Genomic DNA, 72,089 nt, shown 5'->3' with positions numbered 1-72,089 from the left:
AGCAATGATATCACTGACACCTAAATATAAAAGAGACAGAGAATGGGATTGACTTCTTTCACCATTACTCCCAATGATCCACTAACAAAATATTTCATCTTAATCCCTAAAATATTGTGCTTTTCTATGTTAAAAGTTTTAGTTTCCAAGGGGTGAATTTCTTATAGGACAGAAGAGATCATTCCAGCGATTTGCTTAGATTTCTTTTCTTTTTTTTTTTGCTTTTTGGGTCACACCCAGCGATGCTCAGGGGTTACTCCTGGCTTTGCACTCAGGAATTGCTCCTGGCAGTGCTTGGGGGACCATATGGGATGCCGGGGATTGAACCCGGGTCTGCCGCGTGCAAGGCAAACGCCCTACCCTCTGTGCTATTGCTCCAGCCCCGATTTGCTTAGATTTCTTGAGAGAACTGGAACTTCACAAACAACAGTACTTCAAAGGAAGTTGACACAAGGAAGAGTAGAAAAGGAAAGAAATTTCAGTTAGCAAATGGTTGATAAGGGCAAAAAAGGGAACAGATAGGATGAGATTGGGGAATGGTCCTAATGAAGAGAATTAGCCATATGAAATATCACAAAGGTGAACTAGGTGGTGCTTGATGACCTGGATGACCTAGTACCTGCTGGTTAGGACACATAATGTGATTTAGAGATGACCACTGGACTAGAGCTGTTACCGACTGGATTCCACTGGACATCAAAAGTCCACGTGACTGCCCACCTACAAGATGGTCAGACTTCTTAGTCAAAACCCTAAATGAACGGTTTGAGGCTCTTTGTGTTCCTGGAGCGAGCAGATACCATTGGGCTACACTAGCACATGATGGGGATGAATGGAGACGTTACTGGCGCCTGTTCAAGCAAATCAATGAGATGACAAGTGATACATGTGATACCCTCACGGTGCTCTTGAGGCACTCCTATTGCTTTCTGTTTATCTTTTTCTTCTTTGTGCTCTGTTTCCCCTATCTGTTAATCCCTATACCCCCAAATTAGACCCTATGACTTGTAAAGTCAGATTATTCTAAGGACTCTGGATTTTGTATCTGTAAGTGAAATAATGCTTTTCTCTTCCCCTTATGTCCTTTGCATAGTTTACGTTAGAGCAATGTCCTTTTTGTATAGACACAAGAAAACAGTTAGTGCTGTGCTTTTGTAACTTGGGAGTTATTTGACTCCAAATAATATTGTCTCCTGGGCATCTGTCATATATACTCAGTATAAGCCTCAGTAGCCCTTAGTTCCTAGCGCATCAAAAGCAGGGTCCCAACAACGGGACTGTGTGAACCCAGGGCTAGCTGTAAGCTACCCTGGCATCAAAACAGGACAGGCCAAATGTCACAAAATTTAAAATAATTTATGAGCATGGTCATGGACAAATTCTCTCATGACCCAAAGAGAAGTGATTGGACAAGGACCCTGCTAGGATTAGGAAGAACTCTGTAGTCTAAGGTCAATAGCGAGATATCTCCAGTAGAACCACCCTTTAAGCTTAATATATCTCTTACTGTGTCCATGCAAAATGACTAGAAAGATTATTAAGAAATAAACGTAAGGTGACTGTTTAAATGATTATGGACTATGGTCATGCCCTTAGATGAAATTCTGCAACTTGAGTAGATCTCCTAGCAGAATGAGATCTTTGTCTAAGAAGAGCTTCCCCAGAAGGAAGGGCTTTATGTATGTTGATTGTGCCATCTCATTTATGTGGAACTGCTACCCCCAACCTTACAGGTTGGGCTCTTGATGAATGCAGCGAGACTGGGTGTGGGGAGACTAGCATGGAGGAAAGTAGGGGAAGGAATATGGGCAGTGAGTGAGACTGGAAGGTGGCAGAGGAAGACTTGATTGAAGTAAATTGCAATTGATCACCAACCAGCTTGCATGTTCCCTCCTTCATGCATCTGTTGAAGGCTGAAGGCAAGGAGCTTAGATTTATTGAGTTACTCCCACAACGGTGCTCTTCAGGCATACCCAATTCCATCAAGCACGAATAATCCAATATTGCTTTTCTCTTTCCTTAAGGTCACTTGCATGGTATAGCAATGGCCTTTTTGTATAGACACGGGAAGACAGTTGATGCTATGCTTTTGTAACATGAGATTCAAGTGATTCCAAATAATATTTACTCCTGGGCATCCACCATATTTACCTCATATTAAGCCTCAGTTGCCCTTAGTTCCTAGCACTCCAAAAGCATGGTTCCGGTGAAGGGACTTGATGGACTCAGGGCAAGCTGTAAGCTACCATGGCATCGAAAGGGGACAAGCTAAGCACCAAAAGTATAATAAGAGCATGGTCATGGGACAAACTCTGTCATGACCCTAAAAGAAATAACTAAATAAGGACCCTGATGGAGTTAAGAAAGAATAACCTATCTTGAGGACTGTAGGCTGGGATGTATAGCAAGATGTCCCCAGAAAGAGCCACCCTTTAAGCTTAATATATCTCTTATTGCATTCATAAAGAATGACTAGTAATAGTATAAGAAGTAAATTTACTATGATGTAGTGGATTACTAGCTGAGGAAAGGAGAAATCAATACACCCTAGATGGAATCCTTCCCTTGAGTGGATATCCTAGTAATCTGGAATGCTGAAACCTCCAATGAGATTTTGTCCTTGAGTTAATTTCCTAGAAGTTCCTCTGAATGAGTGGTTTTACCTCTGTTTGCTGTTATGACAATGTTCAACCCCACCTATGTGTATCTATGCCCTTCATGATTTCTATTCAACTCTGCTTTAAGGGGAAAGAGGGGAATATAGGGACTAGAAAGACTAGGACTACGATAAGGGTTATGAGGACAAGAAAGATAAGGACTAGACGAAGACTATAATGACTAGAAGTTGAAGAGGATGAGGACGAGGATGACACAACTATGATGACTGGGTTACAACCAAAGCTATGACTACGGTTGTGCTGTAAGGGGAAAGATCTCTTGGGGAGGAGAGAGAAATAAACTGTCTACCAACCAGCCTGGGGCCCTGTTTCTCTGTTCTTCCAGTACTTCATCTGTCTGTCGCCATGGGCCAGCCAGGGGAACAGCTCTCGGCCACCAATGCAGGAGCCCAGGCACCTGTACTTTTCTTTTGAAATTCACAGTGGGGAAGAGGCTCAATGGCACTGAACGCACTTGGAAAGAGAGCAAGTGAACATACACTCTGCCACTGAGCTCTCCCAGTCCTCTTCAAACTTTCATCATGCATCTTTCATATTGGCAAGAGAAGTTCCCAGTTATACTGCACTCTATTTTTCCACAAAACTTTTGCTTCGTTTGTTGCAGCAAAACCTAACAGGAAGGAGTCATGGAGGACTTCAGTCTGAGACTCAAGATTTTTCTCAAGTCTTTCCCCAAGACTCGTACATCTTGGGGAAGGACAGTCTGCTGGGTCTTACTTTGTTGGTTGTGGTTCTTTATATGTCCTCAGTGCCACATCTGAAATGCCCAGGATGGCAAACCCAGTGTCACTGTCATCGATTTGTTCGAGCAGTCACCAGTAACGTCTCTCATCGAAAGACTTATTGTTACTGTTTTTGGCATATCCAATATGCACGGGTAGCTTGCCAGGCTCTGCCGAAACCAGTGTATTAGGAGGTAATACAAAGTACTTCCACTCTGGAACCCTTGGACAGAGCTTGTTCATCTGTGGGCCAGTTGGGAATAGACTTACTTCAGGAAGTGGGGCAGAGTCAGGTCCAGTGGGGCCACTCAGCTCCAGGCACACAAAAGCTCCCTCCCTCTTCTTTATCCCCTCCAGTGCTTGACAGTCCCTCAGGGCATTCATTCTCCAGATCCTTAAAAAGGAGGCAAAGTGTACGGGGGAGGGAGAACAATGTTTGATTTTTCAAGTAAAATGTGTCACCATTTTTGGTATCTTCTAGGCACTTTGTATCTCCATAACTAACTTGGTCTGTTCCATTCAGAAGAGGTCCCAGAGGGGGAAAAGGTTAGGAGAGGGAGCTCTAGTTCTTGGTAACTGACCCTGCTCTATAGACTGAGCTGTATTGCATTCCACATGGCCGTGGCATCTATCTCATCCTCTCCACCCATCATCAATGAGTGTAGGTTGGCACTGGACCACAGTAAGAGAGAGCTACCTTGTCAAGCATGCCATTCATTGTCAAGCATGGCATTCTGAAATGCCCAAGGTTTGATATTTGCTGAGATACAGATGCAGCTGTGCAGAGAGAGCAGAAGTAAGAACCCTGGGTGAAGCAACAAAGTTAACACTACTTTGTGCAGAATAAAGAGCTTTGTCGTTTTCAGTTCATTTTTCACTCTAAGTGATTTAGGAACAATCGTACAGTAGATGAACAAATGTTCAGATTTTTTTAACTAAAGAAAATCAATGTGTGATGATAGTTGCAACTGAATAATCAAAACATGGCGCAACTTTGTGTGCCTTCTCTTTCTCCCGCAAAATTAAAAAGACTTCCTGGTTAAGAAATCTAATACAGTCTTTCCTGAGGCTCCCTGCCCTGGGAGAAACCGCCTTGTTACATTTCTTTGGTTTTGATTGGGCCACGGAAGTCTTATCAGTTGGTTCTTTGCACGGAAAAGGACCTCAGAAGATGACTGGGGCCAGTGGAGACCTCTCAATGCTACAATCCTCACCCAGAGTTGCCTTTTTCCTCATTATCATACTGAAAATTATGTCCCTGGTATTTCTCCTCCACATCCTCTACCTGCCTGTACACTATGTGTTTCTTAACTGCACATTCCTACAGACTCCTCATAAAAGTGCATGTGTTCCCTGAAAAACTACTATATGTATAGACTATTATTTCATTGCAACTCTACTGAGCAAAAAAAATCAGATCTCTCACTGCTCTTTGAAACTTGATCTAATGTCTATGCTGGTTAGACATGCTTCCCAATTTAAATTACTTTCCACCCAATAAAACCCTTCTTTTCTATTCAGTTAGTTCTGTGTTTTTTAGAGGACATAGTAAAGAATAAAGAATGAGGAAAAGAGAAAGAATAAGTTTTACCCTTTCCTGAGTTCTGTCAATTCCCCTCTAGTTTTCTCCCCTTTAGTACAGAAATTGAATATGCACAACTTATCTAAACCCTTTTCTCTCTTTTTAAAGGTTGTCCGTGCCAACTGACTACTTTAACCTTGTCTTATTAGAAATTAGAAATTCTGAAAACAAGTTTTTTAAGTGGAGAATTGTTGAGGTATTAGCAGCCAGTCTGAGACTTTGACCAAACTCCCTGGCCCTGAAAGCAAGACCGACCCTGTTTACAGGGGCCCAGGGGCTTGCTCCAGCATTCCACACACAGGCACTCTGGTTGAGGAGACAATGGGATGAGGGGCGTGACAGTTAACCTTTGCCTGAGCTAGTTAACCCTGCCCTGAGATTGGGGAATACAAATCATTAACTAGCATCTGTACTGAACTCCACGAGATAAGTGTGATACATGCGTGGAATGCCCCCCCCCACCCCCAGACTGTGTGCATGAAAACCCCTGTGTAAGAGTCAATAAACGAGACTGCTTGACCACCCATCAGACTACCCCGCTCTGCTTGGTGATGTTCTTTCTCCGTTTCCTTCTCGGTGGCGGTGGTGCGGCAGGAAGCCCTCTGTGAGCAGAGGGCCAGGCCAGAGGCGTCTGTCCTCCCCACTCCCTCTCCCATAGGGAGTAAGTCCGGTGACTTCGGGGATCATACTCCAGTGTTCTGGGGTCGACTGGCCAGGACCCTGACAGAGAATGAATTAAAAGAGCAGTGATATGACAGTGTGTGTTTGGGGGTAAAAAAGGAAAATAGAGTGACTCAAATCATAAAGACTGTCCTTGAAAATTGGAAGATTGGAGTCATTCTACCTGGTACCACCAGGCTTTAGGATCATGTCAGATTTTCAAATGTTCCTTATCAGCAAGGCCCTTATCCAAGATCATTATTTTCTACTTGCCATATGCACTCATCAAAGTGCTTCTACCCTCACATCACTCCAAATTTATTCCAGTAAAAACCATTTTGATTCACTAAAAATAATCAAAATTAGAAATTCATTTTAGTTTAAAATGCATTTTCACCTTTTGAATTAGGAAGAGTATTGAATTTAAATCTGTTTCTTTAGCAGACAAAATGAAAACAGATCCTTTTCTTTGAGACAAAATGATTCATAGATATTTTTCATCAGTTCTTTTGGAATACAAAGCATTTTCACCTTCCTCATCACAGTTCGTAGAAATGGAGGCAAATAAAGATTTATCTACTCTGACCTAACGTCATCACGGTCTTTTGATAAATCTGCTGGAACTGTCTCTGCAGCAATGCTATGATAAGAGATGATTCCTAACAAGCTGACCAGAAGGTGTCAGGGGTAGAAAGAGAAGTTTCTAGGATTTCCTAATCATTATTTTGCAGTTCGGTTATCAAGAAATTGAATTTATATTTCCTTTTGTTTATTTGATCACCTTTTTTCCAGGGAGGTTTAGTGGTGTGAGTATTTTCTGCTGTGGATAAGACTAATGAAATAAACAAAAAAGAGATTTAGAAGATGTATGCCTTCATTCGCTGAACACCAAGCACCTTGGTTAATATTTAAAGCCTTGTGTCCAAAACTTTTGAATTCCTATATTTAAATATTTATAAAGCACTACCATTGTAAATGTGTAACAACTCGAAACTTTTCTAGAATATCTCTTATTTTCTCTTATTATTTTTTCTCTTATTATTAATTTTCCAATTGAATAACTTGTTGCTGATTTTCATGTTGGGTTATACATGTAAGAAACTATGCACAGCCCTTTATACCAGGATATAGGCAGTGAGTTCTGGGATAGGAGGGACTAAATAAGGGACAAAAAATATGGCACAGAATTTCCCTCTTCTCTCTCTCTACAGGAAGAGGAATGTATGTGGGGGGGAGGTATAGTGGGGGCATAGGTGGTGGAAAATGTACACTAGGGAACAGATGGGTGTTCGATCATTGTAAGACTGAAACTCAAACATGAAAGCTTTGTAACTGTAGCTCACAATGATTCAATAAAATTTTTTTAATTAAAAAAAAAATAATTGCCGCCATGCTCCAGGTCACTTTCTGGATGCTCGGGCCGAGCCTCATGCATGAGTGAAGTCTCACAGAACCAGGTAATACAGAACTTTGTGACCTTGAACTCTAGGCTCAGTGGGACCTGGGAACAGAGATCCTCTGCCTGTTTCGAGGCTGTGTGACACATCATAAACACTTCCTACCATTTTTCATCATTACTGCACCATATTTGATGGGGCTCAAATATTGTGTGAACCATGGGAACACCTAAAATGGCGATTAGAGGCCACCCTTAAAGCCTCCATCCCTCTCGGAGAGCCTGGCAAATTACCAAGAGTATCCCGCCCACACGGCAGAGCCTGGCAAGCTACCCATGGCGTATTCGATATGCCAAAAACAGTAACAACAATGGGCTTTATTCCCCGACCCTGGAAGAGCCCCCAATACAGCAGCGTTAAAAAGGACAAAAAAGGAGAAGCTGATAAAATCTCAGAGCCAATCTAGGCTGCCAAAATGAAGGACTAAAATGACTGCACTTTTAAAGCATATAAGCTAGTATTGGAAGCATAGAGGACCTAATGGTGCAAGTGTGGAAGATCAAGTATGAAGTCATTGGATTGACCAAGATGAGAAGGTATCGAACGCATCACGCCATTTTCAACACTGGAGAAGAACTGTTCCTCGTAATATGTGACAGTAGAGGCATTGGTGGTGTCGGTGTCCTTGTCAACACAAACTTGGCCATGAGCATCGATTCATTTGAATTCCTAACAACTCGAATCAAAAGCTTATGTTTGAATAGATGTGGCTTGTTGCCAGCAGTTTCTATCTTCGTCGTCTATGCACCAACATCTAACTACTATGAAGAAGAAATTGAGAAGATCTACATGGAGTTGGAGAAGTTCTATAAAGAAGACCACACCTTCTACAAAGTTGTTGTCCGTGATTTTAATGCCAAGATAGGACCTAGAAGGTCACCTGAAGAACTCCACATTGGGACCCATGCTTAGAATGGAACGAACAGGGTGAGAGACTGTCTGAGTTCATCATGTTGACCAAGACCATCCATGGTAACCCAAATTCTTTGCTCTACAAAGTTTTACTATTTTAAAAGAAAAAATAATAAATTACTTTTAAAAGTTGAACATGGCATTTGCCTAAGATTTATAGCTGTATCTGAATTGAGTCTGTGGTTCACATGGCAAAACACAGTGTTCCTGCACTTAATTACAGCAAAACCGAACTTGAAAATAATCAAATAATCAAAAACCTCTTGCAACCTGACTAGGTGGAAAACAGATCCAATTTAGACTATTTAAAAATATCTAGCTCAAAGTTTTAATGCTTTAAAATACTGTGAAAAACTATTAAAATATTGCCAAAATATTGCATATTATACTAGCATAACACTGTAAGGGGAATGTAAAAGAAATCTGAGCTTATGAAGAAAATTAAGCAATACTAAATTTATTTAGCTAAAGAAAATATGCTCATGAATTTTAAAACACATGACAAATGTATTGAACATGTTTTAGATTGTGGCGAAACCTCTGCAATCATAAGGACCTAGGAACCATTTCCCAATGATTCCAGCTCTTGCTACCACACTTCCCTCAAATGTTTGTTTCATATAACATAAGACCATGTCATTTCATCTTGAGAACTTTTTTTTAGTGTGCCCACTTCACCTCAGAATGAACTGAGACACATGTAGGTTATATTCTGAGATTTATATTATTGGAAAGTAGAGGAGCCAGCGTTTGGACTTAAGCAGAAAATTCTTACCTCTTTATTCCATACACATCTGTAATAAAATGTAATTCTTCCCCACTTTATTTAAACACCATAGTCTAGAAAGTTGTTTATGATGATTTCAATATTCCAACACCAACCCCACCACCACTGTCACCTTCTTTCCATAACTGTCTCCATTTTTTCAGTCTTCAGCTTGAGAACTTTGAGGAAGCAGTTAAATTAACAAATTCTGCAGACATTACCAGGATATTAAGGTGGCAATTCAGTGCTGGTTCATATTTGTCTTTTCTAATATTTTTTCTCCCTCATATGATAATTGTGCTTCAAACACGTTTGGATCTAAATTAATTGCAAAGCTGACCTATCATAGAATTGATGATAAAATGAGTGAATAAATGATGAAGATAGAGAATGATGAGATAGGATACATACATTTAAAATATTCTTTTCTGGTGACCCTCTGCGCCTAAAGACTTTGATTCCAAAGACCTAACACATTCAGGCATCTGGCGCAGCTTCTAATAGCAATGCACTGGGACTGCGAACTGGGCTACAACTCCTTATTGCCTGGGGGTGGATCTTTCCTCCCCACCCTGTCTTCCTGTATAGAAAATGGCAGTGGCAACGGCAGAATCCACATGTCAGGAGCCATCTTCTCAGACTCCTAACCCAGAGGTATTCGATTTTTACACTTGGGGATCCTAGGGAATCATGGGAAGTGGGTGTAACCAGCACGCCCTCAGCCCAGATAAATTCGGAGCTGCTGAGAGTGAAACGGACTCTCTGTGCCTAAAGACTTTGATTCCAGAGACTTCTTACAGCAATGCACTGGGACTGTGAGCTGGGCTATGCAATTTCTGGCAGAATTTTCCCTGGACTTTATACAGAAATCCAAAACTGCGCGGACGTGCTGCGTCCGCGCGACTTAACATCTATAATTGTCAGCAATGTGAAACGATTTCTTTTGAACAGGTCTGACTTGGGGGGAAACTCCAAATAATAACAGTGAGTTTTTGTTGAAATATTGAAGGTTATTAATGTAGCAGCCACTTCTCTGGATTGTGAACTAAGCAACAGCCCCATGCTGGCCAAGAAGAGGCAATATCCCTCTTTCCCGGTTGTTTCCCATTTTCAGGGAGAAACGCGGCGTGGCATCCTCCATACTATGAGGCGCAGGAAGGGTGATGAGGGGGAAAAAAAAGGAAAAGGAAAGAGGGGAAAAGAAAAGAGTTATGTACTTGGAGCAGTGGGGCTACATATCTCTTCATTCTCAGCAATGGAAAACTAATTATCAAATCCTTCCTTGGTAGTAGGGCTGTCTTTCCTGGGTGGAAACTCCAACAACAATAGTGAGTTTTGTGTTGAAATATGGAACGTAATCAAGGTAAATAGAAAATGAAGTGAAATTCATCAGTTATACAGTTGGGGGGTATACTGGAGTTTTTGGTGGTGGAATATGGGCACTGGTGAAGGGATGGGTGTTTGAGTATTGTATAACTGAGACATAAACCTGAGAACTTTGTAACTTTCCACATGGTGATTCAATAAAAATTTAAAAATAAATAAATAAATTCAGGGGTCATAGGGAACCAAACTGTGTGCAGGGAAGTGAATCTTAAGTTGGCCACTTGCAAGGTGAACACCCTACTCACTATCCTAATGCTCTGATCCCATGGCACCCACCCTTGAAGTAGTTCTTTGTATGTCCCTTGGTTAGCATCAAGGGAGAGAAACCAAGTTCACTGATGTTACCTGTCTGGTATATTTTCATGACTTATTTCCCTTAGAGAATTTATTATGATATGTATCTTTGTTTTTCATTTTCTTACTAGGTCTTTAATATTAGAGACCTGTATGTCTTTTATTGTACTCTTACTACTTGTGGGAGATAATGAGTGAGGGGGAAAAAAGTAATAGATCTATGTGGTTCCTGTGACTGTTGCTAATAGTAGTACCCTGTTTCTCTTGAAATAATTTTGATGGGATAAAATCACTGTAGAGATAAGGTATCTTTTCTCTTCATGATCTCCTTTATGTGAAATTTGGGAAAGTCTATTTAATTTAAATATACTTGCTTACTCTGTTTTATGTAGTTTAATCTGTCTATAAAATTATAAAAATAATTTGTTTTCATTTAATGGAAATAGAGTGTATTATTTAATAAAATTTGTGGTCTTTTCTACGTCCCTAAAAATCTAGATAAGCTGATATCATTTGATATATTAATTTGATAGGACAGGAGGTTTCCTTTTTGCTGTTAATTATTTTTTCTTATTGTATGCTTTTTGTGACATATTTAGAAAATTCCAAAAAGCATAAACATATAATTACTACACCATTTTTTATTTCCAGTATGTATTTTTTGAGAGTGCTCTAAAAAAGATCATAAAATAAATAATGGGTGCATGACATGTACTTTTCAAATAAAATCAGGAAGTACTTATAGGATGTGCAGAAGTAAGGGAAGGAAGGGCAAGAATATTTTTCAGGCTTGGTTAAAATATAAGTCCATTTATAAGGGAACACCAGGTAAATTGTGAGTGGAGATCCCACGTGGTAAGGGAAATGTGCCTGAAAGTGGACTAGTGACCGAACATGATGGCCATTCAATACCCCTATTGCAGACCACAACACCCAAAAGGAGAGAGAGAGAAAACAAATTGGAATGCCCTGCCACAGAGGCGGGGTGGGGGGTGAGATGGGGAGGATGGGAGGGATACTGGGTTCATTGGTGATGGAGAATGGACACTGGTGGAGGGATGGGCTCCGGAACACTGCATGAGGGAAAAACAAGCACGAAATGTTTGAATCTGTAACTGTACCTTCACTGTGACTCATTAAGTTAAAAAAAAATTAAAAAATTAAAATAAAATAAAATATTATTTTCTGTAGACAATCCTTTTACCAAAATAGGGTCATGGTAGAGGATTTCAGCTTATGCCCTTTGATGCCAGAAATATAGAAATGTGCAAAACTTTGGGTTATGAAATATAAGATAAATCTATCAACAAGTCCGCAAACACAAAATAACTTTTGTGGAAAAAAAACTCAAAGGACATTCTAGTTAAAGAAATTTATCTACCAAAATATTCATGCACAAGTGTTGAAACATTGTATCACTGAAACCTCATTGTGAACAACTCTGAAACAGTATATCTCATGGTGATTGAATTTAAAAATAAATACATTTTTTAAAAAGTAAAAACAATTTATTTAATTTTCTATGTACCTGAGCTGAAGTCAGACTATTTTATAATCCTAAGGATTAATTCCAATAATAAGCATCTTGGACAAAGAGGTAGTCCTATGTGTTCATGCTTCTGAAGACCTGCCTTTACTCTCAGATGTATTATTTAAGAAATACCTCATATGTTAGCTGATCTATAGTGAAGAACTTACATACTTTTTCAATTATCCAAAAGTAGAATGTTCTTATGTAGTACGGTTTGATAGTCCATTTTTAGATCTGAAAATGCTTAAGGACATTTTATGTAAATTAATATTAGTATTGCCCTCATTTCCCCCCCCCCCAATAACCTATCATACGATGCCAAATAGAAATATTCTACTTTCAGATAATGGGAAAGACTATTTTGTACTTAATTTTATTTCTCCATCTTAGCTAGAAAGAGAAGGGGAAAGGAAAGTAGGTCCTATCTCTAAAAAAATCTGTTATCTGAAATGTTAAATATGCACAAAAGAGATTATTATGACGAAATTTTAATGTCTTCAACACCGAACATCAAAAATTTTTGAGTCATAACCACCTACTTTTTTCAAAGATATTATAACAGTATTTCCAACAAAGTGGACAATACTATCTCCACCTGACATGAATTTACTGGGAAGGAAATGAGTTTTCATTTAGTTTGGATTAGATAAGACATATTTGCATGTTTGTTCTTTCCACTTAATAGTGAGGTTAATGCCGGCAGTTCCAAAGAACAGCAGCTACACAAAAAATGCTTACACTTTCCATGGCAGCCCAAGAGAGGTGTACAGAGCTAGAGGTCACCTCATAACATGTGTGTTGCAGTACCCAGGCCTGGAATTATAAAGATAATGGAACATAAGAGAGTCAGAGCTGTCACCCTCAAGACAAGAGTGCTTTGCTTTCCAATGGGAAGTAATAAAATGAAATGGTTGACTTTTTTTCAAAGTATAAAAAGATGCATTCAAGAGGCAAAGAAAATGATGATATGAAAGATTTAACGGTGACATTGTTATTAGTATATTTTCGGCATGAGTCCTCTTCTTAAAATACATAGCATATATGGATTTACTTCTTCATTATAAATGCTATTTTAAAATCTGATCTTGTACTTATGAGTTTAGATCTGTTTTCCTAAAAAAGTAGCCCCCAGAAGGGTTTAATGGTTAGTACCCACAAAACTTGAATCTGCCATCACTGGAGTGATTGTTTATCTTAGGGCACTGCATTGCCCACTGCTATTAAGCAGGATATATTCAGAGAACAAATCCATGTTGTGCAGTCAACTATTTTTGATACAACATACTTCAATACTGATACTTCTCGGACACATCAGTTCCATCAACCCACAGACCACTGGGTGTTGCTAAGCATACTACTGACCTCTGCAGCTGCTCTAGGACTTGATTGAGAGAAATCAGTATTCTCATTCACACGTGAATGATCCCTTAGCGCTGTTTCATAATGTATTGAACTATTAGAAAATATAAATATATTTTAAAATATACTTTTTTGCAATCTACTATTCCCCTCTTTTTAAACCAATGTTTTGGTATAATATTGCCCTTTCCTTACGAGAGAGAAACTGTTGTGACATAATGAAGAATAAACTCTTTCTTTACCTAGGATGGTGTAGAAAGTTTAGAACACAGGAACACACACACACACAAAATTGTAACTTTCTACAACAATTTTAGATGTTGGAGAGCATAAATATAGTAGCTAAACTAAATTAAAATATTTAGGAGTGTACATGCTGAAATATTGAAGGAGTATACATTTCTATATTACATATTTTCATAGACTGGTCAGAATAAATTAACATGAATTTAATATATGATTTAATTTGTCAATAGTGTTCTGGGATTTGTTCATCTCAAACAGCATATTATTTTCTCACAGAAGAAAAGAAATATTTATTAATGTCTGATATGACAGTTTGAGTGATCAGTTTCTTAAGGACCAGTAAACATTTGCTGAAATCTAATTTGTTAAATTTGCCTCCAGGGATAGATCAGATATCTTGATTGAAACATTATTTTAAAAAATAACTGCAGCCAATTAGTGAGTAAGAAGAACTGATGCCAGCAACAACACAACAACACACCATCCTAAAGATGGACATTCTTTTTTTTTTTTTTTGCTTTTTGGGTCACACCCAGTGATGCACAGGGGTCACTCCTGGCTCTTTACTCAGGAATTACCCCCTGGCGGTGCTCAGGGGACCATATGGGATGCTGGGATTTGAACCCGGGTCAGCCGCGTGCAAGGCAAACGCCCTACCCGCTGTGCTATGGCTCCAGCTCCAAGATGGACATTCTGACTGTGGACAGCATCTGTTTAGGTCAGAGTTCTGTGCAAGACTACTTTAAAACTGACAAAGGCTTCATTTCACTAATAAGGTGTCTCTCACTACTGACGCTACTAGTCTTCTTTCTGAACTTCAAGTAAGGGAGAAAAAATAAAGAAATCCATTATGAGTTTAGCTGAACAGTTCCATTTTCTTTTTCTTTTTTTTAAAGGTAGGAGTACTGCCATTTATTCTGCCATTGATTAAGGTGATTGAATTTGGCATGAAATCCACATTAGTTTTTATTTTTTAAATCATCCTAAGATACAGTAACAAATCTTTTATGTTTGAGATTCAGCTGTTCAATGATCAAACACCCATTTCATTACCAGTACACACTTTCCACCACCAGTGTCCCAAGTATATCACCCCCCACCCCCCAACCATCCCAGTCCTCACTCTGCCTCCATGGTAGATGATTTCCCAAATAGTCTCTCTCTACTTTGGGGCATTATGTTTTGCTCAAGTTTTCCCACCACCATTCAAGCCTGCCTGCTAGGGGCAGATGCTAGATTATTTATTGTCCATTGCTCATTTGGAAAATCTTGGGTGCCACAGCCACGTGCTTCTGGAGTCCCAGATTGTAAATGGTTGGGTTCCGGAGACATTTCTGTAGGGCACTAATTCATTTTGGGATTCAATTGGGTGTCTCTGGACCAGGCCTCTGAATAGTTCTACTTTTTATTTGATGTGTTTCCTACTACAGAAACTCTTCTGAGTACTACAACTACTAAAAGATTAGTTATTGCCTGGGTCCCTTCATATCCACAGAAGCAGTATACCTAATAAAACCGGGACTCTGGGTTTCAGAGAAAATAAGGCCAAGCAACCCTTGTCTTTAGTTTTTTAGTATAGATGCGTGAAACATACAGCCATTCTGGGTTCACAATAGAAGATGTCAAAGTACAGCCCATGGAAAATCCATTGGAGTGATAGTAAAGGAATTATTTGTACAAATAATTTTTTCCTTTCCTTCGTAGTGTATGCAGGGACATAGCATTCATGGTACCAATGTAAGAAAGCAAGATGAGGACCCAGGGTCATGGCAGGAAGATATTTCCTGAGGGCCAGCAAGCTGGAGGCAGTTTTAGACACAGAACCCTAATGGCAGCTGCTCATTCCTAATGCCTGACTACTCCCACAGGAAGGCATGGTTTTTTGGAGCTGGCAAAATGTGGCTACCAGTTCATTTCTTCCCACCATATCCTATTCAGGGAAAGAAGAGACCACCACCCACCATGCTCCCCCAAATCCCTCCCTGGCAGTGAGGAGGGCACACTGATCACTAGCAGTGTATTATAAAGAAGCATATTCACAGTACCATAGACACATGGGGAAGCAACACAGAACCCCAACACAAAGAGTGGATGAAGACAGGAACCTTGAAGTCTCAACCAGAAATGCCCACATTACATAATCTCTCCAATAAAGAATTCAGAGACAAAAGAGTGAAGGCATTTAATGAGCTCAAAGAAACAGTGGAAAAGAAATCCAATAAAATACAGGAGGATCACGAATCACGAAATCCTGTTAATCACCAATTTCTCGGACAGGCTCAGTAACCTCTCATTTCGTCCTTTCCCTGAGATCTTAGAAGTATATCTCGACTTGGCCCTCCTAAGGATGTTGTACTGGGGGCTCTTCAGGGTCAGGGGAATGAGATCCAGCTTGTTACTGGATTTTGCATATGAATACACCATGGGAAGCTTTCAAGGCTGTCCCCTGTGGGCAGAAAACTCTCAGAAGATTGCCAGTTTCTCCCAGAGGGAGAAGTAGGGCTAAAGATAACGCTTCTGAGAATTTGCTTTTAAGTCTCTCCCTGGATGTTGGCCACTGATGGGATTACACACACCTGGGTTCCTCTGCCAGTACCTTCATGCATGAGGCCTGTCTGAACATGTGGAGAGGGGCCTCCAGCATGGCTATAGCTAGATTCTGGTGGTCTTCGGCTGCAGGGAGCTCTGCTCGGGGTGGGGAGGGAAGCTGGAGCCCATCCCCTCCGAGGGGTCCTGGGGAAGACAGCCAGGTGTGCGGGCAAGAGACTCTCTGCCTACAGGAGGATATGAAGGAAATAATTAAATGTACTGCCAATAAAATATAGGAGGAAATGAAAGCAGAAAAAGAATATAAACAGAAATGCCATGATTTAAAAATTCGATAGATGAAATGAAAAACTCAATGGGTTTTAAAGGTAGAGTAACAACAGCTAAACTCAATGGGTTTTAAAGGTAGAGTAACAACAGCTAAAGACAGAATCAGTAAGCTTGAGTATGAGACGCAGAAAACTTCCAGAGGTCAGCAAAGGATGAAAAAATTCTTCAAAATAAGTCAAGTCAGAACAGAGAACTTGCATCAAATCCAAGAGGAACAACGTAAGAATCATCGGAGTCCCAGAGGGACAGGGAGGCAACGTTAATGAGAAAACAACCGTTAAAGACATCATTGCTAAAAATTTCCCAGAGCTGGAGAATGCAGGTATCTTGATCCAAGAAGTTCAAAGGGTACCAGCTAAGGGTACCAGAAGACTCCACGACATATCCTAACCAGTGACAAACACCATAGATGGAGGTAAATACTGAAAGCAGCAAAGTCAAATAAGAAAATTATATGCAAAATCGGAGAGCCCAGCAAGCTACTTAGAGTATCCCACCTGCACAGCAAGCTTGGTAAGATACCTGTGGCATATTTGATATTCCAAAAACAGTAACAACAAGTCTCACAATGGAGACATTACTGGTGCCCGCTCGAGTAAATCAATGAGCAATGGGATGACAGTGCTACAGTGCTATACAAAATAGGATTTCTTAGATTTACAGCAGATCTATTGAATGAAGTCCTCCAGAGCCAAGGACAACAGTGGGATATAGTTTTTAAAAACTTAACAAAATGGAGGCTTCAGCAAGAATACCCAATTAGACTCTCATTCAGATTTGAAGGAATGGTACAAAAAATTCGAGGATAAACAACAGCTCATGAATAAATAATTACCTCAAAACCAATTTTGAAAGAAAAACTCAAGAGGCTACCTTAAGGCAATACAAACCCACAAACAACAATATTCTAAAAAAGGATGCCACAAAACCCATGACAACAAGCTCTCTCAATGTCAATGGTTTAAACACACCAATTAAAAGACAAATGATGACAAAATAGATTAAAAAATTGAATCCAACATTCTGCACCCTACAAGAAACACATTTGAAAAGTCAGAACAAACATAGACTCAAAATGAAAAGCTAGAAAATAGTTCAAGTGAACAGTGAAAATTATTGATTAATTGATTGATTGAATCACTGTGAGATAGTTACAGACTTATAAACTTTCATAATTATGTTTCAGTCATACAATGATGGAGCACCCATCCTCCACCAGTGCCCATTCTCCACCACCAATGTGCCCAGTATCCCTCCCGCCACCCCCACCCCACCCCACCCCTGCCTCTGTGGCAGGCACATTCCCTCTTACTCTCTCTCCTTTTGGGTCTTATGGTTTTCAATACAGGTACTAAGAGGCCATCATGTTTGGTCCATAGTCTATTTTCAACACACATCTCCTATCCTGAGCAATCCCTCCAACCATCATTTACTTAGTGGTCCCTTCTCTATCCCAGCTGCCTTTTCCCCCAGTATGTGAGTAGAGCTTTCAAGCCATGGTGCATCCTCCTGGCCCTTATCTCTACTGTCCTTAGGTGTTAGTCTCCTATTATGTTACTTTATATTCCACAAATAAGTGCAGTCATTCTATATCTGTCCCTCTCTTTCTGACTCATTTCACTTACCATGATACTCTCCATGCCAATCCACTTATAAGCAAATTTCATGATTTCATCTTTTCTAACAGCTGCATGTGTAGATGTACCAAAGTTTCTTTAACCAGTCATCTGTTCTTGGGCACTTGGGTTTTTTCCAGATTCTGGCTATTGTGAACAGTGCTACAATAAACATACAAGTGTAGATATCATTTCTACTATATATTTTTGTCATCTCTGGAATATATTCCCAAGAGTAGTAATTCTGGGTCATATGGAAGCTCAATTTCTAGTTTTTGGAGGAATGCCTATATTGTTTTCCACAAAGGCTGAATCAGTCAGCATTCCCACTAACAATGAATGAGAGTTCCTTTCTCCCTGTATTTGCACCAGCACTGGTTGTTCTTGTTCTTTTTGATATGTGCCAATTTCTGTGGTGTAATATGGTATCTCATTGTTGCTTTGATTTGCATCTCCCTGATGATTATTGATGTGGAATATTTTTTTCATATGCCTTTTGGCCATTTGAATTTTTTTTTTGAGGAAGTTTCTGTTCATTTATTCTCCCCATTTTTTAATTGAGTTGGAGGTTTTTTTCTTGTAAAGTTCTACCAGTGTCTTGTATATCCTAGATATTAAGACCTTATCTGATGGATATTGGGTAAATAATTTTTCCCGTTCTGTGGTATCTCTTTGTATTTTGCTCTCTGTTTCTTTTGAGGGGCAGAAGCTTCTTAGTTTAATGTAATCCCATTTGTTTATATTTGTTTTCACTTGCTTGGTCAGTGGTGTTTCATCCTTGGAGAGGCTTTTAGCTTCAATATCATGGAGGGTTCTGCCTATATTTCCCTCCATGTACCTTATGGATTCAGGTATAATATTAAGGTCTTTAATCCATTTGGATCTGACTTTTGTGCTTTGTGTTAGACAGAGGTCTGAGAAATACATAGTAAGATATTAGACTCCCAAATGTATATGCACCAAAAGAAAGACCAGAAATACATTTGATATGCCAAAACAGTAACAAGTCTCACAATGAAGACATTACTGGTGCCCACTCGAACAAATTGATGAGCAACAGGATGACAGTAACAGTGACAATATAGTGCATTATGGTGCACTAATTGGTATTAGACTTCAAGGATAACATTTATAGCAACACAATGGTAGTTGGAGACTTCTACACTGCATTGTCAACCCTTGCTGACTAAAACTCAGCAAGGAAACACTGTTTTTGAAGTGGATAGGAGGGGGCTAGTAGATAGATTGGGGATTTTTATCCCCTAATAAATGCCCAATATACACTCTTCTCCAGTGCTCATGGGAGATTCTCCAAGGTAGACCACTTGCTGAGCCACAAAACATACCTTCATAAAATTAAGAGGATAGAAATTGTGTCAACTATCCTTTCAGACCATGACACTGAAAAAAGAAGTTAATCACACACAGAAATGGAGAATCAAATCTAATACCTAGAAATTGAACAGCTTGCTACTGAACAACCAGTGGGTTAGAGAGAAAATCAATGAAAACTCGAAAGATTCCTGGAAACACGTGAGAGTAAGGACATGGGCTACCAGAACTTCTAAGATACAGCAAAAGCAGTGTTAAGAGGAAAGTGTATAGCATTGCAAACATATATCAGGAAGTAAGAAAGGACCCACATAAATAACATGACTTCACAGCTTAAGATCTTAGAAAATAAACAATAAACGGAACCCAAACCAGGCAGGAGGAAGGAAATAATAAAACTTATAGCAGATATTAACAAGCTGGAATCCCCCAAAAACAATACAAATGATCAATGAAACAAAGATATGGTCTTTGAATAAATAAACAAGATTGATAACCACTAGCAAGACTCACAAAGAAAGAGAGAACCCTAATAAACTGAATCAGAAATGAAACAGGGGCATCATAACAGAAACCAAAAAAATTCAAAGAATCATTAGAGATAACTCTGAGAATCTTTATGACATGAAACAGGTGAACCTAGAAGAAATGGATAAATTCTTGGATTCATATAACCTCCCAAGAAGGAACCAAGAGGATTTGGATATAACTGGATAAACCTATCACTATAGAGGAAATTGAAATGGAAATCAGATGTCTTCCCAAAAACAAAAGCTCAGGCCCCGATGGATTCACTAGTAAATTCTTTCAAACTTTTAAAGACCTATTGCCAATACTTTTCAAGCTCTTCCAGGAAATTGAAGAGGTAGCAGTTTCAATGAGGCAACTATAACCATGATATCAAAACCAAACAGAGATTCATCAAAAAAGAGAATTACAGACTGATATCCCTGATGAATATTGATGCAAAGATTCGTTCACAGATCAATCACCATAATGCACAATATTGTCACTGTTACTGTCATCCTGTTGCTCATCAATTTGTTCGAGTGGGCACCAGTAACGTCTCCATTGTGAGACTTCTTGTTACTGTTTTGGCATATCAAATACGCTGTGGGTAGCTTGCCAGGCTCTGCCATGTGGGCGAGATACTCTCGGTAGCTTGCCAGGCTCTTCGAGAGGGGCGGAGGAATCGAACCAGGGTCAGCCACATGCAAGGTGAACTCCCTACCTGCTGCGCTATAGCTCCAGCCCAATGAATATAGAGCATTAATATAGTGCATCATCATAATAATAATTAATATCAATACACTATATCAATAAAAGCAAAGATAAAAACATATGATCTTATCAATAGATGCAGTGAAAGCATTTGACAAGATCCAGCACCCATTTATGATAAACACTCTCAACAAAATGGGAGTTGAATATAGTCAACAAGCCCACAGCAAGCATTGTTCTTAATGGGAAAAAAACTAAAAGCCTTCTCTCTATTGTCAAGTACAAAACAAGGGTGCCCACTCTAACCACTCCAGTTCAGGTTGGTACTGGAAGTACTTGCCATAGCAGGTAGGTAAGAAAATGATATCAAGGGCATCCAGATAGGAAAGGAAGAAGTCAAGCTTTCACAATTTGCAGATGACATGATACTAAGAAAATCCTCAACTCTATACAAATGCTCCCAGAAACAATAGAGTCATATAGTAAAGTGGCAGGTTACAAAATCACTACCCGAAAGTCTATAGCTTTCCCATACATAAATAATAAAAGAGAATAAAGAGATATCAAAAAAATCTCTTTCACAGTTAAGTCTCAGAAAATCAAGAACCTTGGAATCACTTTAACTAAAGAGGTGGAGGACCTATATAAAGGATACTACAGAAGACTACTTCAGGAGATAATAATAATAATAATAATAATAATAATAACAATAGTAAGTAGAAAAACATTGGGAGGATTAACATTGCCAAAATGGCAATACTATCCAAAGCACTATATGGTTTAATTTCACTCCTTATAAGGATACCCATGATATTTTTCAAAGAGTAGACTAAACACTGCTAAAATTCATAGTGAAAAACAAACACCCACAAATAGCTAAAGCAATCCTTGGAGAAAAGATGATGGGAGGCAGCTTTCTCCAACTTCAAACTGTACTACAAACTAGTAGTAATTAAAGCAGCATGGTATTGGAATAAAGACAGATCCGCAGATCAATGGAATAAAGTTGAATACTCTGACACAGACCATCAAATATATGGCTTTTAAATCTTTGATAAAGGAGCAAGAAATTTGAAATGGGGTAAAGAAAGCCTCTTCAACAAATGGTGCTGGGAAAACTAGACAGCTATACGTGATACATGAACTCAGACCTTTTCCTAATACATGAACTCAGACCTTTTCCTAATGCCATGAACTCAGACCTTTTCCTAAAAGTCAGATCAAAATGACTCAATGTAAGACTTAAATCCATAAAATATGTAGAGGAATACATAGGCAGAGCTCCCCATGATATTGATGCTGAAAGTATCTTCAAATCTCACTGATCAAGCAAGTGAAAGCAAAGATAAACAAATTAAACAAATGGGACTACATTAAACTAAGAAGCTTCTTCACCTCAAAGGAAATGGTTGGGGCTGGAGCAATAGCACAGCAGGTAGGTTGTTTGCACTGAAAGTGGTCAAACCGGGCTTGATTCCCAGAATTCCATATGGTCCCCCGAACACACCAGGAGTAAGTCCTGAGTGGAGAACCAGGAGTAATCCCTGTGCATCACTGGGCGTGACCCAAAAAGAAAAAAAAAAAGAAAATGGTGACCAGGATACAAAGACAGCCCACAGAATGTGAAAAAATTATTTTCCCAACACATCATCTGATAAGGGCTTAATACCCAAGATACATAAGGCACAGGTAGAACTATATGAGGAAAAAAATCCATCCAATCTCATCAAAGAAATGGGGAGAGGAAATGAACAAAAACTTCCTCAAATAATAAATTCAAATGGCCAAAAGGCACATGAAAAATTCTCTACATCACTAATAACCAGGGAGAATAAAATCAAAACAACAATGAGATATCATCGCACACCACAAAGACTGGCAAACATCTAACAGAGAAACAACCAGTGCTGTCATGGATATGAGGGGAAAGGGACTCTCATTCATTGTTTGTGGGAATGTTGACTGTTCCACCCCTTTTGGAAAACAATATGGCATTCCTCAAAAAAATTCTAGAAATTGAGCTCCTACTTAATCCAGCAACACCATTATGGGGAACAGGTGCTGGGGCCCAAAACAACACATCAGAAACATCATCTGCATTCAATGTTTATTGCAACACTACAACCAGAATTTTGAAACAACCCTAGTGCATAAGAAGAGATGACTGGATAAGCTATGGTACATCTACACAATGGAATGCTATGTAGAAGCTAAAAAAAATGAAGTCATGAAATTTGCTTATAAATTGGTGAACATGGAGAACATTTCACTGCTGAGTGAAATGACTCAGAAGGAAAAGTACAGGTAGAGAAAGACTGTACTTATTTGTGAGTTATAAAAAATATAGTATGAGACTAATATCCAAGCCTGGAAAAATGGAGGCCAGGAGGACTATTCAATGTTTGTAAGCTTTCCGTAAGTGTAAGGGGAGCAAAAGTCAGGAAGAAGAAAAGAAGAAAGAGAATAAGAAGAAGAAGGAGAAGAAGGAGAAGAAGGAGAAGAAGAAGAAGAAGAAGAAGAAGAAGAAGAAGAAGAAGAAGAAGAAGAAGAAGAAGAAGAAGAAGAAGAAGGAGGAGGAGGAGGAGGAGGAGGAGGAGGAGGAGGAGGAGGAGGAGGAGGAGGAGAAGGAGGAGGAGGAGGAGAAGGAGGAGGAGGAGGAGAAGGAGGAGGAGAAGAAGGAGGAGAAGGAGAAGGAGAAGGAGAAAAAGAAGGAGGAGGAGGAGGAGAAGAAGGAGACAGAGGAGAAGAAGGAGACGGAGGAGAAGAAGGAGAAGGAGGAGAAGAAGGAGAAGAAGAAGAAGTAGGAGGAGGAGAAGAAGAAGGAGGAGGATAAGGAGAAGAAGAAGGAGACAGAGGAGAAGAAGAAGGAGAAGGAGGAGAAGAAAAAGGAGAAGAAGGAAAAGAAGAAGGAGGAGGAGAAGAAGAAGAAGAAGGAGAAGGAGGAGAAGGAGAAGAAGAAGGAGGAGAAGGAGAAGAAGAAGGAGAAGAGGAGAAGGAGAAGAAGGAGAAGGAGAAGAAGAAGGAGGAGGAGAAGAAGGAGGAGAAGAAGAAGGAGGAGGAGAAGGAGAAGGAGGAGAAGGAGAAGGAGGAGAAGGAGAAGGAGGAGAAGGACAAGGAGTAGGAGAAGAAGGAGGAGGAGGAGGAGAAGAAGGAGGAGGAGGAGAAGGAGGAGGAGGAGGAGGAGGGGGAGGAGGAGAAGAGTGTCTATGAGTGTTGGAACATTATATCATGTGTACAAATTTTTCAATAATTTTTTTAAAGGGAGAGAAGAGGTATGTATTTCCCATACAAAATTAGTCTTTAGGTCCCAAAGTAATTCAAAATTGTAAAAACATACTCAAGCATTGGCTGTAATAATTCAACAGTAGATATGACATAAATATTCAGTCATTATGATTTATACCAGATCCTCCCACATTTACACTTGTTCTGTAAGACTCCTTATCTAGTGCCTGCCTTGTTTCTGGACTCAGACCTAGGGTATAATTATTAGCATTCTGCTTATTGATAATAACAATTTGTGATAAAAACAGAAAAACATATTGTTTAGTTATAAAACAAACATAAGACCATGTTTCATAACTTACCTATGTGTAAAAGGAAGAAAGTCCAATGTATCACAAGGCAGTAAGTCTATTTTCAGTAAACATCATCACTGTCACTGTCATCCCGTTGCTCATCGATTGGTTCTAGCAGGCACCAGTAACGTCTTTCATTGTGAGACTTATTGTTACTGTTTTTGGCATATCCAGTACGGGTAGCTTGCCAGGCTCTGCCGTTCGGGCGAGATACTCTCGGTAGCTTGCTGGGCTCTCCGAGAAGGGCGGAGGAATCAAACCCGGGCCCGGCGGCGTGAAAGGCAAACTCCCTACTGCTGTGCTATCGCTCCAGCCCAGTGAACATCATAAACTAAATAAACTCAAAATTCATCCTAAATTTACCTAGTTGCCTCAATTGAATAATAACCCCATACAAAACTTTCATTTTCAACCTTAAAACAGTTTAACCTATATTCATATTCTAGCAGAACTATAAACCTAATCAGAAACTTAACCCTATTCCAATCAACATCATTTTATTTTATTTTTTTATTGGGGGGTCACACCCAGCGATGCTCAGGGGTTACTCCTGGCTTTGCACTCAGGAATTGCTCCTGGCAGTGCTTGGGGGACCATATGGGATGCCGGGGATCGAACCCGGGTCAGCCGCGTGCAAGGCAAACGCCCTACCCGCTGTGCTATCGCTCCGGCCCCATAATCAACATCATTTTAATAGTCTTGAACTAAGGTAGTGCCTAAATTTCCCTGTTACCTATTCATTCCAACTCTCTACTTTCTTGGATTTCAACTTAATTAGTAACAAATTAATTAATTAATAACAAATTAATAACCTTACTCTAAAAGAACTATAGCTCTAATCCTGCCAGAATTCTAGCCCTAATTCTAACACCAATAAAATCAATATAGCACTGTAGCACTGTAGACCCACTGTTCATCGATTTGCTTGACCCGGCACCAGTAACGTCTCCATTGTGAGACTTGTTACTGTTTTTAGCATATCAAATACACCACAGGTAGCTTGCCAGACTCTACCTTGTGAGCAGGATACTCTGTAGCTTGCCAGACTACCCGAGTGGAATGGAGGAATAAAAGCCGGGTCAGCTGCGTGCAAAGCAAACACCCTACCCACAATGCTATCACTCCAGTACTTAAAATAAGCCAGACCCAGTACTCAGTCTAAATTTACAGTTTAGCCTCAAATTATCTATTATCCTTTAATTAACTTACATATTCAACCCTAAAATATCTAAACTATAACCCAAGTCAAATAGAAAATTAAATCTAACTGTAACTCTAATAAAATCAGCATCTTTATAATAACCTAAATGCAAGGCTGATCTAAATTCACCTAAAAGCCTCAATTAAATAATTTCCCAATACTTAACAATCATTTTGGACTTTTAAAATATTCTAAAAAGAAATAAGACCCTTACCCTAAACCTAACCCTAACCCAACCTAACACCAACACTAACTCTAATCCAATAAACTTCCATACAACTGAATATTCATATTCATTTATGTTAATAACCAAATCTATACCACAACGCTAAAAGATGCTTAACCCTTATATAAGCTAATCCTAGACTCTCAGTTTTCCCTAATTTTGTGAGTTACACCAATTCAATAATTGCCCTCAACTTAATTTTCAATTTTTATTTTAAATATTCAAACCAATACTATAACTCTAAAAGAATTCTCATGCAAACCATAGATAGAACTCTATTCTCAAAGCAGATGCTAATCCAGTTGACATCCTAATAATAATCTAAACTCGGTTATAAACTAAATTAACCTGTTTCCCTCAATTAAATGATCAAATTTTATTTACCTTTCAGATGAGACTTTAAATATAGACTGAGCTCTACATTGGCACTAAAAGAAACAAAATTTATACCCTACACATAACTTTAATCCAACAAAATCTTTGCAAAAATCCAAAAATCTTGGCTATACCAACATTTAAGAGTTAACTACAATTTGATAATTTCCCTCCACGTTAGTTTTTATTTTTGACTTTAAGCATAGTAAACCCTTAATCTATAGGATACTCTAGCATAATACCCTACCTTTAAAAGAACTATAAACCTAAACCTCAACTGAACTGCAACCCTAACCCTAGTCCCAAACCTAATGCTAATTTAATTAACAGCCTTATAATACTCCAAACCAGATTTACTAACACAGCAGAAGAATACTTTACTTTTCTATTTTGTTACAGAAAACTCTTTCATCGGTAATTTAAGGTTAAAAGAAAACTTTACTCAGTACACTGAGAACTTTATTAAAATATTTCTGAAATCATCCTACTGTTTTCATTGTTGACCCTGGTAAAATCAAGGAAATTTTCTAGCATCGGCTATGGTAGTGTAGGAGAACACTGAGAAGATAGAAATATATATATGAATACTGCTTGAATTTTCTACATTTTTATCACTTATAAATGAAAGTGTTCTGTGTGCTAATCAATAACTATTTACCTGCAGTGCTCTTAACATGTCTTTTGAACCTATGCCTTTATACCTTTTTTTCTTTTTAAAACAATTGTTTTGGTGTGTATTTGGAGTTTTTACTCAACCTGACTGATCCATAATTCTTTTTGAAATGATGACTATTGCAAAGTACAAAATTTTCACAAAGCCCTTCAAATATTCATTTTTTTCTTTTTCTCTAATTATAATCTCAACTCCTACACATATACCAGAACTAAGACAACTTCAGAGTTGTCCTCCAAGCTTTACAGTCTGAGAAGATACAAAAATGGGTGACTTTGGGATATAATTTACCTTTTTGCATGATTGAAGCTCCAGACCCTCATCTTTGTGTGACATTCTCTGATTTCTGTACGAAAGCATTTTCTGCTTTCTACCTAGACTGTGCATTTGCAGGTGGAGCCAAATAATCTTTTGATACTCAGCCAATTTTGGCAGTTCTTATCCTTTCATTAATATTTTAATTGAAATTCATGCTTGTCCTTCCCCCTCCCCTGTAACACACCTCAATTTTAATATTTTAATTTAAACGGGATAAACTAAATGCCAAAATCACTATCAGGATGCAAATTTTTTCATGAATTTTAAATTTTCCAAAAGGCTATTATTCAACCCCCATATGTAGAGGGTGCTAATTTATTTAATAATAGGTTAGTGAAACACTGTTAGAAATAGTTGCTTAGAAACATGAACACTATAACGGGTGCATTCTGAGGCACTTTACTGAACTACTGCTGAACTATAACCATTGAGAACAAATTGCTGAGCTGTTAAGAATAAGGCAATTTCCATTAATGCCTACAGCAGCATGGGGCAGTCATTGAAAACACATTAATATCTTCCTAGATTATTCATAGTCTACATTATTGTCAACATTTGAACAGAGAGCATTCTATGTGTTAATCAAAAACTATTCAGCCACCTGGATCCATTCCTTTCTCTCTGCCCCTCCCCACACCCCTGACTGTTGCTTTTTGGTAATTTCTAATATAACATCTACCCACTCTACAGAAGAGCATGAATTATACAAAACAAAGATAGTAAATTCCAAGGTGTTCATGCCTAAATGAAGGATGCAATAGAAGGATCTTCTATGTGACATTCAGAAGAATGACAATTTCAGTGGAAAATTTACCACCACTGATTTTTCTAATTGACTATGGCTTTCTGCAGAATTATGAATTCAACATGAAATAGGTTAATAAGTACATTAGAAAAGTAACTTTTGTGTGTTTTTCATCGTCTCTTTTTTCCAAATACGGGTAAAATACACCTATTTCAATACTCACTGGACTAACCTCTTCCATTACCACCATCTTACTCTGGTGAGCACTTACTCTGACCTTCAGTTAGATCTAACTTGACTTCTAACAAAAATTATGCTGTGTGGTGACAGGAATTTATATCTTTTCCTTTAATGTCTAGTATATATAAAGGTCTACAACAGTGCCTGGCACACAAATATGCACAACAAATATTTCTTCAATGGATCAATTATTTAATGATGAAAACTACCTCACCCAAAAGTTTTGGTCTTCACAGTGAATGAAAACTATGAGAATTTGACATAGCCTCCCTTATGGATACCTGTATATTGAGTAATCGTGGATAGTAAGTTGCTTATCATTTATAATCCCCACTTTATCTTCACTAAGATAATTGTTTTTGCAATTTGCCTACTAAAACACACAGTGACTCTATTCCCTCAGTTTATTAGTCAGATAAAAAAGATATAAATAATTCTGTTTTTCCATCTTTAATTGATACTAAAAAAAAACTATGCTGAAACTACATAGTGACTGCCCAAAATTATACTTCTTGTGTTATAAGGAAAATAAGTATGCACTGTACCAGTGAAAAGAAATTGAGGTTTTTAAAACTGGTCCATTAAGTGTAGTTCTAAAACATAGTCAACATTCTGTTTTCCACTTCTTCACTTTAAATTTCTCTTGCTGTACTCTAACTTGCACTCTCACTCCAGACATTGTTGAAATAGCACTGTTACTCCTGTTCATCTCAGTCAAACATAAGACATGAAACACCCTAAGCCATACTTTGCCCAGTGTGGGCCTAACTTTTAGGTGCTTTGTCTCTATAACCCAGTGTTTCTTGTTAGCACCGGGGTGTAGAGACATGTGTTACTGAGAATGGACTCAGGGTCTTGAGCATGTATGTAAGGCTTGCCTGCAAACCTCTGAGTTCACTTCTTGGCCCATGTGAGCTATCTTCCTGCCCAACACAAAATATCTTAATTCTCATAATTTCTCCTTATTAAACATTGTAACTTCTCCTTATAATTTTCTCCATGGATTTTTGTAACACCATTAATTTGTCTTCTTGCTAACATTCAAGTTCATTTTAATCTCCTTACTAAGCTTTATTACTGATTGCATTCTCAAGGAAAACACCCTACTATTGCTTCTCCAAACATTCTAGAAATACTTCAAATGCTATCTACATTCTAATATTTACAACTTATTTACAACTAAGTTGCCATAATATATTCAACTTTTTCATTTTATTTATTTATTTATTTTTCTATTTTTAGGTCACATCTGGCAAAGTTCAGGGTTTACTCTTGGCTCTGCACTCGGGAATTTCTCCGGCGGTGCTCAGGGGACCATATGGGAGGGATGCTGGGGATTGAATCCTGGTAGGTCGCATGCAAGGCAAAGGCCCTCCCCACTATACGATAGCTCCAGCCCCAGTATATTCAACTTTTTAAAAGTGAAAAGCCCCAACGCATATAATAACAAATTCTAAATTTAAATGAATCAATAAGTAAAGAGTATATAGTCATTATTGAAAACAAAGCCCTTCACTCTCCCCAGAAGTCTCTGATACCCTCCCACCCAAGTAACAAGTAAATCTGATTATGTGACCATTGATTAATTTTGTCTATTTTTAAAAACTCATATAAATGATATAACAACAAGGAAAAATTTTTCAGACATCTTCGACTCAGTATAATGTCCATGAGTTTACCCATGTTGTTGTGCATATCCGTAGGGTTTAATTGTTGTTGAATTCTAAATCCCTAGGTTTGTTACTTTGTCTCCAGTCTTGCATAATTTTAGAAAAACTAAGTGTACTTATTATTTTCCCACTGCATTATATTCCTTTTATCTTAATTTTGTTCTGTTATACATTTAAAATCATTTTTTATTCTGTTGTTATACTAAAGCATAATAGCATTAATACTTTATATATAAATATTTTAACCTCTTGAGCTGCACAAAATAATTGGTATATCCATAAAAAAGAAACTTAGTGTTGAGACTTCACTGAGTTTTCATTATCTCTGGCATATTGAACCCACAAGACCTAGTTGCTTAGTACCTCTGTATTTCAATTTTTATCAGAATTCCTTAAGCTCTGTTGACTATTCTGTCCTTTGATAACAGTTCTAAACATACTTCTGTAGTTTTTGTATATTCAAAAAATGAATATGAAACCCTCAGTTCTCTCTCCCCTCCTTCGTTAGGTGGTCTCAGGCCACTTCCCCCACCCTGGCCTGCAGCAACTGCCAACAGATGCATGAAGGAGGGAACAGGTCTGCCAGGCTGGTTGGTGATCAGTTGCCATTTATTCCATTCTCCCCACACGCCTGTTCCAGTTTCACATTGCCCCTCATTCCCATTTCCTCCTGTCCCCCATGCTAGTCTCTCTGCACTTCATCTTGCAGTCTTGGTCTTGTACCCAACCCCAAGCATTGGGGGTAGCAATTACACACAGGTGAGGCAACACAATCAACATATGTAAAGGCCCCTCCTTCCTGGGAAGCTCTTCTAAAGATCCACTGCAGCCAGGAGATCTGCTCAAGGGCCAAATGCCATGTAGGGATGTGTTTCTCCTTTTTTAGTCCAATAACCATTTAAACATTCATCTAATTCTACTTTTTTTTAATTAATAGTTTATTTTTAATTAGTGAGTCAACGTGAGGGTACAGTTACAGATTTATACATTTTTGTGCTCATGTTTCTCCCTTACAAAGTTTGATAACCCATCCCTTCACCAGTGCCCATTCTCCACCACCAGTAAACCCAACATCCCTCCCCCCCTCCCCAGTCCTGTCTCCCCCCCCCACCCCACACTGCCACTATGGCAGGGTATTCCCTTTTGTTCTCTCTCTCTGATTAGGTGTTGTGGTTTGCAATAAAGGTGTTGAGTGGCCATTGTGTTCAGTCTCTAGTCTATATTTGGCCCACATCATCTTTCCCCCACATGACCAACAACCACATTTTACTTGCTGTTCCCTTCTCTGAGTTGCCCAGAATGAGAGAACAGCCTCCAAGCCATGGTGACAACCTCCTGGTACTTATTTCTACTATTCTTGGGTGTTCATCTTATAGTCTATTATTCTATATTCCACAGATGAGTGCAATCTTTCTATGTCTGTCTCTCTCTTTCTGACTCATTTCACTTAGCATGATACTTTCCATGTTGACCCACTTATATGCAAACGTCATGACCTCATTTTTTCTAACAGCTGCATAATATTCCATTGTATAGATGTACCAGAGTTTCTTCAACCAGTCATCTGTTCTAGGGCACTCGGGTTTTTTCCAGATTCTGCCTATTGTAAACAGTGCTGCGATGAACATATAAGTGCAAATGTCATTTCGACTATACTTTTTGGCTTTTCTGGGATATATTCCCAGCAGTGGTATTGCTGGGTCAAATGGGAGCTCAACCTCTAGTTAACCTCTAGGGATTGCGTTAAATCTGTATAATGCTTTTGGGAGTATTGCCATTTTGACAATGTTTATTCTCCCTATCCATGAGCAGGGGATATTTTTCCATTTCCTCATGTCCTCTTTTATTTCATGAAGTAGCGTTTTATAGTTTTCTTTGTAGAGGTCCTTTACTTCTTTAGTTAAGCTGATTCCAAGGTATTTGATTTTCTGGGGCACAATTGTGAACAGGATTGCTTTTTTTCATGTCCCTTTCCTCTGTCTCATTGTTTGCATATAGGAAGGCCATGGATTTTTGGGTATTGATTTTATAGCCTGCGACTTTACTGTATAGGTCAATTGTTTCTAAGAGTTTCTTACTAGAGCTTTTAGGTTTCTCTAGGTATAGTATCATATCGTCTGCGAATAGTGAGAGCTTGATTTCTTCCTTTCCAATCTGAATCCCCTTAATATCTTTTTCTTGCCTGATGGCTATTGCTAATACTTCCAGTACTATATTAAAGAGAAGTGGTGAGAGTGGACATCCTTGTCTTGTCCCCGATCTTAGAGGAAAAGCCCTTAGTTTTTCTCCATTGATGATAATGCTTGCCATAGGTTCATGGTAGATGGCTTTGACTATCTTGAGAAAAGTTCCTCCAAAACCCATTTTGGTGAGAGTTTTTATCATGAATGGGTGTTGGATCTTGTCAAATGCTTTTTCTGCATCTATGGATATGATCATATGGTTTTTATCTTTACTTTTGTTGATGTGATGGATTATGTTGATTGATTTCCGAATGTTAAACCAACCTTGCATCCCTGGGATGAATCCCACTTGGTCATGGTGTATGATCTTTTTGATGAGTTGTTGGATTCTATTTGCTAGTATTTTGTTGAGAATCTTCGCATCGGTATTCATCAAGGATATTGGTCTATAGTTTTCTTTGTTAGTGGTGTCTTTGTTTGCTTTTGGTATTAGGGAGATATGTGCCTCATAGAAACTGTTCGGAAGGGTTCCTGTCTTTTCGATTTCCTGGAAAAGTTTAAGGAGAACTGGCAACAAGTCTTCTTTGAATGTTTGGAAGAATTCGCCAGTGAATCCGTCTGGACCTGGGCTTTTGTTTTTGGGGAGACTTTTGATTACCGTTTCGATTTCCTTGATATTTATGGGCCTATTCAGGTATTTCACGTCTTCTTGGCTCAGTCTTGGGAGGTTGTAGGAGTCAAGGAATTCATCCATTTCTTTTAGGTTCTCTTGTTTTGTGGCATACAGACTTTCAAAGTAGTCTCTGATGATCCTTTGAATCTCCTTGGTTTCTGTTGTGATGTCCCCCTTTTCATTTCTGATTCGGTTTATTAGGGTTTTCTCTCTTTCTTTCTTTGTGAGTCTTGCTAGCGGTTTATCAATCTTATTTATTTTCTCGAAGAACCAGCTCTTTGTTTCATTGATCTTATGGATTGTTTTTCGGGTTTCCATATTGTTAATTTCTGCTCTAAGTTTTATTATTTCTTTCCTTCAATCTGGTTTGGGTTCCTTTTGCTGGTCCTCTTCTAAGATCTTGAGCTGCAAAGTCAAACTATCTATATAGGCCCTTTCTTCCTTTCTGAGGAAGGCTTGCAGAGCTATAAATTTTCCCCTTAACACAGCTTTAGCTGCATCCCATAGGTTCTGGTAGCTTGTGTCTTCATTCTCATTTGTTTCGAGGTATCTCTTAATTTCTTTCTTGATTTCCTCCGTGACCCACTCATTGTTCAATAGTGAGTTGTTTAATTTCCAAGTGTTTGATTTGGTTCTCCGCGTCTGTGCATGATTAACTTCCATCTTCAGTGCATCATGGTCTGAAAAGATAGTTGATACAATTTCTATCTTTCCAATTCTATTAAGGTATAACTTGTGGCCCAGAACATGGTCTATTTTGGAAAATGTTCCATGTGCGCTGGAAAAGAATGTGTATTCTTTCTTTTGGGGGTATATAGCCCTGTATAGGTCTATTAGCCCTGTCTCCTCCATTTCTTCCTTCAGGGCCATCGTTTCCTTGCTGAGTGTTGTTCTTGTCGATCTATCCAGAGGTGATAAGGCAGTGTTGAAATCTCCAACTACTATCGTGGTGCTAGTTATGTCCTCCTTAAATTCTGTTAGGAGTTCTTTTAAGTATTTCGCTCGTCGTTCATTAGGTGCGTATACATTTAGGAGTGTGATTTCTTCCTGTTGCACATATCCCTTGATGAATATAAAATGACCTTTGCTGTCCCTTCTGATCTTTTTCAGCCTAAAATCAATGCTATCGGATACTAGTATGGCCACCCCTGCTTTTTTTTTGAGGGGGCTGTTTGCTTGCAGGATTGTTTTCCATCCTTTGATTTTTAGTCTGTGTTTGTTCCGGCTATTCAGATGTGTTTCTTGTAGGCAGCAGAAAGTTGGGTTTAGTTTCCGAATCCATTTTGCCACTCTATGCCTCTTGATTGGTGCATTTAGCCCGTTAACATTAAGAGAGATTATTGTCATTGGATTTTGTGCCATTTTTCTGTAGGGTTTGTTGTTCTTATAGGTCTTTTTCCTTGTCTTATAGTAGCCCTTTGAGTCCTTCTTTTAAATTTGGTCTTGAGTCTATGAAGTTCCTGAGCTGTTGCTTGTCCATGAAATAATGTATGGTTCCTTCAAGTTTAACTGAGAGTTTAGCCGGGTAGAGTATTCTTGGTGAGGCATTCATTTCATGAAGTTTTTTCACTATATCCCACCATTGTCTTCGGGCTTGGAGGGTTTCTTCTGATAGGTCTGCTGTGAATCTAAGGGGTGCGCCTTTGTATATGATCTCCTTCTTTGATCTTGCTATTTGCAGTATTGTGTCTCTATCCACAGCATCCATCATTCTGACTATGATATGCCTTGGGGATTTTCTATTTGGGTCCCTTTTAGCTGGCACCCTTCGGACTCCTTGTATCTGGATGTCCACATTCTCTAGCTCTGGGAATTTTTTAGCAATGATGTCTTTAATGGTGTTTTTTTCATTGGGATTGGTTCCGTGTGGTTCCGGCACTCCCATGATTCTTATGTTGTTTCTCCTGAGGTCATCCCCTAGGACTCTAACTCACTCTAGAGCCATTTTGAGGTCTTTTGCCATTATTTGCTGTTGTCTATATGCTTTGGGCAGCTCATCTTCAAGCTCACTGATTCTGTCTTCAGCTGTAGTCATTCTACTATTGAGGGCTCCTACGGAGTTTTTCATTTCATCTACTGATTCTTTTAGTTGTGTGACTTCTGTTCGTAGCTTTGAAATTTCTGCTCTCATTTCTTCCTGGATTATCTTGGTGGAGCGTTCCAACGCGGCATCCATATCCTCCCTTAATTTATTGGATGTTCGTTCCATAGTTGTGTTGAGTTCATGAATTATCCTCACAATTTCCTCTCTGAATTCTCTATCTGAGAGGAGGGGGTATTTCTGGGAGGTCAATGCTGAGGTTAGTGAGATATTTTCTTGACTCTCTCCTAGTGGTGGGGATTTTCTCAGTTTCTTCATGTTGTTATGGGCTTTACTATCTGGAGCTCTCGTTAACTTGGGAGGAACCTTGACTAAAGATTTTTGGCTATGCTCTTTTGACAAAGTACTTTTCTGTGCAAGTTGATGTGTTCATTGACAGTTTTTGTGAAGTTAGGATAGGCTAGGTTAGTTGAGTATCAACATATAGTAACTAAGATGATGAGGGAGTTCTTCGGAGGAATGGGTTCAATCAATTGTAGCCAAAGGACAATGCATGGAATGGTAAGAAAAATATCTGCGGCTGCGTTAGCGGCCTGTGCTCCGGAAACAGGCCACGCCCACTTTTGAGGCCACACCCCCAAGTGACAGGACACGCCCCTAACCTTTTCGGACACGGGAGGGCGGGATCAGGCGCGGTGGGCGAATGACTGGGACCTGCCCGGCGGGGTGGGGGTGCTCCGAGCTGTCCCGCTGCCGCGGGCGGGCGTCTAATTCTACTTTTTAATATCATTCATTTCATATAGACATAGTAGGAGATACATTAAGCTTATAAGGTGGCTTTCCTGGGGACATCTCACAATAGATTTCAGACTACAGTGCTCAGGCAAAATTAGTCTTTCCTAACCCTAGCAGGGTCCTAATCCGTAAAAAACTAAGGCACGCCGAGGTGGGTGTGTATTCGCGGGCTCTCCCGGAGGCTCTGTCTCACCGCCCGAGTTCGGTGCTCTGGAACCGCTATGTATGGGATGGATCGGGACGGCACAGGCGAAGGAAGAACGAGGACCAAGCTGGTTGCTGATTAGTTACCGTTTAATCAATCTTCCATCATTCCCATCTCCCACACTCCCAGCTCCTTCCTCTCTCTGGATCTACTGCAGCCTCTCTGGATTCTCTTGTATCTCTCCTCCCTCTTTCTCTCTTCCCCCTTGCCCCTAGGCTATACACAGCCAGGTAGCAAAATCATCATAAGAAAGTCCTTCCTGAAGGCAGGGTATTCCAAAGCTCTTCCTGACTCTTAAGGTGAGTCCAAACACTTATCAACATCTTAATACTAGTTATTTTTGTATGGACATAGCAAGAGATACATTGAGGCTTGCAAGGCAGCTCTCCTGGGAACATCTTGCCAGACTCAACTACAGCACTCAGGACAGATTAATCATTCCTCACCCTAGCAGGGTCCAAATCTAGTTATCACTGTTTGGATCATGTCAACATTTGTCCAGGATCAAGCTCTTAACTTATAGTTAAGCATTAGGCACTTTGGCCAGGCCCATCTCGATTTGCCGTGCTCTCCGAGAGGGGTGGAGGAATCAAACCTAGGCTGGCTGCATGCAAAGCAAACACCCTACTGACTGTGCTATCGCTCCAGCCCAAATGTATAGCGACAGAAGAAGAAAAATGGAGATTATTGTCAAAAAGGACTAAAATTGATCAATGTAAAAATATAACATGATAAAATGTACTAAAATGTAAAAAGGACTAAAATTGATCAATGTAAAATGATAAATGTAAAAATGTAAAAACATATGACTAAAACAAAATTTACAATTTTACTAAAATTGATAAGTGTAAAATTGTAAATTTTGTTTTAGTCATAAGTTTTTAAAGAATTATGATGAAAAGTTTAAGTTATAACATTGTCAAATGCTCATAGAAGGTATAAAAAAATTTTAACATTCAAATTCTTAACTTCTGCATCAGTTTCTTTTTTTTTAGAAACTTTGCTATTGTCAGTTTTACATATTTCTGAGTAAATCAAGACCAAAAGAAAAAGACACAGTAATCATTAATAAAAATCCACAATAAATTCAATGAGCACCTTAAGCACGAAATTCTTATGCTTCTGTAGACATTTTGTTCTTCGTATCTTTTCAAGAATATTAGTGATAAGTCTTAGAACCCATTGATATGTTTTAGACTGTGCAAATTTTGCTGTAATCATTGGGCTGGAGCAGTAGCACAGAGGGTAGGGCATTTGCTTGGCACATGGCTGACCCCCGGGTTCTATTCCCAGCGTACCATATGGTCCCCCAAACACCATCCGGAGTAATTCCTTAGTGCATGTGCCAGGAGTAACCCCTGTGCATCACTGGGTGTGACCCAAAAAGCCAACAAAAAAAGGTATAACAAAAGAAAATAGTTTTCTCAGGCTCAAAATAGTTTTCCAAGTCCTAAAAGAGTTCATAATAATTTTTCTAATAATTCACAAGTAAATGGGTTGGAAAACATATTCAGGGGTTTATCAAACATGAAAATTAAGCATCACACTTTCATGTAACTAAGTCCTAATATAATTCAAAATGTATTTGATATTTGATGATAACTGCTAATGAAAATGAGGCATACTTAGTTATATAAAAGTCAAATAGTATTCAGAAAACATTTATCTTTTGTTTTCTTATGCTTGATACATATGTCAGAAAGTAAAACAGCAGAAAACAATCCAGTTTTCATTTCAAACACTAGAAAATGAAAAACAAATCAAAACTAAAGCATATAAAGTGGGGAGGAATATATTTTTGAAAACTAAACAGAGATAAACTAAAAACTAAACTAAAAAATATACTCAAATGAAAAAGTCCATATATATGAAAGAATATGAATGAAGTAGAAATTTTCTTCTCTGAGAACTTTAGTAACGTTCATAAGTGCTGACAAAACTAAAATATAAATGAATGAAAACACATTGAAATATCAGAAATAAAAGAGTCATCATTATATATACAACAGACATGGAAGAATCTACAAGAATTAAAAAATATTATTAGTTAATAATTTGGCTATCTAAATAAAAGAAAAATTATCTTAAAATTGTTTACAAATCAAGAAAATGGTAGCAAAATTCTGAATATTTTAAATCGATTAAGGAAATTTAATAGCGTTTCTACAATGTAAATTTAAGGTTCAGATAGTTTCTTATTCACAAATTTTTTATTTTAATGAAGATTAAAATTATTAATTAAAATAAAAAATTCACAAATTTTTTATTTTAATGAAGAATATCAAGTAATCTTACAAAAATTCTAGATGATAAAAAAAGATAAAATATTTCCTGATTTGTTTTATGGAATCAGCATAATCCTGTAATACTAAAACTTGGAAAATGTCAGATAGACTTGAAAGATGAATATTACTGGAAGGCAAATATTATAAGGATGTATATTTAAGGTATATACTTTTAATACTTTATATTTACCAAGAGTGAGATCAATTACTAGGGAATACGAGCATATAACTAGACTAGGATTTGGATTTTCACCTGTTGATTCTCTTTGTGGTTAGAGAAGCTTCAAAGATAAAAGGAAAGGTCCGAGGAATCAGGGTAATAATACTGACTATAGTGCAGTACTTAAAGGCCAAACATCTTCCTGTGAATTTGTATATTTATTTAATTGTCAAATTTGTATCTATAACTTTGACACTAATCAGAATTAACTTCAGTCCTCATAAACATGTTGTAAATAGTGTCCAACCTTAGGATTATAATTCTTTTGCTGATTACAATAATTAATAGAAAGCAATTTATTAAAACTTGTGAACAAGTTCTTAATGATTTTAATAATAATTTTCTGCTTAGTTTTATAATTTTATTTCTATTTGGCTTTACACTTAAGAAGTGTTTCAGAATACAAGTAGCCTTACATTTATTATTTAATATATATATTAAAATACAGTTTCAGGCATATAGTTTTATGGTAAAAATCATGTAGCTTAATTATAAAGTTGATAGGGTCTAAGGAAATATAGTGAAACATTAAAATAAAAGAGCCATTTATTTTAAAACAACTTGCTAATAACATTAAAAAAGTAGAGTTCATTATTAATCTCCCTCAAAAAAGAGAAAAAGGTACAGTTGAGATCTCACCTATTACTCATTTCTTCCTTGATTTCTGAGGCAATTCTCCTTGAAGGAAGAGGGAGTTTCCAAAGTGCAAAACTAAAAAATTAGTATTGGATCAAAATTCAAAATATAAGTATGCAAATCAATACTGATAAATGTACTGAACACCTAAATATAAATAAATATAAAAGGACAGTTCTTGCAAAAGAATTCTAAATATTTTGTAATATGCTGATATTCACCCTATAATTTTTCTTTATAAATATGCTGATAGTTAGATGCATGACGTTAGTATTATTAGCAAAGCTTAAAGAGCAATCAGAAAAACATCAAAAAATATATACATTCAAATTTTAGGATCACTTATGATGAGGCTAGATCTTTTAATTTGTGGAAATGACACTTTATAAAATGACACTATAACATTCTAGATGAATATCAGAGCATAATATAAATGTATTTCAAAAATATATGCTCCTATGACACTAGATAACAATGTATGAATTTTTGAAACCCATGCGTTTTTTTAAACATTTTAGCAAAGATATGAAGCAATGTCTCTATCATATCATATGAAGGTATATGTTAACAACATGGAATAATTTATGATGCTAACCTTTTTTGCTTGACTAGTGGAGTATAAGATGGGGTTTTCCACAGTAAAATTAAATTCTCCCCATTTTGATATTCAAATGTTGGAAAGAAAGCCAAAACCTGGGTCACACTAAAAAATATTGAGAATATGAAATGCTGCAAAGTGTCTACATAAATAATTCAAAATTCTTCAAATTCAAAATTCTTCAAAAGGAAGGTTTATTATTCTTCCTTCTACTTGCATAATCATTTGTGTATTTATAGCACCATGATTTTACATATTTTTTCTTTTAGTTATCATTCAGTATTACAAATTTATTTTATTGACAATTGTTTCAACTTTTATCATTAATTGCTCATTCAGACTGATTATTGCACCCCTTTGATCTGAGTCATCATTTTCAGTTGTAAATATGGCACTATGAAAATTCCACAGATTCCAGCGCATATGCTGCCGGAACCCATGTGCTGCTTGTGCCCACGTGGTCAAGCTCATTTGGCATCTGAGCACATGCCAGCATCTCCCCTCTTGAAATGTATAGTTTCCTATCTAATGCTGGGGTGTGTGGGAGGTGAGGGAATGGGCTCTCTCTGCCTTTGGAGAAGCCCATTTTCTCCCTTGAGCATGCTACTATACTCTCCCAGTCTCTCATTCCGTTTTAAAAAATCTCCAAATAAAAATTATTTTACTTAAAAAATAATTTCATACGTTCTATGTTTAAGTGACTTCATACGCAATTAGCTACTATAGAAATTGAAGTCTTAGACGGAAACTTTCATTGGTATTTGGGGGTGGTGGGTCAACATGTTCAGGATTTATTCCTGACTCTGCACTCAGGATCACTCCTGGCGGGACTCGGAACCATATGTGGACCCCAGAAAGTAGAGTGCAAGGCAAATGTCCTACCTGCTGTACAATCCCTTAATACAGAACACAGACTCTTCAAAATGGAAATAAGCAAGCAAAGCAATATAGAGACAAGCAAGCAATAAGTATTCTAGGAGGCAGAGGCGCTGAGCTTGAAAAGCAAGCCCTTTCATTGATATCTGTTGGGGTCTCAGCAGGTAGCCTGAGACTTTGACCAAATCCCCTGCCCCTGGAAGCAAGAGCCAACCCTGTTTACAAAGACCCAGAGGCTTGCTCCAGCACTCCCCACGCGGAGGCACTCTGGTTGAGGGTGAGGGACATGACTGCGACCACCTATAACCCAGCCCCAAGCAGGATATGTAAATCATTAGCTGATATCTGTTCTGAGCCCTACGAAATGAACGTGCCATACGTGAGAATCCCACCCTGAATATATGTATAAAAACCCCTGTGTAAGGGCCAATAAACGGAAAACTGCTTGACCACCAGACTCCCTCCTCTGCAGCGTTCTTTCTCAGTTTCTTTCTCAGCGGAGGCAGCCAGAATCCCGAAGTGAGCAGAGGTTCAGGGCAGAGGCTTCTCCCCTACCCTCTCCCTCCCCTTTCGGGAGTAAATCCAGCGACTCTGAGGGATCATACTCCAGTTTGCCGGGTCCACTGGCCAAGACCCCAACAATATCTTAACTTCATACAGTAGACACAAAAGAATAATCTTATTAATAGTTCCATTTATTTCTCAAATGCACATCAAAACTTTCAAATATTCTAAAAATTATTGTGTAACATGTTTTATATGTCTTTCAACAAAAGAGAAATTACAAGTGACAATTAAAGCCATACTCTTCCAATGCAGTAGTGACAGCTACATGCTATTTTAAGTTAATTGGAAGATACTGAAGAGTGTCCATAATATGAAGTCAAAACCATCTCCGTTCTTGTATATTGGTGGGCAAATATTAGAAAGAAAGAAACCCTACCATATTACCAATTTTTATGTTAACTTTGAATGAATTGGCTTGAAAATAATCAATGACATGAATCATGAAAAAACCACAGGAAGATTGATCTAGTTGATCATAAGAAAATACATTGACTTAAAAAATAAGACATACTAGTAACAAAAATTTAAAGTGTGCACACTATTTAGTCTTTTTAAAACCAAAGGCTATGTAAAACTATATTATTGGTTCTTAAAGATACTGAACTAAATGTTCAAGGTGTAAATTATTCAGAAACCAAGAGATCACAGAAGCAACCATTTCCTACCAATGTTCAGATATTTGTAAGACCCTTTCTAAATAAGTGCACCTGTGAAGAGGATTAATATAAAAATAAATAGGTTTTGTCTATTGTATAAGATATGTAGCATGAGCATGGCTTTGAGAAAAAGTTCATTAAAATAAATCTAATACATAGAAATCTAACTCATGCAGACAATAATTTTAAAGAACAAAAGTTTCTCCATCGTTTTGCAAAACCACATATTTTTTAAAATGGTGGATACAGATTTACATAGTGTAATTTACCAAAGTTAATCTGTTGTTTAGTTCATTCACTTTTGTGTTTGGAAAGTATCATAACATTCTACTAGTTGGGAAGATATCTCAAAGTATTTTATTGTTTTGTTACATTAAATTAAGATACCAAAGTTTCACTCAAAGTTAATATAGCTTTTATATTAAACTATGAAACTTTTCTTAGATGACAATGAGAAAGAATACTCTTCTTTTGAAGACATGAAAGAGTTGCTGAGGTTGTCAGAACTTCAAATGACAAACCTGAGTCCTGTAAATGATAGAAACCATACAAAGATAAGCCAACATTGAAGCAGCTACTAGATTTCTTTGTTTACTTGCTGATTTGGGATTGAGGTTAACAAATTGAAGAGGCAAAAAATGACCCAGTGTTAGGGCACGGATCGAGATCTCCCTTACTGACAAAGAGATTCCAGAGACTGCAAACAGCAAGCAGGGTTTATTGTAAGACTGGCTAGCCAGGGTCCAGCCGCCTATGCGGACACGCAGGTCCGGCACATTGGGCAAGACCCCGAGCTTCTCCAAAGGAGATCTTATATAGGCCTTCCCCGACCGTTACAGCAGAGCCCGCGCATGCCCTAGCCAATAAGTTCATAATTCGACATGCCTCTCCCTCCAATCCTATTAGGCCCATCTGCTTCTCCAGCTTATAGATTTACAGGTCACAATTGCGTAAACCTGCAAGGGTCGAGGGCTGAGCCCGGCCCGGGAGTCTGTCTGTTTAGATTACACCCTTATATGGTCCTAGCTCAGGAGCCCGCACATTCCTCTTGGAGCAAGCAGATAGCAGAGGCCTGAGTGGAAAATACACGGTTTTCATTGTCTTTGGCCCAGCCCAGGGCAGTCCTGCCCTAACACCTGGTGAGTAATTTTCACTACAAAGCAGTAGAAAAACTGACAGCCATCATGGAAGTCAGGAGAGTGAGGGCTGGGGGCTTATAAGTAATGGGTTCTGGTCTTTTTGAGCTATATCCTCAATATCTACAGAAGTATTTTGAGCCAAAAATCATGAAAACTAATGACACAATGGCTAAATGAGGAGCAGAATTAGAGAATCACTCTCTGGTGGTTTGACTGTGACAATATGATCATGGCAAAAGCATAACTGGGCAAAAGCAGCAGGTTACATAGGGAAAATTTCTGAATAGAATAAAATTCTAAATAGGCTCACAGTAATGAGAAGACAAAAACAAGAATTCAGAAACACGGGGCGTTGGAGAGCAGCTGTCAGACTTCCAGGGGATGAAAACCCTAGAGAACTCTGCTACAAATAAATAGATATAATAGGGAAGTTATAAGTAAAAAAAGTCCTTGCCAGAACTTTGCCAAAAGTCACACCCTTATGTGGCTATCCTTCATTAGATTAAGGAGATTAATCTGAGCAAAAAGGAAATGTAATATCCATAAATTCTAAATAGGGTGTTCATCTTTCATGCAGCCGACCCGTGTTCGATTCCTTCGCCCCTCTCAGAGAGCCTGGAAGGCTACTGAGAGTACTGAGCCCGAATGGCAGAGCCTGGCAAGCTCCTCGTGGGGTATTTGATATGTCAAAAACAGTAACAACAAGTCTCACAATGAGAGACGTTACCGGTGCCCGCTCGAACAAATTGATGAACAATGGGATGACAGTGACAGTGAATCAATTTTTGATTCAGTCATGGCAAGGAATTAAAGAAACATTAGAAAGGCAAGAAAAACACAACAACAGGTAGAGCACATGCCTTGCATATGGCAGACCGAGTTTTCCCCCTGGCATCCTGTATTGTCCCCCCAAATCCCACCAAGAGTGATTCCTGAGCACAGAGTCAGCAGTAACCTCTAAGCATTTCCAGGTGTGGCCCGAAGTCTAAAGCTAACAAGCAAAAAGAAAACCATGGAATACAACTAAAAGAAATAATAGATGGATGTTATCCTGATATTGAGGTTAGTATAATAAAACTTAATGTAACTTTTAATATTCAAAATGGGAACTTGAGAAAAATAAACCACCATTATTTCTTGTATTTCTCTTTGTAATATCTTATGCATATTAAATACTCATCTGTTCTTTCTCAAATTTTAAAAATTAACTCTCCACCACCTTACTGGATTTCATCTGATTAAAAAGAGATTATGGGAAGCTCTAGCTTCCACTGTTTGGATTTTATGAGATTTTACTTTTTTCTACTTGGTGTTTGTCAAAAGTTTTAAAATTATTCTTCAAGTAAATCTCAATTTTATAATGTCCAAGGACCAACAGGGGACAAAAATTCAAATAAATATGTCTTGCCTAAGATTAAATTTATTTTTTCCTATGGTGAATAGCTGTTCTACTTTTAGCATGCAACTGGTGTTTCCTGTGCTCGTGGGTTCTTGAGAACTATGTGAAAGATTTGCATATAAATCTAAAAAGATTAAAAGTTAGAGTTTATTGTACCATTTCAGTAGATGGGTTTGGATTTCTCCCCAGATGGCCAGACCTCTCCTTTATCTGTGAGCATGATTACTCATCTGCTCCCTGGTACTGGTCCCCATCCTACACAATGTAATCACTACTGTGTTCAAAGACCAGGCCCATCCCCTCATCACATCTACAATTTCCTGATCTGAAATTGTGTTCCAGGGTCATTCTTAGACTGGACTCCAATGGTGGCCTGATGTCTTGTACTTAAATCTCCAGCCTGCTCCAGGTCAAGAAATTCAACGATCAACGGGATTTTGTGATCGTAATCAACGGGATTTTGTGATCGTGATTTTACTATCCAACTGCCTTTTCTGGTTGGGGAACAAGGGTAAAAATCATGCCTAACTCCTAACATAGTCCCAAAAATAAATTTGCATATGTGAATTTCTTCTGCTGGTTAATGATAACACAAAAGTTTAATACACAGCAAATTTTGTAGCACATTTAATCTTTAATATTTAGATCTTATTCAGTAAAATTATATTTATTAGTGTAATTTTGGGGGGGAGGTGGCTGGAGAGATAGCACAACAGGTAAGGCGTTTGCTTTGCATGAGGCTGACCTGGGTTTGATTCCTCTGTCCCTCTCAAAGAGCCCGTCAAGCTACCAAGAGTATCCCACCAACACAGCAGAGCCTGGCAAGCTACCCTTGGCATATTCGATATGCCAAAAACAGTAACAACAAGTCTCACAATGGAGATGTTACTGGTGCCCGCTTGAGCAAATTGATGAATAAAAGGATGACAGTGCCACAGTACTACAGTAATTTTAAAGTTTTATAATAAACATGTCATTATAAAAGCAAATATTTCTTTTAAATTTTAACTATTCTAAAATTATATGTATGAAAACATTTTCCATAACTTGTTAGTTTTGTCATACATTTTTTAATTATCAGCATATACAAAGTAAAAGAAAAGTTCAACCAATTGCACATAATACTGCTTATATTACTTAGCAAATGTACAATAATTGCTTATGCAAAAATACTAGAAAAACCGTAAGACTGATTTTATTAAATATTAATAATATGGTCTGATGTAGGCCTTGTTTGAGCATATGGTAGAAGAGTGCAAAGTCAGTTTTTAAAAATTTCATAAATATTTCATTTGGCATTTTCATGTTTTGAAGACCAAAACATGGCCAGGTAAACTATTTAGCATATTTTTATGTGTATAAAAAATTAAGAAAACTGGATCAGAGAGAGTACAGGCACCTGTAACATCTCCATTGTGAGACTTGTTGTTACTATTTTGGGCATATTGAATACGCCATGGGTAGCTTGCCAGGCTCTGCCACGCAGGCGGGATACACTCGGGAGCTTGCTGGGCTCTCCAAGAGGGGTGGAGGAATCGAACCTGGGTCTGCCATGTGCAAGGCAAATGCCCTATTCGCTGTGATATTGCTCCGGTCAGTAAATATATCACTGTATCACTGTCATCCTGTTGTTTGCCGATTTACTCGAGCGGGCTCCAGAAATGTCTCTATTACCCTCAGTCCTGAGATTTTAGCAGCCTCTCCTTACTCGTCTTTCCCAACAATTGAAGGCTTTTTTCAGGGTCAGGGGAATGAGACATATTTTTTGTGTTTTTGGCATATTGAATATGCCATGGGTAGCTTGCCAGGCTCTGCCGTGCGGGTGGGATACTCTCGATAGCTTGCCAGGTTCTCTGAAAGGTATGTATATATCTGTTACTGTATTTTGGATATGAAAACACCATGGGGAGCTTGCAAGGCTCTTTCAAGTGGGCAATAGACTCTCGGTAGCTTATCAGGTTCTCCGAGAGGGAGAACTGGAATAGCCTCCAGGAGGGAGGCTATTAGATGTCTTTCGAGAGCTTGGTTTTAGTCTCTGGATGTTGGCCATTGATGGGATTATACGACGCCAGGGGCAGTCTCTGGTGTGACTGCCTAGCTACTGGAAAATGGGGGATCTGGGTGGAAGAGGCCCAGTCCCAATTCGAGCAGCCTTGGAGATCTCGGCCCCGGGTCCTGCACACCTGGATTCCTCTAACGGCTCCCCCATGTGTGAGGCTCATCCAAACAAATGTAATGAACATATTGAACAATATATTATCATATATTGAATAATAATAAAATAAATATAATATAATATAATAATAATATAATGAATATGATAAAAATGAATATATCATTTTCTAAAATTTCTCTCTTTTCTATCTTATTATTTGCATATAAAAAAGTCATGGATTTGTTGCCTGCAACTGTACTGTACAAGTCAATTGCTTCTAAAACCTTTTTTTCTACATTTTTTTATTAAAGCACTGTGATTAAAAAAGTTATTCATAGTTGAATTTTAGACACAATATTGCAGCACTGATCCTACCACCCACGTCAGCTTCCCTCCACCACTGCTCCCTGATTCCCATATTCCCAATCCCCAAACCCACCCTAGCATGTTCTCTTGACACCTTTCTAAGTTTGGTTGTTAAAATTTGGGTCTCTTGATCTCAGTGTTGTTGTCTCTGTAGTTTGGATATTTGGCTCCATCATTCCTTGACATCACCTTTGTACCTAGTTCCTCTGTCCTGGCCTCGATTGCTTAGGAGCTTTTATTTTTTGAAGAGTGTTTAGAATTTTCTTAGTACCATGTCATCTACATAAAGTGAGAGTTTGCCTTCTTTTCTAATCTAGATGCCCCAAATGTCTTTTTTTTTTTTTTGGTCTGACCCAAGTTTCAACAACTCTGTGTTTACTTAATTCAGTAGAACTGTTATCAACTTGTACAATTAAAAAGACTGTTGCAAACCCCCCAATTTCCCTCAAATTTTTGCTTCTAGACCTTACCAAACTTGAGAAAATATGTACCTGGTGATATAATCACTTTTCTGTTTGAGATACTTAATGGAATTCAGTTGGTAATGGAAGTTATTTTAGCCATTTGTTTTAAATAGTTCTTTAGAAAGAACAAAAATGGCCAGCTTTTACTTTTTAAAAAATAGCTAAATCTTCAACGTACACATTTGACTATTATTATTATTATTATTATTATTATTATTATTATTATTATTATTATTATTATTTAGAGACTCTCTTGCCCACGCGAGATGTCTTCCCTGGGGCCTCTTAGAGGGGGTGGGCTTCAGTTTCCCTCACTGCCCCGAGCAGAGCTCTCTCTGCCGAAGACCTCTGGAGCCTAGCCACAGTCATGCTTGAGGCCCCTCTCCACACGTTCGGATGAGGCTCACACATAAAGGTACTGGCAGAGGAACCCAGATGTGTGGGACCTGGGGCTGAGACCTCCAAGCCTACTCAGATCGGGACTGGGCCTCTTCTGCCCAGATTTCCCATTTTCCAGTAGCTAGGTGGAGAGGGGCCTTGAGCATGGGTGTGGCTAGGCTCTGGAGGTTTTCAGCCGCGGGAGCTCTGCCCAGGGCGGGGAGGGAAGCTGAAGCCCACCCCCTCCGAAGGGCCCCAGGGAAGACAGCTAGGCATGTGGGCAAGAGACTCTCTGCATCTTGGCTACTGGGTTCCTCTGCCGGTACCTTCATGTGGTTCTGCTCTGCCAGCTGCTCAATAACCTCAACAGCCTCTGGGCATATTCCATCACTCTCAAGGAGATCAACCTGAGGCCACAGATGTCCCAGACGATGCCCAGAAATGCAGACAGGTGCATGTTTGTCAGCGTGCAGATTGTTAACAACATCCAGCTGACCAAAAACTTGCTTTTGGTAGACTGGAAACACTCCTAACGACGATTAGAGACCGCCCCAAAAGCCTGCATCCCTCTCGGAGAGCCTGGAAAGCTACTGAGGATATCCTGCCCACACGGCAGAGCCTGGCAAGCTACCTGTGACGTATTTGATATGCCAAAAAGATCAATTATGCAATAGTAACAACAACGTGCTCTTCATATTCCTAGAGCGAGCAGACACCATTGGGCTACACTAGCACGCAACAGGGATGAATGAAGACGTTACTGGTGCCCACTTGAGCAATCAATGAAAAATGGGATGACAGTGACAGTAATTACTATTATTATTATTATTACTATTATTATTATTATAATACATAGCCATCTAAGTCAGTTAAAATGCAATTCATTGAAATGGTGGATGAAGACCCTTCTTGTTTTTTTTTTGTCCAGAAGTGAAATTTGAGAGGTTAACCTTAGTTGAGAGAAAATTTTAACAATTTCATTTTATTACATTTTATGGCAATACATTTTTTATTCAACTTGTTTTTTAATGCTTAGAAATAAATGTCTACAAGCTATCTGAATAATTGTGAAATTATAATTCTTTTTGAGACTTTTTAACTCTCATTCCATTTTTTTTAATTGCTAATAATGGTAGATGCCGATGCTGATGATAGTGATTTCAACAAAATCTACCAGACAATATTTGTGGTTACAAAGAATTCAAAGAAATAAATTTTCTTAAAATATAAAGTCAAGTGGGTCTAGGGTTTGGCTCCATGCCTTGCAAACATGAGACCAACAGATTGATTCTTGGTCCCCCTATACATACCTTATATGGTCTGTTCTGATCTGTTGATGGCATTAGAGAATGTGTCATCTCTAGAAAGCACATAACCTAAATCTGTGTTTTCACTGTGGCTGTGAATGAGACCGTAGGCAAATACTTCATCCACAATGTGTTGCAAACACCACAACCAAATAAATGTGAACCCATGTGACCAGCTGTGCAACACTGCAGCTAAAGTGTGCAGTTCTTGGTGAACACACAACTAAGTATATGAGCATCACAATCAAGCACGGATGAGCTTCATTCATTGTAACAAAAGGAAGGAGAAGGAAGGGGGAAATGTTTAAAATAGAATGATAACCAATGATGTCAGACTACCCAAGATGACAGTTTTAACCTTACACTTCATGGCCTTCATTTGACACAAAGTGACTTTTCCAATTCAATCAGAGATATGGAATGTACTAAGAAAAAAGTCTACATCATACCATCCAGGAATATTTTTATCTTCTTACTCAAAATAAAACCAACTCAGAAATTTATATAAAGTAGTCAACCAACAATGAGTAATTATTTTTTAAATCATACAGAATTTTTCTTTGTACTAACATCATGAAGTTATGTAACTAACTTCAAGTTCCTACACAGCTCTAATGGAAAATACTGAACACTTTTCTCAAAGGTAAATAGATATGTTTTAACCTATACTTTCACTGATTTACGTTTTCTCTTTTTCCATGGCAATACTTTATTTTTAAATATCAAATAGATCTGTAACTTGCTGAAACCCTGATAGATTTAAATAGTATTTATGAGTGAGTATATAATATTAGACATAGGTAGAGGGAACTTTCCACTCTGGTGATGGACATGGTTTAGGACCAGTGTAAGCATAAAATACAACATTAAAACTATTATAACAATAATAATTAAATTTAAAATGTAATATTAGGAAAAGTAATGGGATGTTCGAATGTTCTGTGTCATATGAAAAGCTTGTTTTGAAAGTTCTGTGGTATTCTCTTTATGTACTCAGAAAAGAAATTGTCAATTGAATGGATAAAGAAATAAATATCACAAAAGTAATACCTAAGTGAGATCTTAAAGAACAATTTTCAGAATTCTTCTAGAGAATTGGAGTTCATAAGCAAACTTAAATCTCTGTTGTACCATGATTTCAAAATAACAAATTGCCCTGAAATGTGCAAGCCATGAGCTTACATTTTCTAGAGAAGATAATAAATTTTGCAAGAATCTATTTGATCTTTATGGCTATTGTGGTAAAATTTTATACTTGTAAGGCTCCTGTTTGCAGCTCACAGCAACAGTAGCAGTAGTAAAGCACCTATTCTAAGTCACAATATACCCTTCCTCAGCATATTGAAACCGTCTCCCCACATACCACTACATACCACTCTCCTGATCAGTTTCTATGGACAGAACACTTTAAAGAGCTACCATTTATTACAAGCTTTTATGGTTCCATTTTGGACCTGACCTAATTGCTTAGTCTGTGTATATTTCTATTACCCATCTTCCCCGTATCTTAAATATTGCATAAGAATTTTTTTGAATCTTAAAAATTTCACCTTTGTACTAATTTTTATTTTTTAAAAAGTTTAAAAATTAAAACAAAATTATAAAAGTAGAGAAATAATTTTTCTATACATATAGTAGTTTCCAAATGCTATTTTAACAAATGATCGCTCTCAGCTCTGCCCGGCATTCTGGAGCTGTTCCGAAAGACCAGCACAGCACCCCTGCAGCCCCCCAGCACCGAGGTTTCCTAATAGGTTGCTGGGGGCGTGTCCTCTACATCCGGTGCCTTGACCTCAAAAGGGGCGTGGCCTCCTGTTACTGCACAGTTATTTCCTCCCCTTCTCTGCTCTGCAGACTTAGGTCGCAATCTGTATAACCTATTTCTTTGAAGAACACCCTGGCCATCTCAATCACTATATGCCAGCAGTCCATTAGCCTATTCTAATTTCAAAAAGACTGTCACTGAACACAAGAAGCTGCATAAGCCTTTTATAAAGAGAGCATAGTCTCAAGTCTTCACTAGAGGACCCACATAAACCAGCAGGAGCTCATGAGAGTAAGGAAGTATTCTAGAACGGGGAAAAGGCTACCATCATCGACTAAGCTCATCCAGAATCTCCTCTTAGAGCAAGAGAGAATAGGGATAGAGAACTGGAAGTTTCCACCTCTATAGTTCTGTAACAAAATGAGGAAACAGTGAAAATCTCCACCACGAGGACAGGATGAAGGAAAGATCCCAGAAAGCCCAACAGGGGTTACCCAAAAATGCAATCTCTCAGAGAAAGAATTCAGAGAGGAAATGTTGAAGATGTTCAACGAACTCAAAGTAACCATGGAACAGACATCCAATAAATTAAGGGAGGATATGAAAGAAGCAGTTTCAAAGCTACAAACAGAATTGACACAAATAAAGGAATCGATAGATGAAATTAAAAAGTCAGTAGGTGCCCTCAACAGTAGAATGGCTACAGCCGAAGACAGAATCAGTGAGCTTGAAGATGAGCTGCAGAAAGCTTACAGGCAACGAGAAGTAATGGCAAAAGACCTTAAAATAGCTCTAGGGAGAATCAGAGTCCTAGGGGATGACATCAAGAGGAACAACATGGAAACAACATTGGAGTACCAAAAGCACAGGGAACTAATCCCAATGAAAACAACCACAGTTAAAGACATCATTGCTAAGAAATCCCCAGAGCTGGAGGATGAAGGCATCCAGATCCAAGGAGCCCGAAGGCTCCTTAGACAAAAGCTAAGAAAGACCCTAATAAAAAGACTTCAAGGCATATCATAGTCAGAATGATGGGTGCCACAGATAGAGAGACACAATACTGCAAGCAGGAAGGTCAAAGAAGGAAATCACATAAAAAGGAGCACCCCTTAGATTTACAGCAGACCTATCAGAGATAACCATCCAAGCCCGAAGACAATGGTGGGATATAGAGAAAAAAACTCAATGAAATGAACGCCTCACCAAGAATACTATAACCAGCTAAACTCTCACTCAAACTCGAAGGAACCATACACTATTTTACGGATAAACAGCTCAGGAACATCATAGACTCAAAACCAAACTTAAAAGAAGAACTAAAGGGACTACTCTAAGATAATGAAAAATCCTACAAGCACAACAAACCCTTGCACAAAGATGGCACAAAAACCCACAACAATAATCTCTCTCAATGTCAATGGTCTAAATGCACCAATCAAGAGACTCTGAAAACTCTACTTACACATATAAGGAATTTCCCTGCCACAACCTAATGTCAGTAACTGAAGCCTGTAGTTAGTTATACAAGTGGTTACTTTCTTTGCTTCTACATCATACAGAGACGAATGGAGATATTCCTGGTACCCACCCGAGCAAATCGAAGATAAACGGGATGACAAGTGATACAAGTGATACTTTCTTCATAGAGATAGTTTAAGCATCCTCAATTTTTTTCAATTTACAAAGTAGCTGCCAATTTTTCCAGTAGAGCCATCAGTTAATTTTGACTTCTACTTGTAGATAAATAGAAGGCATCAAATAAAAATTTGATTTTGTTGATATCACCACCACAAGGATTTTTGCTTCTGTATGCATGACTAATTTTACTGTATGCAAATAACCCAGATATTTATCTCCAATGCAACTCTATCCTGTGATCCTGTGCTTCCTGTTGAATACAAGCATCTCATACTCAAGATGATGAGACAAAAATACAGTATTTTCAAAATCCAAAAAAAAAAAAAAAAAGAGACACAGAGTGGCAAAATGGATTCGGAAATTAAACCCAACCTTCTGCTGCCTACAAGAAACACACCTGAACAGTCAGAACAAACACAGACTCAAAGTCAAAAGATGGAAAACAATAATGCAAGCAAACAACTCCCTCAAAAAAGCTGGGGTGGCCATACTAGTATCCGACAATAGACTTCAGGTTGAAAAAAATTAGAAGGGACGGTGAAAGTCATTTTCTATTTACCAAGGGATATGTACAACAGGAAGAAATCACACTCTTAAACATATACACACCTAATTAGCAACCAGTTAAATACTTAAAACAACTGCTAACACACTTTAAGGAAGACATTACTAGCAGCACAATAGTAGTCGAAGTCTTTAACACCGCCTTATCACCTCTGAATAGATCAACAAGAACAAAATTCAGCAGGGAAACACTGGCTCTGAAGAAAGAATGGAAGAGACAGGGCTAATAGACCTATACAGGGCTTTACACCCCCAAAAGGAAGAATACACATTCTTTTCCAGTGCACACCGAACATTTTCAAAAATAGACCACGTGCTGGGTCACAAAACATATCTCAATAGAATCAAGAATATAGAAATTGTATCAACTATCTTTTCAGACCACGATGCACTGAAGATAGAAGTTAATCACACACAGACATGGAGAACTAAATCAAACACCTGGAAATTAAACAGCTCAATGTTGAACAATGAGTGTGTCAGGGAGAAATCAAGGAAGAAATCAAGAGACACCTGTAAACAAATGAGAATGAAGACATGAGCTACCAGAACCTATGGGATGCAGCTAAAACCATGTAAGGGGAAAACTTATAGCTCTGCAAGCATTCTTTGGGAAGAAAGAAAGGGTATACATAGATAGCTTAACTTCACAACTGAAGTTTTTAAGAAAAGGTCCAGCAGAAGGAACACAAACCAGACTGAAGGAAAGAAATAATAAAATTTAGAGCAGAAATTAATGACATGGAAACCCAAAAGACAATACAAAAGGTCGATGAAACCAAGAGCTGGTTCTTTGAGAAAACAAACAAGATTGATAAACCACTAGCAAGACTCACAAAGAAAGAGAAAGATAGAACCCTAATAAACCAAATCAGAAATGAAAAGGGGAACATTACAACAGAAGCCAATAAAATTCAAAAGATCATCAGAGACTATGTTGAAAGTCTGTATGCCACGAAACAAGAGAACCTAAAAGTAATGGATAAATTCCTTCATTCCTATAATCTCCCAAGACTGAACCAAGAAGACTTGGAATACCTGGATAGACCCATTCATATCAAGGAAATTGAAACTGTAATCAAAAGTCTTCCCAAAAACAAAAGCCCAGGTCCAGATGGATTCATTAGCAAATTCTTCCAAGCATTTATAGAGGACCTGTTGCCAGTTCTTCTCAAGCTTTTCCAGGAAATTGAAGAAACAGAAACTCTCCAAACAGTTTCTATGAGGCATATATCTCCCTAATACCAAAAGCAAACAAAGACACCAACAACAAATAAAATTTTAAACCAATATCCCTGGTGAACACTGATGTGAAGATCCTCAACAAAATATTAGCAAATAGGAATCAACGTTCATCAGAAAGATCATATACTGTGACCAAATGGGATTCATCCCGGGGATGCAAGGATGGTTTAACATTCAGAAATCAATCAACATAATCCATCATATCAACAAAAGAAAAGATAAAAACCATGTGCTCACATCAGTACATGCAGAGAAATCATTTGACAAGATCCAACACCCATTTATGATGAAAACTCTCACTAAATGGGTTTTGAAGGAACTTTCCCCAAGATAGTGAAAGACATCTACCACAAACCCATAGCAAGCATTATCCTCAATGGGGAAAAAGCTAAGGGCCTTTCCTCTAAGATCAGGGACAAGACAAGGATGCCCACTCTCACCACTTCTGTTCAATCTAGTACTGGAAGTATTTGCAATAGTGGTTAGGCAAAAAAAAGATATTAAGGGCATCTAGATAGGAAAGGAAGAAATCAAACTCCTACTATTTGCAGATGACATGATACTATACCTAGAGAATCCTAAAGCCTCTACCAAAAAACTCTTAGAAACAATAGATTTGTACAGTAAATTCACAGGCTATAAAATCAGTACCCAAAAGTCCATGGCCTTCCTATACGCAAATAATGAGACAGAGGAAAGGGACATGATAAAAGAAATCTCATTCACAATTGTGCCCCAGAATATCAAGCACCTCGGAATCAGCTTAACTAAGGAAGAAAAGAACCTCTACAAAGAAAACTATAAAACACTACCCTATGAAATAGAAGAGGACATGAGGAAATGGAAACATATACCCTGCTCATGGATAGGGAGAATCAACGTTGTCAAAATGGCAATACTCCCCAAAGCAATATACAGATTCAATGCGATCACTATAAGGATATCTATGAAATTCTTCAAAGAAATGGATCAAGCAATCCTGAAATTCATATGGAACAACAAATGCCCACGAATAGCTAATGCAATTATTGGGGAAAAGACAATGGGAGGCATCACCCTCCCCAACCTTAAACTCTACTACCAAGTGGTAACAATTAAAACAGCATGGTGCTGGAACAAAGGCAGAGCCACAGACCAATGGAACAGGGTGGAATATCCCTACACACGACCCCAATTGTATGATCATTTAATCTTTGATAAGGGAGCAAGAAATGAGAAGTGGAGCAAGGAAAGTCTCTTTAACAAATGGTACTGGCATAAGTGGACAACCACATGCAAAAGAATGGGCTTAGACCTCAACTTGACACTATGCACAAAAGTCAGATCAAAATGGATTAAAGACCTCAACATCAGACCACGATCCATAAGGTACATTCAAGACAAGGTCGTCCATGATATTGAAGCTAAAGTTATCTTCAAAGATGATACGCAACTGATCAACCAAGCGGAAACAAAAATAAACAAATGGGACTATATTAATCTAAGAAGCTTCTGCACCTCAAAAGATACAGTGACCAGAATACAAAGACAATCTACAGAATGGGAAAGGATATTCACCCAATACCCATCTGATAAGGGGTTGATATCAAGGGTATATAAGGTACTGGTTGAATTCTACAAGAAGAAAACACCCAACCCCATCAGAAAATGGGGAGAAGAAATGAACAGAAACATTCTCAAGGAAGAAATATGAATGGCCAAAAGGCACATGAAAAAGTGCTCTGCATCACTAATCATCAGGGAAATGCAGATCAAAACAACAATGAGATACCACCTCACTCCACAGAGACTGGCACACATCCAAAAGAACAAAAGTGTTAGCATGGATTTGGGGAGAAAGGGACCCATCTACACTGCTGGTAGGAATGTCGACTGGTTCAGCCCTTTTGGAAAACAATATGGACAATTCTCAAAATATTAGAAATTAAGCTCCCACTTGACCCAGCAATACCACATCTGGGAATATATCCTGGAGAGGCAATAAAGTATAGTCAAAATGACATCTGCAGTTGTATGTTCATCACAGCACTGTTTACAATAGCCAGAACCTGGAAAAAACCCAAGTACCTGAGAACAGAGGACTGGTTAAAGAAACTTTGGTACATCTACACAATGGAATACTAAGCAGCTGTTAGAAAAGATGAAGTCATGAAATTTGCATATAAGTGGATCAACATGGAAAATATCATGCTAAGTGAAATGAGTCAGAAAGAGAGAGATAGACATAGATTGCACTCATCAGTGGAATATAAAATAACAGAATGGGAGACTAACACCCAAGAATAGTAGAAATAAGTACCAGGAGGTTTGCTCCACGGCTGGGAGCCGGCCTCACATGCTGGGGGAAAAGGCAGCTCAGATAGAGAAGGGAACACCAAGTAAAGTGTGGTTGGGGGATCCACTCGGGATGGGAGATGCGTGCTGAAAGCAGACTATAGATTGAACGTGATGACCACTCAATACCTCTATTGCAAACCACAACACCCAAAAGGAAAGAAAGAACAAAAGAGAATGTCCTGCCAGAGAAGTCACAGAGTGGGGTGGGGAGGGTGGGATGGGGGAGTGGGAGGGTTACTGGGATCATCGGTGGGTACTCTAGCATTATATGCCTGAAACACAAGCACAAAATTATGTTAATCTGTAACTATACCTTCATGGTGATTAACTAATAAAAAATAATAAATATATTAAAAAATAAAAATACTTTTTTCTATAGCTCAAATTCCAGTTTTGTTTTGTTTAATAGTTATTTGTTAGTAATTTTCTCCTCTAGTATTAGAACACTGTGTATTTTGTGTCATGTCTGACTCTTCTATTATTTTTTAGTTTTAGTTCAGAGTGAGTCATCAGTTATTCAGTAGTTTTTTATGCCACTGAAGAATAGATATGATTAATTTTATGGGCCATGTATAACCCTTTTTTCCCTAAGACATTCTCATATTTATATTTATATTAATCACTCTTGGACAAAAAAGCTATGAACTGATCTGTCCTAAAAGTTTTATAGACCAGAAGAATAGAATATTCATGGTATTCTGTTAATTCATCAGAATTGTTATTTTCAGCATACTATTTATATATAGTCATTCGTAATACTTACGTGTGCTATACTATGGTTATTAATTATTGCCTATAATATCTTCAAGGGTCATGGTAATCATGAAATTGAATTTTTTCATCACCCTACACTGTAACTTAATGTGTCTTGGCAGTCAATCATCTTTTTCCTCCACTACCCCTGACAACCGTGATTAGCTTCCTCTCAATATAGTTATGTGTTTTCTAAAAATTTCATAAAGATGAAATCATACAGATGTGGCTTTTATTTTTTGGCTTCAGTAGGTAGAATACTGCTGAATTCCCCAGTGTTTCTGCATCTCCTAGTGGTAAATTCTTTTTTTGTCTTTTACTTTGAGATAATTATTTTTAACTATAACCATATCTTTATATTATTTGACATAAGTTCATATATCTTCTTTTATGAAATATATAAATGTCTCCAAATCTGTAACATATTGTCTTAAATATCGTTTGTCTTCTTAAAATTAAGTTAACTGAATCATTTATTCAATCTGAATACAACTTCTTTATCAGACATACATTTTACAAATCATATCACTTAGTCTGGAGCTTGTATTTTAATTCTTTAATAAGTTTTATTGAATATCAGATTTATTGACTTTTGATGAAGCCAATCCTTTTTTTTTTTTTTTTTTTTTTTTTTTAAATTTATTTATTTTTAATTAGAGAATCACCGTGAGGGTACAGTTACAGATTTATACACTTTTGTGCTTATATTTCCCTCATACAAAGTTCGGGAACCCATCCCTTCACCAGTGCCCATTTTCCACCACCCGTAAACCCAGTGTCCCTCCCACCCTCCCCAATCCCATCTCCCCCCCACCCCACCCTGCCACTGTGGCAAGGCATTCCCTTCTGTTTTCTCTCTCTAATTAGCTGTTGTGGTTTGCAATAAAGGTGTTGAGTGGCCGCTGTGCTCAGTCTCTAGCCCTCATTCAGCCCGCAACTCTCTTCCCCCACATGGCCTTCGACTACAATGTAGTTGGTGATCGCTTCTCTGAGTTGACCTTTCCCCGGAACGTGAGGCCAGCCTCGAAGCCATGGAGTCAACCTCCTGGTACTTATTTCTACAGTTCTTGGGTGTTAGTCTCCCACTCTGTTATTCTATATACCATAGATGAGTGCAATCTTTCTATGTCTGTCTCTCTCTTTCTGACTCATTTCACTCAGCATGAAACTTTTCATGCCCATCCACTTAACTACAAAATTCTTGACCTCCTTTTTTCTAACAGCTGCATAGTATTCCATTGTATAGATGTACCAAAGTTTCCTCAACCAGTCATCCGTTCTGGGGCATTCGGGTTTTTTCCAGATTCTGGCTATTGTAAACAGTGCTGCGATGAACATACATGTGCAGATGTTGTTTCGATTGTACTTTTTTGCCTCTCTGGGATATATTCCCAGCAGTGGTATTGCTGGGTCAAATGGGAATTCAATATCTAATTTTTTGAGAGTCGTCCAAATTGTTTTCCAGAAGGGCTGAACCAGTCGGCATTCCCACCAGCAGTGAAGAAGGGTCCCTTTCTCCCCACATCCTCTCCAACAGCGGTTGCTTTTGTTCTTTTGGATGTGTGCTAGTCTCTGTGGTGTGAGGTGGTATCTCATGGTTGTTTTGATCTGCATCTCTCTGATGATTAGTGATGTAGAACACTTTTTCATGTGCCTTTTGGCCATTCGTATTTCTTCCTTGGTAAAGTTTCTGTTCATTTCTTTGCCCCATTTTTTGATGGGGTTGGATGTTTTCTTCTTGTAGAGCTCAACCAGTGCTTTATATACCATTGATATCAACCCCTTATCTGATGGGTATTGTGTAAATATCCTTTCCCATTCTGTGGATAGTCTTTGTATTCTGGTCACTGTATCTCTTGCGGTGCAGAAGCTTTTTAGTTTAATGTAGTCCCATTTGTTGATCTCTGTTTTTACTAGATTGCTTAGTTCCGTGTCACCTTTGAAGATACCCTTATCTTCAATATCGTGGAGGGTTTCGCCGACCTTGTCTTCAATGTACCTTATGGTTTGTGGTCTAATGTTGAGGTCTTTAATCCATTTTGATCTGACTTTTGTGCATGGTGTCAGGTCAAGGTCTAAACCCATTTTTTTGCATGTGGTTGTCCAGTTGTGCCAGCACCATTTGTTAAAGAGGCTTTCCTTGCTCCACTTCACTTCTCTTGCTCCCTTATCAAAGATTAGATGGTCATACATTTGGGGTTGTGTGTAGGGATATTCCACCCTGTTCCATTGGTCTATGGCTCTGCCTTTGTTCCAGTACCATGCTGTTTTAATTGTTACTGCTTTGTAGTAAAGTTTGAGGTTGGGGATGGTGATGCCTCCCATCATCTTTTTCCCAAGAATTGTTTTAGCTATCCTTGGACGTTTGTTATTCCATATGAATTTTAGGATTGCTTGATCCATTTCTTTGAAGAATGTCATGGGTATATTTATAGGGATCGCATTGAATCTGTATAATGCTTTAGGGAGTATTGCCATTTTGACAACATTGATTCTCCCTATCCACGAGCAGGGTATATGTTTCCATTTCCTCATGTCCTCTTTGAGTTCATGGAGTAGCGTTATGTAGTTTTCTTTGTAAAGGTCTTTTACTTCCTTGGTTAAGCTGATTCCGAGGTACCTGATTTTCTGGGGCACGATTGTGAATGGGATTGCTTTTTTCATGTCCCTTTCCTCTGCCTCATTGTTTGCATATATGAAGGCCATGGATTTTTGGGTATTGATTTTGTAGCCTGCAACTTTACTGTATAAGTCTATTGTTTCTAAGAGTTTCTTAGTAGAGGTTTTAGGCTTCTCTAGATATAGTATCATGTCGTCTGCAAATAGTGAGAGTTTGATTTCTTCCCTTCCTATCTGGATGCCCTTAATCTCTTTTTCTTGTCTAATAGCTATCGCAAGTACTTCCAGTACTATATTGAAGAGGAGTGGTGAGAGTGGGCATCCTTGTCTTGTGCCTGATCTCAGAGGAAAGGCCCTTAGTTTTTCCCCGTTGAGGATAATGCTTGCCGTAGGCTTGTGATAGATGGAAGCCAATCCTTTTTTTTTTTTTTTTTGATGTAATAAATTCTTTTCTCTGGCAGTTCTTATGATTTTGTGTGAGCCCATCTGTGGTGGCTAATTTTATTTAAAACTGGGCCATGGGGTGCCCCGATGTTTGATAAACCATTACTCTGGATATTCATGACAGCATTTCTAATTAAATTAATATTTGAATTGGTAGATTGTGAAAGGACAATTGCCCTTTCAGATGTGATTGTGACTTATCTAGTCAGTAAGAACCTGAATTGAACAAAAGTCTGAGTAAGGTGAATTTTTCTCCTACTAACTGCCTTGATATAGAATACTGGATTTTTTCCCTTTCCTACATCTTGATCTGTTGATGAAACATATTTCTTCTTGCGTCTTCAGCGTTATTATTAGAACTTCACCATTTGTTCTGATTGTATATTTGCCAGCTACATATCTGAGGAAACTATTAGCCTCCATAATTATGAGAGCTAATTTCTTATTACATAAATAAATATATTATTCTACTGATAAGTATTTTCTTCATACGTTGATTTACAAATTTGCATTGATTTTATTTAAATCAAATGCATTCAAAATTCACTAATATATTATTGTCCTATTCAGTAAAACATAATCACCAATATATATGATATATGATATATAAATCATGCCAAAGTAATTAATATAGTTTGTTCTAATAGGCTATACAACTCTAGGAGTTGGAAGCAAAATATGTAACACTTTCTGATTGTTTAAGTATGCTAATACGTAAAACAACTGTAATTTAAAATAAGAGGATACTTGAAAAAAGACAAAAACTTCCGTATACATTGAAGAACAAGTCAGCTGCTCAGTCTAATGACTCCTAGACAGCAGAGTAAGGGGCTGTCTTAACCAGTGGAGTAAAGAAATAAGTGATGTAAAAATAAAAAAGAAATATAATCTCTTCTACTTCTAGGTAAGTTGTATAGTCTCTAGCTTCTTAAACTGTGGGTTGAGTTCGCTCCGGCCGGCCGGGTTTTCGGCCCGGGTGCCCATGTCTCTGCAGAGCCGGTGGATGTGGAACGAGCGGGAACCAGAGACAGCTTTAGGAATTGGGGTTCCAGCATCTGGCAGAATTTTCCCTGGACTTTATACAGAAATCCAAAACCGCGCGGATGCTGCCGCGTCCGCACGACTTAACATTTATAATTGTCAGCAATGTGAAACGGTTCCTTTTGAACAGGTCTGACTTGGGGGGGAAACTCCAAATAATAACAGTAAGTTTTTGTTGAAATATTGAAGGTTTTTAATATAGCAGCCAGCTCTCTGGAGCGTGAACTAAGCAAAAGCCCCATGCTGGCCGACGCGGCGTGGCGTACACCATAGTATGAGGCGCTGGAAGGAGGATGAGGGGGGAAAAGGAAAAAAAAAAGGGAAAAGGAAAAAGGGAAAAAAGAGAGAGAGAGAGAGAGAGAGAGAGAGAGAGAGTTATGTACTTGTAGCAGTGGGGCTACATATCTCTTCATTTCCAGCAATGAAAAACTAATTATCAAATGTAGTAGGTCTGTCTCTCTTGCTTGGAAACTCTAACAACTATAGTGAGTTTTGTGTTGAATTATGGAATGTAATCAAGGTAATGAAAAAATGAAGTGAAATTCATTAGTTATACAGTAGGGGGTAGGGGGTGGGGGCGGGGGGTATACTGGGGTTTCTGGTGGTGGAATATGGGCACTGGTGAAGGGATGGGTGTTTGAATATTGTATAACTGACATATAAATCTGCGAACTTTGTAACTTTCCACATGGTGATTTAATAAAAAGTTTTAATAAAACTGTGGGTTGAAACCCAAAATGAATATGAGGACACAAAATAATTAGCAAAAAATAAAGTTTTATGAATGTACAAAGACCAAAGTGAATTTGAAGTATTTCTGATCATTCTCACGCTTGCCGCTTTTCTTGAGCCAAAAGTATTCACTAGTTTAAAGGATTTTAAGTAGCCTTGATATCACAAACAAAAACTCCCTAGAACTAGTGAGTTCACTAAGGTGACAGAACAGAAAGTGAATACAAAAGCATAAATCACATTTATGTTCACAAAGTACAATTGAAATGTTCAAAAAGCGGTGGGGTTACTTGGCCTGGTATTAAAGAAACTGGACAACCTGACTTTGGTAAATTGACTTAAACAAAAGATAATGATGCTTTCACACTGTTTTGTAGGAATTGCAGAAGCAGTAAGTTTATTTTAACAGTTTTTTTTTTTTTAAAAGTAGAGGACCCATCAGAGACCTGCCCCCATCCTTTCCTGCTTGCCTTTTTGTTCCTAGTTATCTTCCAGAAAAAAATGCACAAAACACAATTACTAGCCTGGAAGTCGGATGACCCGATGCCCTCATGGCCCTCATTTCCATACTGTTTATCTTGAAAACTGCCTTCTGATTTTCCCTAAGATCTCCATCCTATTTGACACCCAAACTACCTCCTTTCATCCTTATTTTCACCAGTAATGTGAGCAAGATACCCAGAGCTTCCACCAGAAATTCTGAAGCAAGAGAGCAAGGATTCAAAACCTTGCTAGGGTCTTGGATGCGGTGCTGCTCAAGGCTTGCACTGCGGGAGATGCCCAGAGCAACCCAGCAGCCCTCTAGGGCCTTATTTAGAGCTGCATCTGACTATGCTTAGGGGACCATAAAGTACCAGGGCTCCAGCCCATGTCAGATGCATGCTAGTATGATCTCTAACCACTGTGCTTACTATCTCCCCACCCTAGCCACCAAGAAACAGACAAGATAGAAATGTCAAGGCCCTTCACTACCTAAAACAAATTGTCTGCATGTAAATTTGAGCTTTGCACCTCTCTTCACCTCTAAACACTGCTGAAGTATGGGGAAAAGCTAATAATATCACACATTGATAAGGATACAGAACTAGAATTCTCATGCTCAGCTAAGAAAGGCATAATGGTGTAGTCACTCTGGAAAAAGAATTTAACAGTTTCTTACACATTGATACATACTTAACATATGATCCAGCAATCCCTACAAAGTACATACATGTATTATATATATATACATATATATACTCTAAATAAACCCTTTTTCCCCCTTCATACAAAATTTTGCAAATGAATGTTGTGAACTTTCCCATTGCTCATCGAGTTGTTGGAGTGGGCACCAGTAACGTCTTTCATTGAGAGATTTATTGTTACTGTTTTTGGCATATCCAATATGCACGGGTAGCTAGCCAGGCTCTGCTGCGCAGGCTCGATACTCTTGGTAGCTTGCCCGGCTCTCCAAGAGGGGCAGAGGAATCGAACTCGGGTCAGCCAAGTGAAAGGCAAACGCCCAACTGCTGTGCTATCACTCCAGCCTGTTGTGAACTTTATGAACTGTTAATGTAATTCTTAATGATAAGAAAAATCTTTCAATGATGGAAAGACTTGTAAAGTGATTACGGTGATAATTATCTGTATAAATTGGTCAAAATGCATCAAACAGTCTATTTAAAATTGATGTTTCTTATATGAACTCCACTTCGAAACGCTCTGATAGTTTGTAAGATTGCAGTATGGAAGATTTAAAGAGCAACTAAACACGGTTGATCAGTAAGGAAAACAGAATGACTAAAAAGCACAAGCCTGTCCATTTTTCATGTTCAGTTTAGTGAGCAGAGCGACTGTGTAGAGGCTTGAAGAGCGTTTATTTAACTTTGACTCTAATTTTTTTCCTATTATAATGTTACAGAAAATGAAAAGATCTGTCTCCTGAAGAGGTAAAAGAGAAGGCTAACATAAATAGAAATCATCTTTAATTCCATAGGAGGCAGAATCTTTTTTTTAATGGCATGACACATTTTTCAAAGCACACACATTTTCTAAATGGTTTTATTTATAAAGTCAAAGACATTTTTTAACAGTGTTACTGTACTATCATGAAATTATGTATTTTAACTTAAATTGTCAGTATGTTTTTTTATATTTTTAAGTTTAATTGAATCACCATGAGATATAGTTACAAGCTTTCATATGAGTTATAATCGCACAATGATCAAACACCCTCCCTTCACCAGTGCACATTCCCCAACACCAATATCCTCAGAATACCCCTACCTTTCCCATCCTCCCATTGCTTCCATGGCAGACAATATTCCCCATATTCTCTCTCTACTTTTGGGCATTATGGTTTGCAATGCAGATACTGAGAGGTTATCATGTTTGGTTCTTAACCTACTTTCGGCACACATCTCCCATCCTGACCAATTCCTCTAACCATCATTTTCTTAGTGATCCCTTCTCTATTCCAGCTATCTTCTCTCCCCGCCCACTCGCGAGGCAGACTTCCAACTATGGAGCAATCTTCCTGACCCTTCTATCTACTGTCCTTGGGTGTCAGTCTTGTGTTATGCTATTTTATATTCCACAAATGAATGCAGTCCCTCTCTTTCTGACTCATTTCACAGAGCATGATACTCTCCATGTCTATTCACTTATAGGCAAATTTTATGACTTCATCTCTCATAACAGCTGCATCGTATGCCATTGTCTAGATGTACCAAAGTTTTTTAACCAATTGTCTGTACTTGGGCACTTGGGTTGTTTCCAGATTTTGGCTATTGTGAACAGTGCTATGATGAACACATAGGTACAGATGTCATTTCTACTGTGCTTTTTTGCATCCTCGGGATATATTTCCAGAAGTGGTATTGCAGGGTCATATGGAAGCTCAATTTCTAGTTTTTGAAGGACTGTTCATATTGTTTTCCAGAAAGGCTGGAGCAGTCAGCATTCCTACCAACAGTGAAAGAGCATCCCTTTTTCCCCATCCATGCCAGCACTGGTTGCTTTTCTTCTTTTGAATATGTGCCAGTCTCTGTGATGTGAGATGATATCTCATTGTTTTGATTTGCATCTCCCTGATGACTAGCGATGTGGAGCATTTTCTCACGTGCCTTTTGGCCATTTGTATTTCTTTTTTGAGGAAGCTTCTGTTCATGTCTTCTCCCCATGTTTTGATGGGGTTGGAGGTTTTTTCCTTGTACAATTCTACTAGAGTCTTGTATATCCTAGATATTAATCCCTTATCAGATGGATATTGGGTAAATATTCTTTCCCATTCTGTGGGCTCTTTCTGTATTTTGGTCACTGTTTCTTTTGAAGTGCAGAAGCTTCTTAGTTTGATGTAGTCCTATTTGTATATATTTTCTTCCACTTTTTTGGTCAGTGGTGTATCACCTTAAAGATGTTTTTAGCTTTAATGTCATGGAGGGTTCTGCCTACATTTTCCTCTATGTACCTTATGGATTCATGTCTGATATTGAGGTCTTTAATCCACTTTGATATGACTTTTGTGCCTGGCATTAGACAGAGGTCAGTGTTCATTTTTTTTTTGCAGGTAGCTATCCAGTTTTCCCAGCACCATTTGTTGAAGAGGCTTTCCTTGTTCCACTTCACATTTCTTGCTCCTTTGTCAAAGATTAAGTGGCCATATATTTGGGGGTCTATAACAGGATATTCAACTCTGTTCCATTGGTCTGCAGGTCTGTTTTTATCCCAATACCATGCTGTTTTAATTACTACTGCTTTGTAGTAGAGTTTGAAGTTTGGGAAGGTGATGCCACCCATCTTCTTTTTCACAAGGATTGCTTTAGCTATTCGTGGGGGTTTTTGTTCTATATGAATTTCAGGAATGTTTTGTCTATTCATTCAAAAAATGTCATGGGTATATCCTGATAGGGACTGCATTAAATATATATAGTGCTTTGGGTAGTATTGCCATTTTGATAATGTTAATCCTTCACATCCACGAACAGGGGATGTATCTCCATTTCCTAGTGTCCTCTTTTATTTCTTGAAGTAGTGTTTTGTAATTTTCCTTGTATAGGTCCTTCACCTCTTTGGTTAAGCTGATTTTGCCGAGGTACTTGGTTTTCTGAGGTACTATTGTGAATGGGATTGTTTTTTTAATGTCTCCTTCTTCTCTTTCTTTTTTTTATAATAAATTTATTTATTTTTAATTAATGAATCACCATGAGGGTACAGTTATGGATTTATACACATTTGTGCTTATGCTTCCCTCATACAAAGTTCGGGAACCCATACCTTCACCAGTGCCCATACTCCACCACCAATAAACCCAGCATCCCTCCCATCCTCCCCAATCCCATCTCCCCCCACCCCACCCTGTCACTGTGGCAGGGCATTCCCTTCTGTTCTCTCCCTCTAATTAGATGTTGTGGTTTGCAATAAAGGTGTTGAGTGGCCACTGTGCTCAGTCTCTAGCTCTCATTCAGCCCGCAACTCCCTTCTCCCGCATGGCCTTCGACTACATTATAGTTGGTGATCGCTTCTCTGAGTTGCCCTTTCCCCAGAATGTGAGGTCAGCCTCCAAGCCATGGAGTCAACCTCCTGGTACTTGTTTCTACAATTCTACAACAAGGATGCCCACTCTCACCACTCCTCTTCAATATAGTACTGGAAGTACTTGTGATAGCTATTAGACAAGAAAAAGAGATTAAGGGCATCCAGATAGGAAAGGAAGAAATCAAACTCTCACTATTTGCAGACAATATGATACTATATCTAGAGAAGCCTAAAGCCTCTACTAAGAAACTCTTAGAAACAATAGACTTATACAGTAAAGTTGCAGGCTACAAAATCAATACCCAAAAATCTATGGCCTTCATATATGCAAACAATGAAAGGGACATGAAAAAAACAATCCCATTCACAATTCGGGCCCCAGAAAATCAAGTACCTCGGAATCAGCTTAACCAAGGAAGTAAAAGACCTCTACAAAGAAAACTACAAAACGCTACTCCATGAAATCAAAGAGGACATGAGGAAATGGAAACATATACCCTGCTCGTGGATAGGGAGAATCAATGTTGTCAAAATGGCAATACTCCCCAAAGCATTATGCAGATTCAACGCGATCCCTATAAGGATACCCATGACATTCTTCAAAGAAATGGATCAAGCAATCTTAAAATTCATATGGAACAACAAACGTCCAAGGATAGCTAAAACAATTCTTGGGAAAAAGACGATGGGAGGCATCACCCTCCCCAATCTCAAACTTTACTACAAAGCAGTAACAATTAAAACAGCATGGTACTGGAACAAAGGCAGAGCCGTAGACCAATGGAACAGGGTAGAATATCCTTACACACAACCCCAAATGTATGATCATCTAATCTTTTATAAGGGAGCAAGAGATGTGAAGTGGAGCAAGGAAAGCCTCTTTAACAAATGGTGCTGGCACAACTGGACAACCACATGCAAAAAAATGGGCTTAGACCTTGACCTGACACCATGCACAAAAGTCAGATCAAAATGGATTAAAGACCTCAACATTAGACCACAAACCATAAGGTACATGGAAGACAAGGTCGGCGAAACCCTCCACGATATTGAAGATAAAGGTATCTTCAAAGGCGACATGGAACTAAGCAATCTAGTAAAAACAGAGATCAACACATGGGACTACATTAAACTAAAAAGATTCTGCACCGCAAAAGATACAGTGACCAGAATACAAGGATTATCCACAGAATGGGAAAGGATATTTACACAATACCCATCAGATAAGGGGTTGATATCAATGGTATATAAAGCACTGGTTGAACTCTACAAGAAGAAAACATCCAACCCCATCAAAAAATGGGGCGAAGAAATGAACAGAAACTTTACCAAGGAAGAAATACGAATGGCCAAAAGGCACATGAAAAAGTTCTCTACATCACTAATCATCAGAGAGATGCAGATCAAAACAACCACGAGATACCAACTCACACCACAGAGACTAGCGCACATCCAAAAGAACAAAAGCAACCGCTGTTGTGGAGGATGTGGGGAGAAAGGGACCCTTCTACACTGCTGGTGGGAATGCCGACTGGTTCAGCCCTTCTGGAAAACAATATGGACAATTCTCAAAAAATTAGAAATTGAGCTCCCATTTGACCCAGCAATGTATCCCAAAGAGGCAAAAAAGTATAATCGAAATGGCATCTGCACATGTATGTTCATCAAAGCACTGTTTACAATAGCCAGAATCTGGAAAAAACCCGAATGCCCTAGAACGGATGACTGGTTGAGGAAACTTTGGTACATCTTTCTTCTCTTTCATTGTTTGTATATAAAAAAAGCCATGGACTTTTGGGTGTTGATTTTGTAGCCTAACACCTTACTATACAGAGTTACTGTTTCTAGGAGCTTTTTTGTAGCATCTTTAGGGTTTTGTAAGTATAGAACCATATTGTCTGAGAATAGTGATAGTCTGACTTCTTCCTTTCCTATCTGTCTGCCCTTGATATCTTTTTCTTGCCTAACTGCTATGTCCAGTACTTCCAGTACTATATTGAATAGGAGTGGTGAAAGTGGGCAACTTTGTCTTGTGCCCTATCTTAAAAGGAAGGCTTTTAGTCTTTCCCCATTGAGTATATTTGCCATGGGCTTGTGGAAAATGGCTTTGACTATATTTATAGAGAAAAGTTCCTTCAATGTCCATTTTGCTGAGAGTTTTCATCATAGATTGGTGCTGGGTCTTGTCAAATGCTTTCTCTGTGACTATTCATAGGACAAGTATTTTTTTAATGTAAAAAAATTAGACTACTGAAGATAAAGAAAGTCACAATACTTCAAAACCTGGGAAAAACTGGTTGCTTTCAAAATTCAACTTAAAATTAACCCCTACCCCCCTTCCCCAAAGAAGCTAGAGAAATAGTCAGGGGTTAAGATATTTTCCTTGTATGATGAAACCTGGTTAGTTCCCTAGAACTTAAAATGGTCCCCTAAGCACCCTTGGAGTGGCCAGGGAAACTCCGAGATGTAGGCCACAAGGCCATGGGCAGTACAATGTCCTTGGGTCTCTACATTAAACCCTGGACTTTATTGGCCAAGAATCATCAGATGAAGCCTCCAGGACCTCCTTAAGCATCACTTGGGAGACAACACCCCAGATTCTCTCTCACACACACATATACTCACACAGACACACACACACATACACATATGCACACTTATTTTTAGGAGTAATAGCTAAAGAATAAACTCTAAATGATCTGCTTTCTATGCTTCTCACTCAGCTTGTTTGTACCTTCAAAAAATTATTTTGGAGGTGGTAACAGTAGTAAAGCAAGTAGTGTGTTTGCCTTGCATGAAAAGACCAACATTCAATCCCCAGCATCCTAGATGTTCCCCTGAGCATCTTCCCCTGAGCATCTAGAAGTTCCTGAGTGCAAGGTTATCAGTCACCCCTGAAAATCGCTGGTGTTTTTTTGTGCCTGGCATTAGACAGAGGTCAGTGTCCCAAACAACAATTTTTATTTCAATTTTATGTTTCAAATTCAAACATGTAAAGGCATTATCATTTTTAAATATCATTAGTTTCGATCATGAAAGTATACACAAAAGAAAACACAATCAGTTAGGACTTAAGCATACTTATGAGAAAAGAGAAGAAAAGGATAATGAAATGAAAAAATCACTAGGTAAGAAAAAAGGAAAGAATGGGTAGAAGATAGGTAAATTTCAAATAATTATCAAAGAAAGACCTCTGCAGCCATAGTGATTCATGGGTTTTAACAGGGTAAAAATAGATGGAATAAACCTACACTGTTTTAAATACCCACTGAATGAAGAGAATAAAAACATTTGGTTTTTGGAGATAGAAAATATAAAGTGAGATTGAAGATGAAGTATGCATTTGGGATTAATTCTAATAATTGATGTACTTAATATTGATACACAAGGCAAGCAGAGCATGTGTTATATCTCAGAAAAACAGAGCGTGGAATGATCATAATATATTATATAATTCTTTAATAAGATGATATTCAAATAAACAAATCCATCAGCTATAAACCCGGACATTTCCTAGCTAAATTTCATGTGATATCTAAAATACTATAGAATTGGTTTAAAATCAAACCTAATATGTGTGTCTAGCTCCCTTCTGTATATATTTCTCAGCTGTATTAAACGTATTCTATGCTTTGAATATAAATAATATCTAATTTGTCAAAAATGATTACTGCTGAAACATAAAAGTATTTCTTTTCTCTTGACTTAAGTTAATATAATTGCTGAATTATTTCCTTACTTATATACTTACAGTAGGCTCTATTGGCTACCTTATATCTACAAACATCAGTGTTTTCTTTCGATCCTTGAAATAGCTTTACCACCTAATATTATTTTTCTTCTACTTATATTGCCTATAAATTTTATTGTTGTCAAATAAATCTGTTTTGAAAACCTACTTGCAGTTTTCAGTGACTAAATCTACACATTCCATTGATTTCACTGCCCTTTTCATAATTCTTGAGAATTTGATTTTTATGGACTTTGTCTTGATTCAGACATCAGATGACTTAGATAAATATTATAAAATAATTATTAGTTATTGTGAGTTTCAAAAGAAAGGTGTGGAGGCACGGGACTCAAATGTTCGGTGGCCAAGAGCCATTCTCTTGCTAGCCCACTGCAATGGATGGACGAAGGGCCAGGGGAATGGAGAAACAGGGCCCCAGGCTTGTTGGCAGTCCATTTATTTCTCTCTCTTCCCCAGTGTAGTCCAATCTTTCTTTTACAGCACAGTGATAGTCGTAGTTTTGGTTGTGGTCCCAGTCATCAGAGTTCCCTTATCCTAGTCTCCTCATACATGTTAAAGTCCTCTCTTTCTTGTAGTCCCTTACAGCATAGTTATGTAGAAATCATGAAGGATGTGGGTACACATAGGTGGGGTTGAGCATTGTCATAACAACAAACAGAGGTAAAGTCACTCCTTCAGGGGAAGTTTTAGGGGATTAATTCAAGGACAAAATCTCATCAGAGGGTTTAGCACTCTAGATTACTAGGAGATCCACTCAAGGGCTGATTCCATCCAGGGTGTATTGCTTTCTTCTTTCCTCAGCTAGTAGCATTGTAGCACTGTCATCCCGTTGTTCATCGATTTGCTCAAGAGGGCACCAGTAATGTCTCCATTGTGAGACTTGTTACTGTTTTTGGCATATCGAATATGCCACGGGTAGCTTGCCAGGCTCTGCTGTGCGGACAGGATACTCTCGGTAGCTTGCTAGGCTCTCTGAGAGGGATGGAGGAATTGAACCCAGGTGGGCCTCATGCAAGGCAAATGCCCTATCCAATGTGCTATTGCTCCAGTCCAATGATGCCTATATCTCAAATAAACTGTCTTTAAGTGCAATAAATAATTTAAGAAAAGATTGTGGACAGTAACAGTCTTATAAATTAAGAAAATTCCCCCCAAAAAAACCATATAAATTGATGGATTAATAGCTAGCTAGTAAACCAAAGAAGCAATTAAGAGTAGTTAGGGAAAATGTATAAGTCAGACAAGAAAAACTTCACTTGTGATTCACCTTCTAACTCATTCTCAAGAAGGACAATTTTCTAATGTAATGGGTATAGAAAGAATGAGATTTGTAGAAAAAATTCTTTTTGAGAAAATTTATTTTCATGAGAATATTTTTAAATTAATAAGATAAATATTATTTTAAAATAATATAGTGCAACATGAACATATAAATAAGCTTTCATTTGAAAAACCTTTGAAAACTTCTTCTACATATGTCCAAAACAGAAAAAAGTTATTGCTGTTAATCACTAAAATTGAAAGAATATTTGATAACTGCCTCTCCTCATTGTCTAGTGGGTAGGTCCTGGATGAAAAACTTAAGTAAAATGTTTATTAAACAACATTAAGAGATTAAAATAAGAATGCTTTGAAGGGCACATTGCTAGAATAATTTTACCTCTCACAAACTTATTTTTGTTGCATAAATTGTTAGATATTAATTTATGCAATGTTTCTGTCTGCTAAACTATAGCATAACTTAAATTTGATAGTTTCTACATACTTTAGATATTAATTGACACCAATACTATGACCTCAGTATTTTTTATACTATCTCTACATTATATAGATATAAATAAACAGGTCCAGAGAGATAGTACAGTGGGTGAGGCACTTGCCTTGAATGTGGTTGTCATGGGTTGAATCCCTGGAACAACTTATGGTCCCCTGAGAACATATAGGTGTGACCTCAACTTCTGAATAATTGACTAGAGCATATTCAGACAAAAGAGGTAATTTTAGAAAATTAGGGTTTACCATAAACCTAACAAGTCAATATTATTTATGTCTTATTTCTACATTTACATGATGA

The sequence above is a fragment of the Sorex araneus genome, chromosome X (assembly GCF_027595985.1).
Source record: "Sorex araneus isolate mSorAra2 chromosome X, mSorAra2.pri, whole genome shotgun sequence".
In the NCBI taxonomy this organism is placed as follows: Eukaryota; Metazoa; Chordata; class Mammalia; order Eulipotyphla; family Soricidae; genus Sorex; species Sorex araneus.
This window is presented reverse-complemented; position numbering follows the sequence as displayed.